Source organism: Hibiscus syriacus, unplaced genomic scaffold (genome assembly GCF_006381635.1).
Source record: "Hibiscus syriacus cultivar Baekdansim isolate YM2019G1 unplaced genomic scaffold, ASM638163v2 tig00112988_pilon, whole genome shotgun sequence".
NCBI classification, from domain to species: domain Eukaryota; kingdom Viridiplantae; phylum Streptophyta; class Magnoliopsida; order Malvales; family Malvaceae; genus Hibiscus; species Hibiscus syriacus.
The window spans coordinates 1569566-1641654 of NW_024063432.1; the positions used below are offsets into that span (position 1 = coordinate 1569566).

General features: G+C 34.4%; 6 protein-coding genes and 4 pseudogenes across 7 annotated transcripts; 3 read left to right on the forward strand and 7 right to left on the reverse strand.

Annotated features, from left to right (window-relative positions):
* Positions 1-1288: 1288 nt before the first annotated feature.
* Positions 1289-3781, reverse strand: LOC120185130 (30S ribosomal protein S21, chloroplastic-like). Its single transcript, XM_039189426.1, has 3 exons — positions 3337-3781; positions 2106-2215; positions 1289-1503 (listed from the first exon to the last, which is right to left on the reverse strand). The coding sequence occupies exons 1-2, from the start codon at positions 3741-3743 to the stop codon at positions 2110-2112; spliced, it is 513 nt and encodes a 170-aa protein (XP_039045357.1). The 5' UTR covers positions 3744-3781; the 3' UTR covers positions 1289-1503; positions 2106-2109.
* Positions 3782-5634: 1853 nt separating this feature from the next.
* On the reverse strand, positions 5635-9724 carry LOC120185113 (annotated as a pseudogene).
* Positions 9725-9786: 62 nt separating this feature from the next.
* On the forward strand, positions 9787-10702 carry LOC120185114 (elongator complex protein 3-like). The gene is made up of 3 exons (XM_039189413.1): positions 9787-9855; positions 10064-10190; positions 10562-10702. The coding sequence occupies exons 1-3, from the start codon at positions 9812-9814 to the stop codon at positions 10700-10702; spliced, it is 312 nt and encodes a 103-aa protein (XP_039045344.1). The 5' UTR covers positions 9787-9811.
* An 11637-nt stretch (positions 10703-22339) lies between these two features.
* LOC120185019 (adenine/guanine permease AZG2-like) lies at positions 22340-23969 on the forward strand. Its single transcript, XM_039189356.1, is given in 2 exon segments — positions 22340-23203; positions 23205-23969. Coding segments are annotated over 2 exon segments (1629 nt in total).
* Positions 23970-24688: 719 nt separating this feature from the next.
* Positions 24689-32938, reverse strand: LOC120185047 (annotated as a pseudogene).
* Positions 32939-34187: 1249 nt separating this feature from the next.
* LOC120185003 lies at positions 34188-38100 on the reverse strand (annotated as a pseudogene).
* Positions 38101-43658: 5558 nt separating this feature from the next.
* On the reverse strand, positions 43659-46778 carry LOC120184990 (BTB/POZ and TAZ domain-containing protein 1-like). 2 transcript variants are annotated; one of them, XM_039189327.1, is made up of 5 exons: positions 46606-46778; positions 46371-46504; positions 45591-45894; positions 45187-45506; positions 43659-43922 (listed from the first exon to the last, which is right to left on the reverse strand). In XM_039189327.1, exons 1-5 carry the CDS (start codon positions 46738-46740, stop codon positions 43715-43717), a joined length of 1101 nt encoding a protein of 366 aa, XP_039045258.1. In that variant the 5' UTR covers positions 46741-46778; the 3' UTR covers positions 43659-43714. The 2 variants fall into 2 exon arrangements, with proteins under 2 accessions (XP_039045258.1, XP_039045259.1); XM_039189328.1 differs by lacking the exon at positions 43659-43922 and adding an exon at positions 44514-44745 and having other exon boundaries at positions 45161-45506.
* A 7376-nt stretch (positions 46779-54154) lies between these two features.
* LOC120185115 lies at positions 54155-55417 on the reverse strand (annotated as a pseudogene).
* Positions 55418-60999: 5582 nt separating this feature from the next.
* LOC120185055 (protein-L-isoaspartate O-methyltransferase 1-like) lies at positions 61000-63262 on the forward strand. Its single transcript, XM_039189383.1, has 4 exons — positions 61000-61205; positions 62012-62282; positions 62583-62747; positions 62857-63262. The coding sequence occupies exons 1-4, from the start codon at positions 61005-61007 to the stop codon at positions 63105-63107; spliced, it is 888 nt and encodes a 295-aa protein (XP_039045314.1). The 5' UTR covers positions 61000-61004; the 3' UTR covers positions 63108-63262.
* Positions 63263-63327: 65 nt separating this feature from the next.
* Positions 63328-65680, reverse strand: LOC120185054 (28 kDa ribonucleoprotein, chloroplastic-like). The gene is made up of 4 exons (XM_039189382.1): positions 65142-65680; positions 64944-65045; positions 63621-63902; positions 63328-63536 (listed from the first exon to the last, which is right to left on the reverse strand). Exons 1-4 carry the CDS (start codon positions 65610-65612, stop codon positions 63471-63473), a joined length of 921 nt encoding a protein of 306 aa, XP_039045313.1. The 5' UTR covers positions 65613-65680; the 3' UTR covers positions 63328-63470.
* Between the last annotated feature and the right edge of the window lie 6409 nt (positions 65681-72089).

The following is a 72089-nucleotide window of genomic DNA, read 5'->3' on the forward strand; positions in this document are numbered from 1 at the left end:
TTGAGATCGAAAAAACTTAGAGGCCTCAATTAGAAAGTTAGAAAGTGATATTAAAAAAACTTAAAGGCCTCAATTATAAAGTTAAAAAAGTAGGATTAAAAAATTAGGAGCTTCAGTTATAAAGGTAGAGATTGAGATTGAAAAAACTTAGGGGCCTCAATTGAAAATGTAGAAAGTGAGATTGAAAAATTTAAAAGCCTCAATTAAAAAGTTAAAAAGAGAGATTATAAAATTAGGGACCTCAATTATAAAAGTAAAAAAGAAATTTAAAAAAATTAGAGACTTCAATTATAAAGATAAAAAGTAAGATTGAATAATATTATGACATCAATTATAAAGGTAAAAAATAAAATTAAAAAATTAAGGACCTAACTATAAAGATGAAAAAATTGAGGCTCCAATTACAAAGATAAAAAATGGGGGTCCTGAGCAATCACTTAGGCGCTCCCCCTAATAGTTGAGTTTGTCTCCCATGCTTTGGACCTTGGATTTGGATATCTGTTATACGTTTGTGGATAGTTTTTCACGTCGTCAAAGTCTGATTTATAGTTTGTCAATGATTTTTCAATAGTTTGATTCTTTTTTTTGGTTCATTTGTCAGTACGATCATATCTGTTTGTATATATTTTTGTTCGAATTTCTTGAATAGATTTTAATCTTTCCTTGTGTGACTTTAATTTGCTAGTTTTATTTCAATGATTATAAAAAATTATCCTAATTATATGCTTAATTAACTATTATGCTTGTAAATCTTTATTTAATTTGAGATATTTTTTGTGTTAAATAAAAGGGGTGATTTCTATAAAAAAAGTTACAATCAAATGACTTTTTTTTATTATTTAGAATCAAATAGTACTATGAATATCATTCTAAATATTTCCTCAAACTTTTGAATATTTTAATTTCATCCCCAAACTATATCCATTATTCTAAATTAATCCCTAAACTTTTTTAACATTTCAATTTCATCCCATATTTTATGTATATACTAATCACATTCCATGTTAATAAATCGATAGGTCAACCTATATTATCATGTGTTTGAAAAAAATTAAAGTTTAAGTTAAACCATGGTTAAAACTAATTACATATTTGGATGAATTTGGGGATGAAATTGAAAGATTTAAAAGTGTAGGGACCAATTTAGAATGCAGGTTATAGTTTAAGGATGAAAATGAAATACTCAAAAGTTTAAGAACTAGTTTAGAATGAATATCATAATTTGAGGATGAAAATATAAATGAGAGCCATAGTTTGGGAACGTACAATGCAATTAACTCTTCATTATAACATTCACCTCAACCTCGCCGTTCTACTTATTGGATCAATTTATAGAACATCTCTCTCAAAAGTCATGAAATCACCAGAAGATCGTTCAAATGTTTTCAACCTCGATCTACATCGTCCACCGTTAGACGACTTGTATCTCATGATATGTTCATCTCACCAACGACAACCCCTCCATTTTGTTCGTCGAATGAAGCCCTCGGTCTTCAAAAAGTCCTGAACAATTAATTGAGTGACTCGATTATAATTTTTTGAAACACAACGATTATAAACGTACTAATAATAAAGTGACATGCAGTCCAATTTACCCAACAAAAAAATAATTAAAAATATTCTATAACATCACCTTTAAACCAATCTATTCAAATTAACTGAACTAATTCGAACTTGATCGGTTCGGCCGATCATAATCGAATGAGATTGATCATATCTTTTAGGTCACATTCAACTTCTGCTCTAATCCTATCTATAAACCAAGGCTTTTCCAACATGAAACTCCATTTGTAAAGTACTCATTCCTTCAATTCCACAAAGACAGCTCTAAACCTTTGCTCAACATGCTGTACTAACAATCTTTAATCTGTGTGTGTTTAACACTGATATACTTAATTCGTTTTTAAACTTTCTTTATATATGATTAAAAGATCGTATCGTAGAATGAGTCAGCGACGATAATGCCATTAGAAAGCCCTGCAATGGAACATTCAAAACATGTACAACATGTTTTGATTTCGGAATTATGTAACTAAATCATCCGGAACCAAGACTTTGTAACCTGATATTGAAGTCGATGCAATAATAGGATTTTCGAATCGAACCTGGCTAATAGGGCAAGTCTCCTTCAGGAAGGTCCCAATTATCATCTTCATCATCATTCTTCTTAGGGCCTTCCTCTTTTGCTTGTGTGAAAGCCTTTGGTTTAAAGCGTCTGAAAATAGGCAAAAAAGGGATCATTCAGTAAGCTATTTTCAGAGATCTATTGCTCCAAATTCCTTGAAACTGCATGGGAATTGGTCATTTTAATAACAAACCACTACTAGTGTTCAACACTCGTGTCCGAGAATATGACCGCACTAGTGTTGGACACATACCCGAGACCAAGAAACATAGCCTCAGACCACTGAAAATCTATGAGATGATTTGTTAGCTGTCAAATGGTTACTCAAAGTTAAATCTTCATTAACAACTGTGTATTTAATATGTAATTAGTTGCTTCTGTTCTTTGACACTCAAAAGCTGGTAAAAAGCCTAATTCTATTTGCTATGATAGGTTCTGCTTGATAACCAAAAGCAGAACACATACATATATTCAAGTGGCATATTGAGCAATAAACAGCGTTGAACATGTACCCATATCCGAAGTGTTAGGCACATATGCGTACCCGAAAATTAAGCAGAGTCCGAGTAACACAGCCTAAGACCTCTGAAAAATCAATCTAGACTGTATAAAAGTTAAAAAAGCCTTAAGAGTCGCATCCTATGGTGCTCATTAGCAGAAAATATACACATATTCGAGTAATATATTCAGCAAAAGGCAAATGAATACACGTTCGTCTTTGCAACCAATCTGAATCATCATTATGCTTATTGTCTGCTTAAGCTTCTAAACCATTGCACAATAGAAGCCGAATTCTATAATCCATGTGGGAACTGGTACATTTTGGGCAGGTTGAGTTGGTTCTGGGAAGGGTCAATATGGATTGGATCAACTCGGACTGAGTTTTATTCAGTCCTGGTAAATTTCAAGTTTGGGTCAATTCGTATTTGAGTCATTCGGGTTCATAGTACTAAATTGCAGCCGCAACGCCGCTACATCATGGCAACTGCAAACACATCCGTAATTTAACAACACAATTATTTTTAGGAAAATAAATCACGTCGTACCATCCGCAACTGCAATTTAATTCGGGTTTGATGGGAGATCCTCAACAAAACTAATCGGATTTTCTATCTCAGGTTCTAATTTTCTACTCACATTGAGCTCAATAAACCAATATCATCTGAGGCACTTTGATCGAGTTCCAATATCAATAAAACAAACAAACCAACCTTTTGCGGTTCCTTCTAGAGGCCTCTCTTGCTTTACGTTTCTTCTTCTCCTGCGAACTCTCGAAGAACATCCTCCTCTTGCACTCCTGGACGACACCGGCCTTAAACACGGCCCTCCGGAATCGGCCCAACAGCTTCTCCTCCGGTTCATTCTCGGCTACCACCACCTGAACGTTATAGCAAACCGATTTGAAGAAAAGGGTGTTCGAATACGCCAGCGATGGACATGTTACGGCATTGATTTCATCGGCCGCCGTCAGAGAGAGAGACAGAGAAGTCGGCGCCCATGTCGATTTGGGGTCCCACTGGGAAACCGGTGGGGCAAAATCTGATGGCTTTGGGGGGATTGATTGGGAAGGGAGGAGAGAGGAAAGTGATTTGGAGAGAGAAGTGAGGGAAAATGCCATTGATGATGACGACGATTTCTGTCTATGGGTTTTTGAAATCCGACGTTGAATTTGGACGACGAGTTAAAAATTTTAATTTTTTTTCTTCTAAATAATTGATAAATATTTTTTTAAATTTTCTTAACCCAATAAATTAAATTTAACTATTTTCATAAAATAATGATAATTTATTTGATTTTTACGTGACTTAGGGGTTGTTTGTTTACTTCAGAATAATTAAGCGCTGAATGATTCAAATACTAAATGATTCAGATGTTCTGTATGAATTAGCTCTGAATGTGACATGTTGTTTGATAATGACTCTGAATCATTCAGAATATACTTCTGTGCTGAATCATTCAGCACTGTTTTGTTGAATCAGTCAGCACTGAATCATTCAGAGGTACGAAATAAACGCGGCGCTGAATGATTCTATTAAGAGACAAACAAACAACCCCATAGTGCATCTGCCTCTATTTGGATTCATATCAAATAATTTGTTTTGTCGTGTTTGTTTTTTTTTCTTGTAAGTAATAAAGACAATTTAACTCGAAATCAATAGAATCCGATTTGATAAAGTCATTTTTTTAATAAAAATATTAAATTCGATTCAATTCTTATATAAGATGATATTAGATTGAGTTGAATTTGGAGTTTTTTTAAACACCTTTATAGGCATTGTACTCGAACTTATAATCTCTAATAATAATCATCCCTTCAACAATTAAGATCACTTGATTCGTGCTAATATAATGTAGAATTAGAGTTTAATTAAAAATAAGAGTTAATTGTATTATATGTCAACTAAACTATGACTCTCATTTCAAATTGGTTCTTAAACTTTTAAACATCCTAATTTCATCCCAAAACTATGACTATCATTCTAAATTAATCCTAAAACTTTTAACATTTCATTTTAATCCCCAGACTATGCTCTTCATTCTAAATTGATTCCCAAACTTTCGCATCTTCAATTTTATCTCCAAATTCATCCAAATATGTAATCCATTTGAACCATATTTTTGGAGACCAATTTAGAATGAAGATCGTAGTTTGGGGATGAAAATGAAAAGTTTAAAAGTTTAAAGACCAATTTAAATTAAGGGTCATAGATTGGGGGCATATGATGTAATTAACTCGAAAAGTAATTATTCAAATTATATCTTTTAATTACTTTAAGTTTCCAATTTTTTTCATTAAAATAGATATCTAATGTTTATTATGTTACTATTTAAAGTATTTAAAATTTTATTTTGTTATCATTTTAATATCATTTAGTCTAACTATAGTTGAAAAAATTCATCAACCATCACTAACAAGATCCGTTAAGCTTATAACTAGTGCAAATGTAAGTTTTTCTCAAAATGTACTCATATTTACACACCCAAGTAGGGATGAGTATGGGTCGGGTTAAGTCGGATTTTTGGTCCATCCCACCCGACCCGAGAACAAGAGCGCCTCCACCCGAGACCCGACCCGACCAAAATAAGGTTTCACCCGACTCGAAATAATAATAAAAATTATTTTTATTCAATAAAAACAATGATTTAATTGAAAAAAATTATATATAGAGGGGTATTATTGTAATTATTTCTAAATATATAAGGTAAAATTATATATATTTTTCGGATTGGATCGGGTATTTTTCAGCCTAAACCCGAACCCGATCTAACCCGAATATCACACTTAAAAAAATCCGACTCAATCCTAAATTTTTATAAAAAAATCCGACCTGATCGGATTCGGGTTCGGGTTAAGTGCCCATCCCTACACCCAAGGTGTTAATACTCTTGGCTTTGATGGGCATTAACCTTAAGTGAATCTGCTAGTATTCACCATTAGGTTTGGGGATTTTGATTGTTCCCTTTGAAAGATCGTACGACAGGCTAATACTCTTGGCTTGCAATGTACTTTATGCCGACTCCAGCGCTCGGGAAGCTAGAAGCGCCATCTCGGAATGTAGTCGGAGACACGATACCGCCATCTAAAACCGGAAAAGTTCTAGGCATTAAACAACATTCTAATGAAATGCAGACATTGGAATGTTCTTAAAAGGCGTAGATCGGAGAGATGGAAGTCCAAGAACTGATGCAGAGATTTGTATCGTCTCTTTGCTTACCGTATAGCATTCTCTATCGGTGTCCGAGTCGGCAACATGAAGGGCCCACGTACGGATCCATTCAAGCCCTTCAGAGATTTCGATATTTCCTTCAACCAAGGAAGATGCTATAGAAGGAGGATGAAGAGAAACAAGCACACATGAAGCTGCAAAAAGAACAGCTCTTCTGACATATGCTTCTTTGTGATGGCTTACCTCCCTGCATTAACAAAATCGGGTAATGGCAGATAATCAAATTATGTACCCATGAAGATTTGAAGTAAAACAGATGATAACCAAAACCATCGTCGAATGAACAAAGTATAACACATGTTTTTATGTAGTCTCATGGCCACACGCTTATGAGTCCTTCACAACCATGTGAAAGGGATCGAATAGCTTGCCAATATATGTATCATCAGACACCAGATGTTGAGTCAAGTTCCTGGATCTTAACATATCAAGAAGAAGGGGAGCCAATGCAGATGCTTCCGGATGCATCGATATACATTTCATACAGACACCGAGCATATAGATGAGTTTTCCAAGGACAAGAAAATCTACCAAGCAAGTCAACACCTTGCCTTTTCTTATCAAATCCCTGCATAGCTGGAAGCATAAATGCCGCCGCATATAGAGGAAACTTATTTTGAGACCATTCGATTTGGTTTTCATGTAGATTTCCAGATCTAAGGCTCCACCTGCGAGTCTTTCCTCTCTTGACATGCCCACCTTTTAGTGGAAGTTCTCTTTCATATCGGTTTGACCAGTTTAGAAGGGTTCCGATATCTGAGACCTGTTTCCAGGATCCAGCTCCTGGAGGCCCCGTATTGCTTGGCAAGAAACATAGTTGAGGTTCTGAAATGGTTGATATGAGGGGACCTGTTTGATGTTTAGGTTTCATAGTTTTAGTATTGGCAAGCTCCTCTGCTGCCAGAGTCATGACATCGAGTATCATTATTCGTTGACTAACATCTACATTTGGTGAATATAATAGTTTGTTTAGAGTATCAAGAGATTCAAATGGACGCATGACAACGATTGCTATTAAAGCTCTTTGCCGCTTCTCCTCAGCCGATTCTTCCTCACCTTCTACAGCCGCATCGGAGCAACGAACCTGTACAAGAGTTCGAGCAAGATCACCTGCTAAATGTGCCAGTTCATCGGGTGATGCTCGTATAAGACTTTCAGCAACATCTAGAGCCCTCTCTACCTTCAGAGTAGAAACATACAAAATTGAGTCCTTTTACTAAAATTCTCCAGATATACGTTAAATGCCTTCCTCAATAATCTCTGTGTCATATATCTTCGGTCAAAATATATCACCAGTCCCTGTACTTGAATGAAATTTGGATTGTCATTGTACTTAAAAAGTTAAAAGTTGAACCCTTAATTTTCCAATTTAAAATCGTAGTCTAATCGTTGACGGCATTAATATTGTCCATCAATATCCATTGAATCATACCAAATTTGGGAGCAAATCATAGTCAGTTGAGCAGCCGAAGGAAAAGAGAAACCCAATGAAGTAGCTGATATAAATTTTTCTAACAGTTATTATTACTCAAAGAGTCTTCATAGTCCGTATCAAAGTTTAGACGTCATAGATGACACAAACCGAATGATTTTAATGAAGACTGAACTGTGAACTCAAACTTACCCCATCAGCATCATCAGATTTCCTTAAGGCTCCAACCACATCAACCAGCTGTGAAAATTTTCTTTTCAGATCTGTGTCATCATCTGTCAAGTCATATGGCTGCAGAGAGGAGTCACTTGAATCAGAATTCTGACTTGCATTATCGTCATCGTTTTCATCTGAGGCTGATTCATAATTTAGAGTAGCTTGATGAATAATCTCATCTGGATCAACCAAACTGAACTCAGAGGTATATCTAATGGAATAATTGAAAATTAAATAAATAAAAAAACTTTAATCATGCGGGTTCCTTTTATGCCTATCTCCTAACCAAAAAAGCACACCAAGACACAGATGGACCTCACCCGAAAGGATTTGAGGCGCTTTTGCAGTCTAGTGCTGAAGTGCAGGCATCTGTAGGCACACACCTAGACAACTCTTATTTAGAAGAAAGTAACCATACGATGATATGATTCCCACAATAACAATGAAGTTTCTACAGCTTGCATGTCTAATAATTGTCAACCAAATTGAGAGCTTTTAATTTGATGTGTCAAAGTAGTAAAGGATACAAGCTTGCTGCTCTAGTGGAGCTGATTGCACAAAGTCTCTTTTTGACCATACGGCAGCCACGCGTTCCGCTTGTGTGCAAGAGGCCATTGGTGGTTTCGTGACCCTTAGTTTGCAAATCATTAATGGTGAGTATTCAAGAACGGAAAATTGCAAGATCCACCGCAGGCAACGAACAGGAAATACTTTCCACAGTAAAAAATTTTCAACAAACATGGACCTGAGAGAGAAAAGTATGAAAAAGAACATCAGCTATAAACAGAAACAAAGAAGTACAACGTGTTATACTATTTATCTGCATAGTAAGAAATACTTCTGAATTGCACAACAATTTGCATGCCGCACAGTTCAACTAAAGAAACCAAGAGACTCCTATTATGGTTGGATACCCAAGTTTCAATTACCTTCTGGGTAAATATACAAACAAGTCCAACGAAGGAAAAGAAAAGGAAGGTTCATTCTACAATTTATTGTATTCGAGACTGTCAAGTTGCATGCAAATTATCCAAGTTAATGTCATTAATTATAATGATTAATGACCACGCAATGGTCATTTCTTCTGGTCCGAATGACCCAGATGCAATAAAAGGATCATTCCAATTGAATAACGCATATTGTCAGCTACACTTGAACAAAGAAATTGACATAACAAACGTTCACTGACCTGACTGATGACTGAACTTGTAGTAAATGATGAAACAATATCCAAAGAATCCAATAAGCTTCAATATCATGACTTGCATGTTCAGTTGCAAGCTGACGCAAAAGCTGTTCTGCAACTCTATCTACAGTGTAGGGGTCTGTTATCGCTTCCATTATCTTTAACCACAATTGAGATTCAGGGTTTGACTCAAATGCATCAGTTTCAACTACATCAGTGTTCGAAGATAAGCAACTTCGAAAGTGTCTAAGGATCTGGGGGTTACTTCACTTAACAGCACATCTGCAAGCAATGAATGTAGTTACTTCAGTGTCAATTTCACCACCATCTTGCTTTCCTAAAGAGGAAAAAGAGAGGGAAAAAAATGAACGTCTTCAGCTGTGTGTGATGGAATGAACAGAATATTCGGATATAATTTGCCTTTAAATGAACCAGGAAATTTAAATTTCACGTGGTTAATGCCATGTGAAATTTGAAAAACATAAACATTCATGATTCAGGACGCTCATGCCTGTTTACCGACTTATAAAAACTAATAGTGATGAATGTTCTTTTAGTGTTAACACAGCCATTGAGGAAAAAAAAAGAAACTTTTGAACTCCAAGCAGCATGCCTAGTGTTAGCCATATATCAGTTTGACTGAAATCAGTTTTCATTGTGATGGAGTATATGGCTTAATTATCAGTCTGTGCATTTTATGCATTTAGGTTCTTTGATTCTTTCAGCTTTATCCTCTCGTTGCTGAACCTTTTTCATTGCTTTTCTGGAGGTTGTTGCTCATATGATGCCTGATCTTCCTAATGTTGGTGTTGAGACTTGAGAGAGACTAGGAAAGTTTCAAGGAGTTTCTTGAGAGCCCTTTATTTCGAGCTGATGGGCTTAAAATCTATCCCACCCTTGTAATCCGTGGAACTGGCCTTTATGAGCTTTGGAAAACTGGCATGGATGACTCGGGCTTGAAGTGTCGCGATGTTCAAACACGTGAAGCTGGAATTCAGGTAACGAGAATTGATGTTTCTTCTCAGGAATCCGGTCATGGCTTCATGTTGTTGAGAGTATAATACTAACATGTCTTTCGATGGAGGACATTAACGTCGAGCTTGTTCGGCGTGAGTATACAGCAAATGAAGGTTGGGAAACATTTCTGTCATACGAAGATACACTTCAGGTACTGCGATGACCCCCATTGATGTGTGTCTACAGTTGACTCGCTTCTTGCAAACAAATATCTATGTCATGTCCTCTTAACCGGCCGGCCTAACTTTCCAGTTTTAGGAGACAAGTACGATACCTTGTGCAACTTGAAACTTTTTTCATCTCTTTCAATAATGGTGTACATCTCTAAGCACATTTCTTTCGGATGCACTGATACACAGGATATTCTTGTTGGGTTGTTGCGACTGCGGGAATGTGGCCGGAATACTACTTGCCCTGAACTCCATGTATATGGATGGAACTGCTGTTCCAGTTCACGGCAGAGATGCTGATAAGCTACAACACCAGGTAATGATGAAATCTTTACCACGAAAATATAACCTAGAAAGAACCAAGTAGATGGAAAAACTTCAATGAAATTAAGTAGAGCTGTAATCAAGCTGAACCAAACTCAAACAGTCAGAAGCTCGAGCTCAAGCCGAAATTTACTGCTTGAAACTTGGCTCAAGCTCCATTCTAACTAGAACCGCTCTATTTGATCGATTAAGCTCAAATACTCGAACTTGACTCAATCGATAATGACTTAATCGAATATGAGTTTGTTTTCCAAGTTGAATTCGAGTAGCTCTCGAGCAAGAGTATCCCATTGAAACTCGTGTTGGGAACATACTCGTAGATTGGAACATCCGAGTTCGAGTAACACAGTGCATATGTTGCAGGGTTATGGTACACAGTTGATGGAAGAAGCGGAGCGAATAGCTGCAAGGGAGCACAGGTCAACAAAAATAGCAGTGATATCGGGAGTAGGAACCCGCCATACAGGAAATTGGGGTATGAGCTGGAAGGGCCTTGCATGGTGAAATCTCTTGTTTGATTATTCAAACCAACTTTGCTTTTGAGTTTGTAATTTGTTTGTATTGGACCATCGTTACAGTAGACTTGACCGGTATGTTACACTAATACGAGTAGAGATATTGTAGATTTAGATAATTCTACTTGAATTGGAGTACTATTTAATAATATTATTATTCAAGGAGTGTAATCTGCATGTGTGACTTTAAATCTAGGTCCTTTTTAAAAATAATATTTTATAAAAATATATTACATTATTATTTTTAGGGTAAATTATGCGTTTGGTACTTAAACTATAAGTTTTGCTCCAATTTAATGCTTAAACTTTCAATTTTTTCAAAACCATACTTAAAGTTTAGTTTTTGTTTCATTTTAGTACCCATTTTTTGTTTCATTTTAGTACTCATGTTTAAAATTTAATGTTAATTTTAAAAAAAAAAGTTTAGGTACTAAAACGGGTCAAAATTGATAGTTTTAGATACTAAATGCATTAAAAATTTAATGACGGGTATTAAAATGAAATGAAAACTAAACATTAGATATGATTTTTAAAAATAGAAGTTTAGACATAAAAATAAAACAAAACTAATAGTTTAAATACTAAATACGTAATTTACCCTTATTTATGATTGGGAAATAATCATTAAATTAGTAACAGAGAGTTGATGTGGTAGTTTTAAATTTTATGTAATAATACATTCAGTCCTTTCTATTTCAATGTTTAATCGATTTAGTCTTCAATCAATATAAATCATTAAATATAATCTCTAAAATAACACGCGTCATTAATTATAAAATATATAAATGAGTTTAGAGTGAATAAACTTGAGATCCAAGGTTTATCATAATCTCCTAAACCCTAAATCCAAAACCTAAACTTATATCGTAAGAAGACCCCAACCCGAAACACATCACAAGGAGGTCGTAAACCCTAAACCCGAAATCTAGGCCTGTGTCACAGGAATACATACATACATCTGCAATCAAAGATGTACCAAATTGAAAACATAAATTCTACTTATAAGTCCCTGACATCAATCAGGAAACAGGATAGAGAAACGGCTCTAAAACATAACAAATCCAGAATTCATTGCAGTTTAGAAACAACATCACATCTGCGTCTGTGCTGTCCATTCTGAAACTTCCATGACATACAAGAATGTAAACACATTCTTTTTAACTTTTCTAACTCCGAGGAAGCAATCTTCGTCGTTTTATCCTCCTCCTCCCTGCAACCAAAAACAAAGGAAAGATTAGGGGATGGTTGAGATTAGGTTTAAAATGGCTTATAGGTCCGAGTAGCTGACCAGCGTAAGCAAAACTAATTGAATTATGGCTACAATTTGTTACACACAAGAAAAGGTAGTGAACAAGTACTAAAATAGAAGCATAATAAACTAAAAACGACTAAAATTAGGGGTGTATTCGGTTCGGTTTTTTACCAAAAATTGAATCGAACCGAAATAAACGGTTTTTCAAAATTTAAACCGAAACCGAAAATACCGAAACCGGTTTTCTCGGTTCGGTTCGGTTTTTTTAACGGTTCGGGTTTTTCGGTTTTGCAATGAAAAAATCACTTGAAACTATAATTTTTTTTAAAAAAATTGCTTATTCGATTCAATATAGAACAAATGGTTCCATATGGAAAACCCGAACCGAACCGAATCAAAATAATTAAGACTTTAAACCGAACCAAAAATCGAATTGTTTTACTCGATTCGTGTCGATTTTTCGATTTTCTCAATTTCGTTGCTCAGCCCTAATTAAAATGACTCTTTTACTCCTTTTATCGGATAACAGGGAATCGAAACATGCCCTATCGTTTTCTAATCACTATTCGAATATATCCAAAACCACATTTCATATTCAAATAACGGAGTTTCTTTTAAAGAAAACTTTTCTTCCCATCAAGGCAAATCTCAAAAACAAGATGTGTAAAATCAAACCCTTAGGTGGCATTTGGTTCGCTGGAATGTTTATGAGGGAATTGGAATCTGAATATAAAACATGTTTGGTTGGCAGAAAATTGAATTGGAATCCAATTCCATATTCTGTTTGGTTCGCAGACATGTCAGATGAATTTGATTTCAGTAACGTAAAATGACAAAATTGCCCTTTTTTTTTTTTGCTTAATTTTAGTTTGTTTTATAACTTACATGTAGCAATATATTATAAAAATTTAAAAAATATTAAATTTTCATTTTATTGATTGATTATTCATTTCAATAAATTATAAAAATCATACTAATAAACATCATAAATTAAAATCATCCCAATTAGGGATGGCCATGGGTCGGGTTGGGTCGAGTTTTTGGTCCACCCGACCCGACCCGAGAACAAGGGAACCTCCACCCGAGACCCGACCCGACCAAAATAAAGTTTCACCCGACCCGACCCGAATATATGAATTAGAAATCCGACCCGAAATAATAAAAAATTATTTTTATTCAATAAAAACAGTGACTTAATTGAAAAAAATTATATATAGAGGGGTATTATTGTAATTATTCCTAAATATATAAGGTAAAATTGTATTTATTCGGGTCGGTTCGGGTATTTTCACCCTAAACCCGAACCTAACCCTACCCGATCCGACCCGTATATCAAACTTAAAAAAACCCGACCCGATCCGAATATCATGCTTAAAAAACCCGACCGACCCGAATATCAAACTTAAAAAAACCCGACCTGAATACCAAAAGATTGATGAGGATAGTATAGTCAAATTTCACATTCCCTCCTCCAAACGATTTCAATTCCATCATGTTATGGATGGAATTTACTTTCCCTCCCTTGATGAATTGGATTCCAATTCCCCCTTTGAAAACTTGAACCAAACATGAAAAGTGGTGGAATTAGATTTCAATTCCCCCTAATTCCAAGGGATTCCAGCGAACCCACCTTAGAAAATATGATGTTGTTATTCGAACCACTTACTGCTATCTGAAAAGTGGAAAGTTCTATCGTAAGGTTTAACATGCAAAGCTGGTGCTGCTGAAACAAGTAATCAATGACAATAACCAATTAATAGAAGCGAGAAAGCAAAAATGCAAAAGAATATTACCAATTACGAAGGTTTAGCTTTCCGTCCAACTTGTGACACTCGCCTTAGCACTTGGGTTTCCCTCTTCATATCTCTGCAATATAAATGGAAGTCCTAAATGTAAGGTATGGCTCATAAATATATCAATTATATCCATTTTGATCAGAGACTCTGAAGAGCATTACGGTTATCGAACGGTCGATGACGATATGGAATTTCGATATTTGGGTCATCGAACATCTGGTTGGATCATATCTCCATGTCTCGGTGTCAGGACGGGCTCATTGATGCGATTCAGGGGTCCACTGCCATCACCATCTCAAACTGTCATTTCATCCGTCAAAATGGAGTAAAATTTTATCTTGAGATACTCGAGCTACATGTTTTGTCACCCGATTTCGACTTAATGTTTTCGAATTTTCTTTCAGGTGATTGTTCGATGCGAGTGATAGTTATTCTAACGATCGATACATGCAAATCACACTTGTGTTTAACCGTTTTGGTGAGAAATTAGCACAAAAATGCCTAGATGCCGATGGGGACTCTTTCATGTCGTCAACAATGACTATGTTCACCGGCAAATGTATGCCATTGGTGGTAGCATGCATCCTACCATTATTAGCAAAGGCAATAGGTTCACTGCTTCGCATAACGGCTTTGCTAAGGAGGTAAACCAAAATACAAATAAAAAATGTTAGCAAACAAAAACTGATAGTTTAAGTACTAAACACGTTAAGTTTTTAACGGGAGGTACTAAAATGAAATGAAAACTAAACATTAGGTGTGATTTTTGAAAAAAAGTGAAACTTAGGTACTAAAACATATTAAAACTGATAGTTTAGGTACTAAATGTATAGTTTACCCTATAAAAATTGACAGAATTCATAAACTTTGTAATTGCATTAAAAACAAGAGTAAACTACATGTTTAGTGCTAGAATTATCATTTTTGTTCCGTTTTGATCACTTGACATTTTTTTCAAAATTTATAACGTTATGTTTTAGAGTTATTTTGATCACTCGCCGTTAAAAAACAATAATGATTTTGACGTGTAATAATAAGATAATGTCACATCATCATTGAAAAAATTTAAAAAAAATATCACATCAACAATTATTTTACTTTTTTTAACGGTAGTGACTAAAATAAAACCAAAATACAACATTAGGTATGATTTTGAAAAAACATAATGCTAATATTAACCCTCAACATTTATCAAAATGATCATTTTGGTCCTTATTCTTTTTTTGGAGCATTTTAACACCCAACATTTTATTTTAGGGAAAAAAGGGCCCTAACGTTTGATTGAATAGTCACTTTAACACATGTTCTTTCTTTCTAGAGCATTTTGACCTCAACATTTCATTTTAAGGTAAAAAAAACTCTTATTTTAAAGCATTAATCGTTTGTTAACTAATGATTTTCATTCATAGAGAGATCTTTTTACTACAAAATAAAACGTTAGGGTCAAGATACTTCAAAAAAAAGAATAGAAACCAAAATAACTCTTTTTTACATTATGCCTTTGAAAAAAAATCGAGTGACCTAAACGAAACAAATGTAATAATTTAGGTACTAAACGTGTAATTTATCCTAAAAACAAAGCGACCAAGAATACATCAGTTGTTATATCATAAATCTATTTTTGCAGATAACCAAGAGAATGTATGCTTCGGAATCAGAATGGAAGAATTGGATATGGAGATCAGAAGGAGACTTATTCATAAACGGCGCCGTTTTTAGAACTTCTGGGCCACCTTCGCCTCCACATTTTACATTCAACCATAAGGAGACGATCAAATTCAGGCCTGCAACTTATGTTGCATGACTCACTCGTTTTGCAGGTGCCTTGGACTACAAGAAAAGAATCCCATGCTACCCTTATAACACAATTACTCCCGACTCTCCAACGTTTGCACAAATAGTCATTTTGTCCCCTATCCCTTTTTAGAGCATTTTAGCTCCAAACGTTTCATTTTTGAACAAAACCTCCCCTGGTTGGATGGTTGGATGAAAATTGTTAGTTGACTAACTGTCAATGTTTCATACGGACGTGACAAGTCCATATGTGATACCACTACAACAAAAAATTATTTTTAGAATAAACTATAATTATAATTAATTACATAAACACTTATAAAAATATATTTAAAATATTTTTTATGACGGGACATCACACGTGGACTTATCACATCAATAGAGAACATTGATCATTAGTCAATTAATGATTTTCATCCATCCAGGGAGCATTTTAATCCAACATAAAACGTTGGGGATAAAATGTTAAAAAATAAAACGGATCATGTTGGATGAAAATCGTTAGTTGATTTACTTTCAACACATGTTGACGTGGAATTTCCACATATGTTCAATTATTGATGTTACATGTGTTATATCATCATTTTGGGTGATATAACACATACAACATCATCATTTTGGGTGACATGACACATGTCATGTTTATCACTTTGCCCTTTTTTTATCATTTTATCTCCTAACATTTCAATTTTCAGTTAAAACAGATCATGTTAGATGAAAACCGTTAGTTAATTAACTTTTAATACATGTTGACATGAAATTTCCACATATGTTCAATTATTGATGTTGCATGTGTCATATCATCATTTGAGGTGACGAAACACATACACGTCATCATTTTAGACATGACACATATCATGTCTATCACTTTGAATGACATGACACACGCCACGTCTTCAACTGATCACATGTGAAATTGCATGTCAGTAATATACGTTAAATGTTAGTCAGCTAACGATTTTCATCTAATTAAATCTGTTTCGTCAAAAAAATTGAAATATTAAAAGTGATATGATTTAAAAATAGAATATAGGGTAAAATGACTGTTTGTTGAAACGTAAATATTATTTATCTGTAAATATTCAATATATTTTGATATCATATATTTATTTTGAGGAATTTTAGTCTCATGAAACACTTGAAATATAAAATATTTAATTTTCCCACCTTTTGAGGTATTATGTTTTAATTTAGTTTAAAGGCTTCTCTTTGTCCCTTAAAAGAAGAACCCACTGCTGTTCTAATGCCCCAACAAAACCATAAATTACTTGTCACGCATGCAGCATGGAAACTATATTGTATAATCTTTAGCATAGTGCACATGAATTTGGCTCCATTAATTAACAAATAATTGTATAAAAAAGGCTAAAGTATACAAATGCTCCCTAACTATAGGATATTGTTTTATTAAGTCTCTCGACTATTAAAAGTTACAAAATGGTCACCCTACTATTCATTGTGATCCAAAGTCATCATTTTCCGTTAAAAAATTGGATGTTGTCTAAGTTGAACATTAGCATGATGGCTGATAAATGATAGTCGTTTGAGATTCCGAGATCAGATTTTATCGTATCACAATCAATATGTTAACGTTCAAATCAAAATATCATATATTTTAACGAAAAAAGACGAGTTTGGAATATAATGATAGTGTGATGGCCAATTTATAACTTTTAATAGTCGAGGGGCTCAAAAAAGTAACACTCTATAGTTAGAGGATAATTTTATAACTTTAATAATGGAAGAACTTAATAAAGAATACACTATAGTCGAAGAACCGTTTGTGTACTTTACTCTAAAAATCCATTTAGCTATATTAATAGAGAATAATTAATTATCATTTTCTTAAAAAGAATACATTTAATAAATTAATTTTTTTCCATCCATCATCACTTCCAACTGGCATCAGCATATATTAATATTTATATTTCGACTGACCTAAGTTTGGACAAAAATTGTATGAATTAAAATATTTGACCGAATCCAAATTCTCTTTATTATTAAAATTAAGATAAATACCCTGACTATAGGATAATGATTTATTGAGTCTATTGACTATTCATTATGTTCCAAAATCGTCTTTTTCCGTTAAAAATTTAACGGTCGTATGAGTTGGACGTTAACATGTTGACTGAGATATGATAATCATTTGAGATTATAAGATCAGATTTTATCATGTCTCAATTGGTGAGTTAATTTACATCTCATATTGCCGTCAAAATTTTAACGGAAAATGACGAGTTTGGAACATAATTAATAATTTAGTAACCATTTTATAACTTTTAATAATCAAATGATTCAATAAAACATTATCCTATAGTCAGGGGATTATTTGTGTACTTTACCCTAAATTATATTGTATGTTCGTTATCTCTTCCAACTGGCATCACAAGTTACTAATATTTATATCTGGACTGACCTAAGTTTAGACAAAATTGTATGAATTAAGATATTCGACCGAATCTAAATTCTGTTTAATATTAAAATTAGGTCTAATTGCAATTTAGTCACTCTGCTACATTAAAATTTGATGTTTGATCTATAAATTGATAACTTCATTAATTGTAATCAATAAATTGAGACTTATTTAGAAAAATAGTATCTAAATAATATTTTTTTCTCATTTAGGTGCTTACTTTTCGTTAAAATTAAAGTTTAATGTTCCGCACGAACCGAGCGACCTCAGTAGTAAAGGTATCGTTATTATTTTTTTGAGGTCTCGAGTTCGAGCACCAGGAATGTCAGGGGAGTGATCGTTCAATGTCAAATGATTGAGAGTTACCTCTGAACAGATACTACCTTGTACTTACCCCATATTAATAAAAAATTAATGTTACGTTCATATTTCCATATTTTTCTTTTAAAAAAATAAGTATAAAAACTACGTATATTTTCTATTTTAGGTGTCTAAATTTTTTTATCAAACTTTTACTAAATATATTTTAAGGGACTTAATAATGTTTTTATCGAGTTAAGGTGATTATAAAGTAATATCGGTTCTAAATACTCTCAATTATTTGACAATGAAACGCTCAATCACTCTACTGTAATAGTTGGTGATCAAACCCGTGACCTTTCAAACAAGTTAGGTTAAAAAATTGTCTCCGTGATAGACGTTTACATTTCTCAAATACATGGACGAAACTAGAAATTTATTAAAGGAGGTTAAAATAATTTTTTACTTTTTAAAAATATAATTTTTTAATAGAGAGGGTAAATTTTTTTTATTTATTTCTCAAGATATTTTTTTCCAGTATCGGTTAATTCTAAGAAAAAATAATTGACAGGGAACCAGGATCATGTTGTTTCCTACGAGGTTTCGCCCATGCTTAGATCCGAATTAATCGATCAATATATTAGATAACATGTAATTATAAAAAAAATAAAGGATTAAATATAAAATTTCACTATAACCAAATGACTATATCTAGCATTAGACCACAAAGTTCATAAACTCGGAGCGACGACTCAGCCGACAGCTGTGGATGAAACGTAGGCGCAGGGTGAGTGCCAAAGGCTGGCAGCACGCGTGACTTTTAGGGCTTTATTTTATGCGTTGGTATTATATAATGGAATCTTTCTCAAATAACGAGAATGAACCAAAGTTTTCGATCCAATTCAAATTCCCCCTTTTTAAGTGAAAAAGGTTTTTTTTTAAGGGAGAGGGGTCAAAATACCCTAAACGTTCAAACACATTTGCTGGCATCGAGTCCGAATACGAGATCTTTAAAGATAACGAACATCTATTAGTTACGGAAGTTGCTTGGTTCGTGTAGGATTGTAGTAAACTAAATCACATTAACACTACCAGTGACGATAAAAGATAAACTTCATTAGCACTAACATAAAAAGTGCAACTAGGGATAAACCGAGGGTTGGAGGACGAGGGCAATCGTCCCCTGAAAATTTAAAATTGTCATAAAATTTAATTTTTTTTATGTATTTTCTATTGAAAACATGTTTTCGCCCTTGAAATTTTAATTTCCCCTAACATAAAATCATTCGTTCGTCCCTACATATAACAAAACGACACATTGACAAATTATTTTTCCAATTCAAGTACGACCTATCTTTTGTGACTGTGAATGTCTATCAATAAAAAGGAACTAGTTCAAAATTTGAAACAAAGATAAATCGACAAATTAATTAAATAAACATCAACAAAAGATTTACGTCAAATCCAACCATAAGGAAACTGAATATGTCATATTGTTGTTTAAATTCTTAATATACTTTAGGTGTCTAAATTATACCTCAAATTGATTTCTGGTGCCTAAAGAATTTTTCATTAAAAATATATGCCTAATGTTTTTTCCGTTACACTTATAGGTGCCTACCGTTAAAAAAATTGTTAAGTGACACGTGTTATGTTTATATATTTAAAAAAATTAGTACAAGGGCTAAAACTATAATTTAATCTTTTTTTTTCTATAGTATTAATCGTGATGACAATTATATTTAATTATTCTTTTAGTACTGAACTTACAAATTCTACTAATTAGGTCCGGGGATCCAGGCAACTTTTGTTTTGGAGTTTAGATTATAAAATTTATTGTAGAGATCATTCAAAGATTTTGGATTTGGAATTTTCGACCTACTATGCAAATATATATAATTTTAGTATTAGATTGAATTTTATAAAATATACATAAAAATATCCAAAATTATCCTGATTATTTATTTGTAAAGTATGTATGTATGTATGTTCGGTTGATGTTACGGATGCAAATTTTTAGAAATTATATCTAAACTATTAAGAATAAATTACGCGTTTAGTATCTAAACTATTAGTTTTGGTCCGTTTTAGTATTTAAACTTTTAATATTTTTAAAACCATACCTAAAGTTTAGTTTTTATTTCATTTTTGTGCCCCGCCGTTGATAACTATAGTTTTTATTTCATTTTAGTATCCTCATTTAAAATTGAACGTTAAGTTTTGAAAAAATTGAAAGTTTAGGTACTAAAACGGATCGAAATTGATAGTTTATGTATTAAAAACGTTAAGTTTTTTACGGTGGGTACTAAATGAAATGAAAACTAAACGTTATGTATAGTTTTACAAAATTTCAGGGATGCAAAATTAGACCATCAATAGAAAATATCTAAACTGAACGAAAATTTAAAATTCTTAGGAGAGGCAAACTCCCCCAGTATTTCTCGACCCATCCAGGAGGTCCAATCTTCCGCGAAGGTCAATAGCCTTAAACCCTAAACCCTAACCCTAATTCTTCACCAATAGAATATGTGATTAGGGTTATGTTATTATCAATTAGCTTTGGGATTTGTCAAATGCCCAATTTGCCAATTCATATGTATATGATTAGGCTTAGATTATTAGTAATTAGCATTGGGGTTTGTCAAATACCCAATTTGCCAATATATATGGGGTTAATTGCACTATAAGTCACTAAACTATAACCTGGTTTTAAATGGGTAAAGTACACTAGAGGTCATTGAACTTTTCTAAAATGATCCTTTTGATAATTGAATTTTCAGAAGTTACAAAAAATTATTTGACTTTTTGAATGATTACAAAATGGCTATCACGATGTTATAATAATAATAAATTTGATAATCTTAATGATCATTTTATAACAATTTGATAAAATTTAACTAATCGTTTTATAACAACTCGATAAATTTAATGATCAAAACAACTATTTTAACAAAGTTACTTACCTTTGGTTTAGTTTACCCATTTCAGATTGGTTCTAATAATCGAACTAATGGTCCCTTGACTATATAATGTTGCTTTGTTGAATCCTTCGATTATCAAAAGTAATGGTTCTCAGACTATATGATGTTACTTTGTTGAGTCCATTGACTATTAAAAGTTACAAATGGTCACCTGACTATTTATTATGTTCCAAATATTTCATTTTTCATTAAAATTTGACGACAATCTAAGTTGGATGTTAATTTGTTGTCTGAGATATGATACAATTTGATCTTAGAATCTCAAACGACTATTATATCTCATACAGTAGATTAACATCCAACTCATACTGCCATTAGTTTTTAACGAAAAAGGACGAGTTTGGAACATAATGAATAGTCAGTTGAATATTTTGTAACTTTTAATAGTCGAGGACTCAACAAATCAACACTCTATAGTCAGGGAATTGTTTTGTAACTTTTCATAGTCAATAGACTCAACAAAACAGTTTCATATAGTCATTGGACTATTTGTGTATTTCATCCTTAAAATAAAACCTCACTATATATATCTATATTATAGGCAAAAAAGTATGAGAGATCCCTGTACTTTTAAAAAAAGCAATGTGACCCTTGTATTATTTTTCTCTCAATGTGACTCTCTAACTTAGAAAACAAACCCAATGTGGCCCTTTGTCCAACTTTTTTATCGTTGACCGTTACAGTATTGGCGTGCTAGTCACGGTGTTGACGTGATAGTCCACGGTACTGGCGTGACAATCCATCTTCCATGTTTGAGTTACCAATTTATCCAATCTGCCTTGTCATCTGTCACGTTAATCTGATACCATGGATTGTCATGTCAACACTATAATTGTCAACAACAACAACAAAAAGTTGGTCAAAGAGTCATATTTGGTTTATTTTCTTAGCTAGAGAGTCACATTGGGTCTATTTTTTAAGTTGGAGAGATAAAAAAAACAAAATTAGGGTCATATTGGTTTTTTTAAAAAGTAAGGACCTCTGATGTCTTTTTACCTATATTAAATGGCCACATAAGGACATTGAAATGCCTTATAAAATCTAGCAAGATTCCCTTTCATTATTCCATATTATTACCAACAGGGAAATGGGAGGTGAAATCTGCGGGAAAATGGGCTGCGGGGCATTGAAAAAGCTCTCAAATTCATGGAGGGAGTTGGAAATGGCTGTCAACGACACCGTTTCAAAGAGCAAAGTCGGCAACTTCTTCAAGCTCGAAGCGAGGAAGACTTGTTTCACCAAGGAGCTACGAGCCGGAACCGCAACCTTCCTAACAATGGCCTATATCATCACCGTCAACGCCACCATCATCGCCGACTCCGGCGGCACATGCACGGTGGCCGACTGTACTGCTCCGGCGAACCAAACCGCTTCATATGATTGCATGTTGAAGCCCAACGTGGGGTACGAAAACTGCGTTTCGAGAACCAAGAATGATCTGATAGTGGCCACTGTTTTATCAGCCATGGTGGGTTCATTTGCGATGGGGGTTTTGGCTAATCTCCCGTTGGGGTTAGCCCCTGGGATGGGACCTAATGCTTACTTGGCTTATAACCTGGTGGGGTTCCATGGATCAGGGTCCATATCATACCGAACCGCCATGGCTATGGTTCTGGTTGAGGGGTGTGCTTTTCTTGCAATATCAGCAACCGGGGTTCGATCCAGGCTAGCCAAGCTCATACCTCAGCCGGTCAGGCTAGCCTGTGGTGCAGGCATCGGGCTGTTCATTGCATTCGTGGGGCTTCAAGTGCACCAGGGTGTTGGCCTCGTTGGACCCGACCCGACCACACTGGTCACAGTCTCGGCTTGTGCTGAACTAGACCCTGGCTCGGGCGCCTGTTTAGGGGGCAAAATGAAGAGCCCCACGTTCTGGTTAGCCATGGTTGGGTTCCTTATGACTTGTTACGGGCTAATGAAGGATGTTAGGGGAAGTATGATATATGGTATTTCATTTTGTCACATTAATTTCATGGATTAGAGGTACTTCCTTCACAGTTTTCCCTGATACACCACTTGGTGACACCAACTACAACTACTTCAAAAAGGTGGTTGATTTTCATACAATACAGTCCACCGCCGGCGCGATCAGTTTCCGCCACTTCAACCGACCGGAAGTTTGGGTCGCGTTAGGGACATTACTGTACATCGACGTGCTCGCCACGACAGGAACATTATACACAATGGCCGAAATCGGTGGCTTCTTGGATGACAAAGGCAGTTTTGAAGGTGAATACCTAGCATACATAGTCGATGCAAGTTCCACAATAATCGGATCCGCATTAGGGGTTTCCCCGGTAGCGACATACGTCGAATCATCGGCCGGCATAAGAGAAGGCGGTCGGACCGGCTTGACGGGCGTCGTCATCGGCTCCTACTTCTTCCTGTCGTTGTTCTTCACGCCGTTGCTGACCAACGTGCCGCCGTGGGCGATCGGACCATCCTTGGTGATGGTCGGGGTGATGATGATGAGGGTGGTGAAAGATATCGATTGGGGGAACATGAAAGCGGCGGTGCCTGCATTTGTCACAATGCTGGTCATGCCATTGACATATTCCATTGCAAATGGCATCATTGGTGGCATGGGGGTCTATTTTGCCCTAAGTTCATATGATTTGGTGTTAGGGTTCATCAGGTGGTTGAATAAGATGAGGAAGATGGTGATGAAAGAACAGAACCAAGTTTCGGCCGCTGCATCAAATGGGATTGAAATCATTTGAATTTGTAGAGAGAGAAAAAAGGAGAGGGTCAGAGTTTTGATTATGATGAAGCAATTTTCTTGCAAAAAATTCATATGTATGCATATCACTTTTTCCAGGAAAATTGTGTTGTAGTATCTTTGTATTAGCGGTACTGGTAAAAGAAAGTTTAATAATATTAAATTGCAGTTGTGAATGTTACGATTCTATTTATTTTTTAAAGGTAATTATGAATGTGGTACCACGATAATCTTAAAAAATATTACGATACGATTTACAGTCGTAATTTGATATTATAATGGCATCGTCCCCGTACTTAAGTCATTTGTTAATAAAGTTTATACACCATCATATTTAAATCTAAAATCTTAAAAAATAATAAAATTTCTCGATTATTAATGTCACTTAGTTTGTGTATATATATATATATACACGTGTGTGTGACGATGAAATAAATGGTACAACTAACTAGAATTTGTTCAAATGGTAAACAACTTGATATCGCTTAAATAAATCTTGAATTCGAATCCTTGTGTATGTAAAAAAATACCTGCTAAGAGATACATCTACCAAAGTCAGATGTATCATTTGAGTTGGTCCGAATTAATCAAAATAAAACCTTAGAAACCGAGAGTACAGCAGCAACAACAAAATGATGCAACATGGATGGCAATAAAGGAGTAAATGAAAGGTTCAAGATCCAACCAATAGTTCTGATTGCAACTAAATGAATGGGGTTAATGAAATCCCATGATCAAACAACATAATTGACAGTTTTCTGAATCACAACAATGGTGAAATCCTAACCCTCGTTTGCCAATTGATTAACAGGTTTCATTAATATTGATAAAATTACAGTCTACCTTTCTTTCCTAAGTGCCCCGTCTTCCGTTTGTGACGACTGAAATCCGACACGAAACGAAACGTCTGGCCGCAGCCTTCCTCCGCGCATACATAAGGACGAGCACCTGTGTGAACCCTAATATGTTCGGTTCGAGCCCATGCCCACTTGAATGTCATTTTGCAGCCCTTCCATGGACATTTAAGAGGCCGGTCGTCTAAATGAACCCGACGATGCTGAACCAGATATTTGTGTGAGAAGAACTTCTTCCCACACCCTTTGACGGGACAAATGTTTCTTTTGTGCACGAGTAGCGCTTGTTTTGAGCCGAAAGTCATCGAGCAGCCTTCGATGTCACACTGATATTCCGCTTCTTCATTACTTACTTTTGCAGCCTTGTGACCAGCTTGAGTTTTCGAATTTGAAATGTTCTCCACTTTCTTCTGAATGGATTGCTTCTTCTCTTTCGGTTTTGTTTCCAGCTCTTTCAGAGGCTTTCGGCTTCTTGTCCTTAGGCGTGTGCTCGGTCCACCTTCAGTCTCATCTTCATCAGATGAATCACACTTTTTGTTGTTCCGATTTCGAGTAGTCTTTTGTTTCACTTGCTTCACTTGTTTGACATTCCGCTGAGTTACTTGTTTTACTTTTCGTGGTGACGGGGCTCTCCATTTTCCACTTCTAAGACTCTTATTTGATGGATGAGAAGTATTGTCCGACGAATCATCTGAAACTCCATCTTCCCTCTCAACAATCTTGGTTTGCTTACTTCTCGGAATTCTCTGAGGTTGCTGAAGAGAACTGTCATCCGGAGAATCAGATGAAACTGCATCTTCCCTCTCGGCAATCTTGGTTTGCTTACTTCTCGGAATTCTCCGAGGCTGCTGAACAGAGCTGTCATCCGGAGAATCAGATGAAACAGCATCTTCCCTCCCAAGAATTTCAGTCTGCTTACTTCTCGGAATCCTCCGAGGCTGCCGTAGAGGACTATAATCTGGAGAATCAGATGAAACAGCCTCTTCCCTCTCAATAAGCTCAGTTAGCTGACTTCTACGGCTCTTCCTACCACCAAATTTGGCTGCTTTGCTACTAGGAACACTCTGATGCCGCTGTTTAGGATTGTCCTCGACGGAATCATCTGAAAACACATCTCTTTCCATGAACTTCATTTGCTTGCCTCTTGGAATCCTCCTAAGCTGATTCTGGGAATCATCATCTGACATTGCATCATCACTCTCAAGAAACTTTCTTTGTTTCTCTTTACGCATTCTTCGATACAGCTTAGGGGAATTATCTGCTCGTGAATCATCCGAGACTGTGGCATTCCTCTTGCGTGACTTCATTTGCTTGCCTTTTGGAATCCTCCTATGCTGCGAATGAGAAATTTCTTCTTGTTCATCATCAAACACATCAGTTTCTCCATCCGAAAATCTGGCCCGCCAGCTTTTAGGAACTCTCTTAGACTGCTTAGGAGAACTTTCAAAGAGTGAGTCTCCGGAAACTTCATCTTCTTCAATAAAGTTGCCATGCTTGCCTCTGAGATTGTTCTGTTGCTGCCGATGGGTAGAATCATCTTCTGCATCCTCTGATTCGGTATCATCTCTTTCAGTAAATTTTGCCCCCTTTTTCCTCGAGCGATTCCAGTGCCGCAGCAGAGAATCATCTTCGAGCGAATCACATGAAATTGCCTCTCGTTTTTTGACCAATCTAGGTTTCTTGCCTCTAAAAACTACCCGTTGTTGCCTATGTGAACCACCATCCAACGAATCATCCGAAACTGCACCCTGCAGCTCAATGCATTTCACTTTCTTGTTAGCTGCAGTCTCCTCCCTCTTTTTCTCTTCCTATTAACCACCTTCGCTGTTTCAGCTTTCCGAACATTTTCCGGTTTCCCCTCAATATTTTCATCTGACGTTGCCCAAGCATATAAGTTTCTTTCTTGCTCTTGTTCCTCGGGATCCCTTTGTGCTAAAAATGGATGAACCTGATTCGACATCCAAACTTTACCACACCATTTTCCAGCCAGTACTTTTCTCGGTCTGCTGGACCTCCTCCCATACACGTTCAACTTTGCCGGGGAGTTATAGGCAGAATTACGGCCAAACGCGGTGTATATAACACAATTGTATGGCATCTGCTTACTGTATAGTGTAGAACGGCTAAGATTGGCACTATAAAATAGGTTTATACCGAGCTTTACTGCCCAGTCCCCATTCCCAGGTATAGCATCCTCACTGTCGAGAGCTGACTGGATATGTTCTTCATCATCCTTAGTAGCATCCCCGTATAAGATGTCATTCCAGGGATGATCAATTCCAAGTTCTTCAGCCACCAACTTTGCCTCTGCTTCTATTTTTGGGTACTCTGCATTGTTTCGAACATAATAATGGTAATCGAACGGAAAGAAAAGAATCTAAAATAAATAAACGGTAGAAATGTTAATTTGGTTTCCGGAAGATGCAAAACATGCACATATAATAATCAGTAATAGGATTTCCTGGTGCATGGTGCCTCACAATGATTATAAATAGAGATCAAAACTTTCATGATTTCCTTCCATGTGTATCGATAATCTCAACATAAAAGCATGGATCCGTATTTACCGTTACCTACTCGACATATTTACTCGCATGCAGAGACGTCAAGAAAAGAGAGTTGCATATGATATAGAAACGCAAGGAAATTCATATTAATTCACGGAATGTAGCATCTCCTGATATATTTCTCTCTTTCAGGAAAGGGTGAGGAAGCGGAGTGTAAACTGATCTAAAATATATTGATTTGCTTATTTTGCATGCCAAAATATACCTGGATGACAAAGGAGAAATACATGTACTCCTCCGATTTGGCGAAGTTGATGTTCCACTTCTACGGCATGCTCGAGACAGAAGACATGCACTCGAGAAGAATCTTTGTCCGATCTTTGAATAAATGGAATATCCGCATTCCTCATTGGTACAGCCTTGCTAAACCTCATTTTCTCTGTGCTGATAGCGGCTGGAGAATAACTTGGATTAGCATGTGATGCTGTGCTTTGATCTCTAAACTTGTCTTCCAAACCATTGGATCTTCTTGAAATAAGTTTATCAGTTTTAAACTCGACAGAAGGGTCAAATATTTCAGGACTATGATTCTTGACGTCAACTCCTTCAGATCCAAGTTCGGAAAAGCAACGACTGACATGGAGAGGAGCTTCCTCCTCAGAATCCACTGCTGATAACAACGGATTGTGACTCCTATTTGCATCATCGGGAGATAAACCAGAATCGTTACACTGAAATTTACTAGCTGGGGAAACATTTGCAGAGTGTGTCTTTGTTGCATCATGAAAGACAGTAGCATCTGGTTCCGCATGATCTTCTTCAGAATCAGATGAATTTCCATATGTTGAAGCCAATAGAACAAGAGCAGAAGTCTCTCCCTGTTTTACAGTATCTTCCGCTAATTGGTTACTCCAGTCTCCTGTCTGAAACTTTGAGTCAACAGACTGAACAGCGACATCATAATTTGGAACACATTTATTCATTCTATCTGTGATGGAAAGGGAAAAAGAAAGGACCATCATGCTTTTATTAAATCTTCAGCAAAGGAAATAGCCGAAAGCTCTTTAATAAAATATTAATTCCGGAAGCCGGGATAAACATGCTGATCTGTAGACAACATATGATCAATCTAGATATCATGCAGCATAAGTAGTTTCACTCAAAACATGAAAGCTATTGCATCCTATTCAGATGCAAGTGTATGAGAAACCAATCGACTCAATGTCCCAAGCCCATTGACACAAGACTAAACATGAAACCGAGACATCCATTCCCATAACCTTATTTGAGTTATCATATCTCTATTACACTTTGGATATAACATGTTGTAGGATGTCGATGACATGCAGCCAGATGCCAAGCTAGTCTACTTACAATCATTAATCGGACTGCTTATATGCATCATAAAGACAAAGCTATCGTCCCACGAGCACAAGGAATACATTATACATTAAGAGAAATGAAAAAATATACATTTACTTTGACTAGCATGTAATCACACGAAGGTCAAATAATAAAAGAAAGTTTTCATACATAACCTACTTGTACAAGGATTTTTCTCGGAAGTGATTGCATCACCATGAGCAGCATCGAACCCATTGCGACTTACTCCAGAACCAATAGTCCAGTCATTAAAAAAAGCTACAGTCAGCTGAGATGAGGTATCTAGCCGCTTGGTCCGTTGGTCGAAGAACAGCAACACAAGCAAAGCACAATATTCCACATGTGACACATGAAAACAGCCTCTGATCTGGCAATGCATCATCTCGAATGGCACCATCTCTTTCCGTAATTGTGCTCAAAGTCTGCGAAGGAAGTCTATACGAATAATCATTTCCACTAAAAGAAGAATCCCGGTTACCTTCATATATAGATTCTAGTTTTCCTTTCACCGAATAGAAACCTTTTATTCCCTTGATTTCTTCATTCCCACAAAGCATGGTCTCATCAGAGCCTACGTCTCTGGATGATTTGACTATACCCTTGTAGTTGCATAAACCAAGTGGCATCCTTGGGTTCATTCTTAATTTGGATGCAACTCGTAAATCTGAACAAAGAGAAATGTCAGAAGAACTTCTGGGAAGTAATACCACTGAAGATCCTTTTCCAAGAATATGAAGTAGTTTATTGTTCTGTATTATATCCTGCACAAATAATTCTTTAACCAAGTTTTCTCCTTCACTTTTTTTCTTATCCTTTAGTCGAGAACTCTTTGGTTTAGCACTGATGCTCATAGGTATCCTGCAAGGAGAAACCTAACGAGAATGAGGAAAAAGTGCATAATATAAGTTATCATTCTTTTGGTATAAATTTTGAACTTGCCAATAGATACAGATTTTTATCCATTTACAATGTAATGACATTAACTTCGTAACAAGGACTAATAAAACTAAAGGGGGTATGTTTCTTAGACTCTTTGATATTCTAATATAAAGTTATTCGGACTGTCTGATATGAGCATGTATTTAACATAGGCATGGTTAGATTTTTCTTAGCTTTTCTATGTATTGGGAGGATGTCACGTCAGCATTTCCATGTGTCATACATGGTCAGACAGGTACTTTAAGAAAGATGAGGAGTCGAAGCAACATAGTTAAATCTAATATACCAATTTTGACCACATGTACAGACAAATGGCAAGACATAGCCTACTCTGCGATTGCTAGGAAAACTAGCATATTCATGACTAAGAGCAACAAAGCAGGAAAAAACATTAAACAACAACAAAAGCTCCAATCACGACCAAGAGCAAGAGATGAGCAACTGGTTGGTTAAATTCCTCATGCATATTAACATGAGTTGCAATAATGTTTACAGTAAAAGCAGCAACCTTTAGGGAGTCCAACTATATTTGATTGAGAAGGCAGAATACATCAAGAGATGAAGAAACCCGAACATCAGATAAATCATACCGCTTTTACAATAGACACAAGTCACATACCTAGAACATAATTCAAGTGCAAGATCATAAAGCAACTGGACATGAGAGACCATTGGAGGGTAATTGATTGAAGCCCTTCGAATAGCAGCATCTCTGGCCGATCTCAACCATTCTGGAGTTGCAATATTAGCTGCCTCTCCGAAGTTAAATCCTAATGGCCAAAACATATGGACGAAGTTAGCTCCCTACTAAAATTGTAACTATCTAAATTCAAATGTTTCTCACCATGACTGAACCCTGAATGATAGGCTCTCGGGAAAGTGACAACAAACTCCCCAGCATTTTGCACTAACCTGATTTCAGAGTACTGTAATGTCAGAAAGTGATAGATAACCATCCCTCACCGAGACGTTATGAGAATAGATTCCAGTTTAAAGTATTTCAAGGGAATTTCTCAATAGAAGAAAAGGATGAGGCATAAATTTAATTAAAAGAACAAAAGTAGCATCCAAATGCTTAAGAAAAATGAAAAGGAAGCCAAAATATGTTCAGGGTAATGATCACAAGTAGTAAGTTAGGATTTGAATTGAACCTAAGATTACTCGATAGTGCAAAAGAATAAGGGATAACTTTACCTGCAGCATGGTATTCCGGCTTGAACAAATACTTCAGGAGACATCACCGTGTTCTTCTCACCAAGAGTAGAAAAGGTAACTAACACATGAAAAATTAAAATAAATATGCTCAATTGCTACACCCCAGTCTTTAACCTAATTGAACTTTAAGTGCTAAAGCTTCAAGGGAACATGATACAAGTAAAAGAGGACAAGACATGACACAAAACACTTACATAAGCCATAAGCATATATATATTATCTGATCCAGCCTCTGTTCTCATAACTAACCCTTACACACAACTCCCAGAAAGGGCATAGAAGACAGTGTGCTCTTTTTAGATTAGATAATGTTAACATACAATTAAAACCACTTAAAAAGCTCCGTTGACACTGTTGAACAAGAATTCAAACTTGAGCACCGTGTTTATTGACTTAATTCTTCCATTGCTCAAACTAGTCAATCTCACCAATGATATCCTATGTGGTCTACTACTTACATATGCAGAGGCCACACAAAGTATTTCTTTTTCACATGTAGCAAGCAAAGAAACAGAGGAGAATTAATTAACAGTTCACTAAACTCGCCAAGAGGATTGAATCTCCTTCATCGAAACACAATGAAACTGGTAACTAAAACCTCATTAAAAACTCAATTGACACAGTCCAACAAGAAGTCAAATTTGAGCATAGCTTATTAAGTTAATGCCTCCTTCACTCAAACTGGTCAATCACACTAATGTTATACTATATGGACTACCACTTATATATGCAGAGTCAACAGAACACAAAGTATTTCACATGTAGCTAGTGAAGAAACAGAGGAGAGACCCTTAATAGTTCACTTAACTCGATAAGAGGATTGAACTCCTCTCCATTGATACACAAAAGCTCTGTTGACCCATTCAACAAGAAGTCAAATTCAAGCACCTGGTCTATTAAGTTAATTCTTCACATTCCTAGACTAGTCAATTGTGCCATCGATATCCTATATGGGCTAATACCAACACATGCAGAGACAACACAATGTATTTCTCATGTAGATAGCCAAGACACAGAGCAAACACGACCAATAGTTGGCTAAAACTCACCGAGAGGATTGAACTCCCCACCATAGCCCTCAACCCTGACCACCTCCTCAAAAGCAACAGCCGCTTCCCTCGGAACACCATACCAAGTCTTCCCAGCTCCCATATGCAAGTAATTCAAGCTATGCAAGTCATGATCCTCGACATGCCAAGCGAACCAACTGAACAACATTGCAATGTACACCATAGGGGAAGTAACCCCCGGAATCTCCTCCTTCATGAACCTTAACAATGACCATTTGGCCCTCGAAACAGCTCTCATATTCCAGGGCGTTTCCCCCACCGTAACCCCTTCCCCTGCCTCTCTCCCTCTCCCGCTGCTCTTCTTCGAGCTCAAAGGCACGAAAGCCGAACCGGGCATGTCGTTAGCATACTCGACCATGGAGGGTTTATCAACCGTTGCTTTCCAGAAAAGGGTTTCGAGTTCTAAAGCCGAAAGGGTGCCCTTTTTGCTGTGTTTCTTCAAGTAACTCCTTTCGAAACTCTTGGCTTTTGCTTCGAATTCCTGGAAAGTGTAGTGCTCCCCACTTTGCCACACGGGTTTCTGAACAGGTCGGTGCTTCCTGGGGCAAAACCCGATCTGCTGCTGCCGGGTAGTGAATGTGGGTGCCGGCTTCGAATCTGGGCTTGCATTAGCCGCGGCACGAGCCAAGAGGGAGCGGTTGAGGTTCCCAATTGCTGTCTTCTTAGGAGCAGGTGGCACCGGGGGTATGATTTTGCAGATTCCATACAGGGAAGCCTCCTTTTCGATCTTGGAAATGTATGCAATCGGATCTTGAAACTCTGCCAGAGTAGGCCTATACTCTGGAGCTAAAGGCATGGATTTCAGCCATGGAAACACTTCTGGACTTTGCTCTGACGAGTGAGCCATGGAAATCATTGAAAGAAGTTCATATCATGAAAGTTCACTAGAAAAACAAGTACAGAACAAAAAGGGGTTTCAGATTCTTTCTAAGCTCCCATTTCCTTTGCTTCTTTTTTTTTTAATATTCTGGGAAATGGGTTTTCTTTCTTTTCTATTTTCCTCTGTTTTCTTTTTATTAATTTTAACAGAGGAAGGGGGAGGGGCAGAGAGAGGCAAAGCAAACTAAACTATGGCAATTGGGATGGGGTGTGAGCTTTTCTGGGTTTGGACTAAAACATTGAAAGTTCTGAAAATGACAGCCATTTTCTTTTTATTTACCTTCCTGCCATTATCTCTTTCTTTAAAAAGGATAAAGTACACAAATGGTCACTAAAGTATACTAAACTGATTTTTTGGTCACTAAAATTGGTCAAATTACTTCACATTATAAAACAATGATAAATTTTATATATTTAAACATCATTTTACAATAATTTGATGACTATTTTGTAATTTTTAAAAATTTAGTAATTAAAAATATGATTCAAGTACAGTTTATATATTTCATCCTTTAGAAAAACAATAATCCTATTGAGTGAAAAATACGAGAAAATAAATAAGTGATCGAAAATATAATTAACATCGAGAAACTAATATTTTAAAATTTGAATTTCGATATAAAAAGACAGTATAAATTGAGTAATAAGATACTTAAAAATGTAATATTCATACACAAGTTATCTCATTAGTTAAAAGAATGATTATTATCAATAGAGATTAAAGTTTTGGCCCAAGCAATTATAAGATATTTAAGTATTTAAGTAGGGATGGACATGGGTTGGATTTCGACCAACTCAACCCGACCCGAAAATTTTATATTCTTTACCTGATTCGATGCTACCCGAAAAATATATACCCTACTCCTAACCCAACCCGAAATAATAAAAATATTATTTTTATTCAATAAAAACAGTGATTTAATTGAAAAAAAATATATAGCAGTAGTATTTGTAATTATTCTTAAATATATAAGGTAAAATTATTATTTTTGGGTCTGATCAAATATTTTTTACCCTAAACCCGAATCCGACCTGAACATCCCTTTTAAAAACCTTGAACCAACCCAACCCCAATTTTTTAAAAAAAACCGATCCGATCGGATCAGATCGAAATCCGTCAAGTTCGGGTCTCATGCTCATCTCTATATTTAAACATCCATTGTCAAAACAGTTTGAGAGATAAATCTAAAAAAATAAGAACCAAAATGAGTATTTTGTAAATATTGGGGGGCTAATTTTAATATTATACCTTCAAAAAAGTTATACATACGACAAGACACTTGCCCATTTTTATCCCAATTTATTTCTTCCACCGAATGGGTAACCGAATCACAAAGCTTTAGACAGTATATATTTAAAACACCATGTAGAATAAGGGCAAATAGATGAAGCAGTACATTAATATAGTTTTCTTTTGGGGAAGTATACAAAAGCAAGCACATTGCATCATACATTGCAAGCATAACATAACATACCATCCCTAATGAACATGCCACTTTGTTTAGAATACGAGCCTAAAAGCTATTTTGATACCAAAGAGCCAACCGGCTGACTGGGACCGTGAGAATCTCCGCCAGACGACCACCACGAAGAAAGAACATAAGGCATTCCACCATCCCCACCGCATCTGCGTTTGAGCGCAGAGGGTACTGCAATGGCAAGTAAATTACAGACATCAAAAGGTATTGGTTTCTCAAGAGGCTCCAGTGGTGAGCTGAGCCCCAAAGGATGGCAGAAGCCAGCCCTTCTCCTGGGCGTACTCCGTGTAGAAACTGAATTTATCTTTAGCGTTCGGAATGTCGAGAGCCAGGTCATCAAGCCCATCCTTGACCCGGGTGAAGCCTTTGCTCATCTGATTAATAGTGATTAACCCCTCGTCGAAACACACCTGTAGCAGATCCAGCATCCTATCGTTTTTCTTCTCCATGGCCATCACCAGTGCTTTCTTAACCACCTCGTGGTTAAAGAATGGCATTCCGAGGTCACGGATACACTGGCAAGCTTCACCTACAACGCCTCCACTTTCGTACTCCTCTAGGAGCTTCATTATCTTGTCCTTTGCATCCTCCACGGCCCACCCGGTTCCGCCTCCCAGCACCTGAGGCCTTTCACCAGCATGGCGTGCAGTTATAAGCGATCGAGCCATGCGGATAGTCTCACTTCCACTGCAGTTTGGTGGCAACTTGCCGGCAATCTCATCGAGATTCAATGGGGCCAACACATCATCAATAACGGCTCTAGCCAAGAATAGAGCAAGCTCAGTCGAAGCATCCAAAATATCCAAGGCAGTGTCTTCCGCAGACTCCAGAAGCATAACAAAGCCATTCACTATATCTTCAGTTGAAAGATCTCAATGTGAAGAGCGGAGAGCAAAACAGACGCCATTTCTTTCTCCCTGTTCTTCCTGTCCAGGGCAAGAGTGATGAGCTTCTTCAAGAAAATAGGATTAAATTCAGGCAACCCTACATCTTCAAGACTCCTGATGAGTTCCGGAATATCATCCGAGAGAAAATACTCATGAATTATAGCTACAACCTCCTCCTTGTACTGGATCAGTTTTTGTCTTCATTTTGAGCCTCTCCGTCTTCAAATGAAGACTTGGTGAATGATGCATCAAGCCATCCTTCAGAAATAGCCTTGGGGACAATGGATTGAAACAAAGTTTTCACAGATGGAATGTCAAGAGAAAGATCATCAAGACTCTCTGCTAACCGAGCAAACCCTTTCAGCATTTGACTCGAACTTATCAGCCCTTCTTCAGCCGCTTCCTTCAACAGTTTCAGCATAAGTGGTTTGGCGGCTTGAATCTCCATAGCAAGAACCAAAGCCCTCTTAACAACCTCATGATGAAAGAATGAAACACTTAATTCCTTATACACCTACAGGCCTCAAATGTGTCACCGCTCTCAACATATTCCCTTAAAAGATCAGCAATCTTTTTCTTCATTTCCTCAACCGTGACATGAATGCTACCACCCCATCTCCTCTCCAAAAGTTCAGCATGGTGGGGTACTGAGAGATAACTCTTCTCAGCAGTTTGCAGAACCTGATATCCCTTGGAAGATTCAGGAAGTGTCTTCTTTGCCCTTGAGAGGAAAGCTGGAGGCAGTATCTCATCAACCACAGCACGAGCTACAAACAGAGCAAGGGTATTGACCGCATCCATTATGTCCACAGCAAGGTCATCGGCAGCCTCGAGAAGCATAACAAAACCATCCTTAATCGGGGTTGGGCTGATGACATCTGCATATAGGGCAGAAAGCAAAACCGAGGCCATTTCCTTCTCTTTATCATGCCTGTCCATGGCCATTGAGACAAGTCTCTTGATAAAATAAGGATGAAATTCACTTGAACCAAGATCTTTGAGGTCGGATGCAGCCAATTCCACATCAGTAGTCCCAAAATATTCTTCTATTATTGAGACAACTGCTTTTTGTACTCATCTAGGGGGTCGGAAATAGTTGACCCAACAAGTTGATATGGTTCCTGGCATAGGCAAGGGTAAAGACATTAAGCATCACCAAAATTATTAACATATGAGCATCGCGGCAGGTACAAGTGGTATTAACTTTATAAACAGCAGCGATTTATTTACTTGATAATGAAATGTAATGTTCAAGTATGCAAAAGACAGGAGACTAAAAGGTACAAATACCTCTCCACTGTCATAGTTAGGATCATTTCGATCGACATGTGATTCACCGTCAGTATCAAGCAGTCCCCCATGTGCCCTTACCACCAGCACCATCTGTTTTAACATTAGGAGGAAAACAACTAATCAGTAAGAAAAAATAGATAACAACTCCTTGGTGAATCTCCCACATCTCAAGCTAAGTTCTTTGGCAAAATAAAGATAGAAAGCAAAATAGAACCGTAAGCCAATATTAAGGCCAGCTTATCATTAGGCTTAAATGAATTACATGCAGAGTAGAAATCCAGATCGTGGGATAATATATTGCAAGAGAAACTCTTTTAAGTGTTAACATATCTACAGGCATAAAATCAACAAATAAAATTTGAAACTTCCTCAACTTATTTACATCTTACTAAGGCCACAAGTGTTAAGAAACACTCTTAATTACTTGGTGAGAAAAATAAGCAGTGCCTTATTGAATACCAACCCCAACAAAAACCACAATATCACAAAATCCAGCAGTAACTTGAAACAAATCTTTCGAATATATTAATTGTTTAAGGTGGAACTGCTGATAAGTCGTCAACCTTTACACAAGTTTTGGTAATACACCGTTTCTTCCCTCCAAACCCTACCCTACTTCCTTAAGAAAATCAGCTTGCACTGATTACTGGTTTGAATTCAATTATCTCACCAATACAATATGAAGAATGTGATCCAAGATATACATGCAAATACTTATAAAATGAAAAGAAAACTAAATAACATCCACAAGGATAGCAAACTACAAAATAAATACACAAAGAGGTTACCAATGAATAAATGAAAGTTGTAAAACAAATAACCAAAGCAAAAGGCTCACCCTTCTTTACACGGACAAACTTCCCCGAGTGAGAGCGACGAACATGCTTCATTCCAACACCACACGTTGCCACCTTACCACCAGCAGGAACCTTTAATTGGTGATCGAAGAGCGAGGAAGTAGGGGATTCGGAGATGATGACAATCTAGGAGATGGTAAACTAGCCTCCGCATTTTGACTCGCTATTTTCAGCACTTCCCTTGTTCATCGGTAAGAAATCCCTCACCTGAAGCCATTTACTCTTCACCAATTCTAAATACCTGCAAGTAAACATACTGTCTTAGATTAAACTATTTCCGGATGAACCATGTTTAATTTAAGTAAACGAATAATTAAAGAAATCTTGATTAGCGGTGGGGAAAACAGTAAAATGCAATAAGATCTCATCGACTACGAAAGATAAGCAGGTCTTCTTATGAAAAAAAAAACCGCGACGGTTACACTCAAACACTCTACTTTCGTTCATTTTCCCAGCAACCAAACATGGCGGTGGCAACGAAATCTAACAAAAGAAAAGGGATAAGAATGAGCAAAATACCAGATTCCTTGTGTGAAACTTGGATAAAAGAGAAGAAAATGAAGTAAGAACCCTAATCCGATCCTTCTGTTCGTGGCCCCGGATCTGAAGCCAAAACAGGAGTAAATCGGATCTCCGATTCCGGTCAAAGTAATAAACGGCGAGGTCAAAAAGAAGGAAAGATCTAAAAATGGAGCACTAGATCGAAGGAAATGGGTCGTCGGATCCAAATTCCGGGTCGGAAATCCGTTACAAAAAGGAAATGGATGAGGGCAAATATAAGAAGACTCGAGAAAAAAGGGAGATACTATACTATATATATAGGGAGACTACGGTTATTATTACACGTCACCAATGGTTAAATTGTTTTAAAATAAAGGGTAAATTACGTATTTAGTATCTAAACTATCAATTTTAATCCATTTTAGTACCTAAACTTTCCATTTTTTCAAAATCATACCTAATGTTTAAATTTTGTTTCATTTAGTATCATGCCGTTAAAAACTTTAGATATTGTTTTATTTTAGTATTCTCGTTCAAAATTTAACGTTAAATTTTAAAAAATTGAAAGTTTAGGTATTAAAATAAACTAAAACTGATAATTTAGGTACTAAACGTGTTAAGTTTTTAACGGAGGTTATTAAAATAAAATGAAAACAAAACATTAGGTATGATTTTGAAAAAATTAAAAGTTTAAATATTAAAACAGACTAAAATTTACCCTAAAATAAAATTAGATCTAAGTTAAACAAATTATTTAATCATTTTAAATTTTGTGCAACATTGATAATTATAAAAATTAATTTTAAAATAAAGTATAATAAATTATCAAAAATTTAAATTAATTAACCTATAGTCTATAAAATCATAACTAAAAAATTTTTAAAATTATAGTTAAAATGTCATTTTGAAAATCATAAAAAACTATGAAAATTTTAAATGAAGAAAACAGGTCGTTTATTTCATTAATAATATGTTTTGAAAAATAAATTTTATAGAATAAAAATTAATTTTTTAGTAAAAAAATCAGACATTGATTTTTTTAATATTTAGATGATATTGTGTAAATTATTTTCCTCAAACTTTTGAACATTTTAATTTCATCCCTAAACTATACTATTTCATTCTAAATTAGTCCTTAAACATTTTTAACATTTCAATTCATCCCAAATTATGTATATACTAATCACATTCTACGCTAATAAAATCATTAGACCAAACTATTATTATATGTTTAAAAATATGTTTAGGTTAAACCACGGTTATAACTAATTACATATTTGGATGGAATTAGGGATAAAATTGAAAGATTTAAAAGTTGGAGGACCAATTTAGAATGGGAGTCATAGTTTGAGGATGAAATTGGAATTTTTAAAATTTAGTATTAATTTAGAATGAGAATTATAGTTTGAGGATGAAATTGAAATATTCAAAAGTTTACAGACTAATAGAATAAGAATCATAATTTAGAAACATATAATGTACTTAATTCTTAAGAATTAACTTGTAAGGTCCATTTGTTTCACGGTAAACAGATTCCGAAAAATGAATTCTGTAAAATGAATTATTTTTTCTGAAAAATATTTTATGTTTTGATTATGTTGTGTAATTCATTTTCAATTGGTTGGTATTTTTTTAAAATTCTTTACTATAAACATCAAATACAATAAATAATATTATTTATTAACAAAATAATATTATTATTTTTCAAATATTAGACTAATTTATCTAATATTATTTATGTCAATATTATTATTAAAATATTACTACATTTTAAATAAAAATACTAATATTATTATATTTTATTAAAATAAAAATATTATAATTATATTAAATATTTATTAAAATAAAAATAATATATTATTAAGTATATTAATTACTTATTAAAATAATAATATTATTAAAATATTAAAATAAAAATATTATATTATATTTTAAAAAGTATATTTTAAATATTTAACAATTCAATAATATTATTTTTATGAAATTAAAAAAAATATTAGTTGTATTAATAATTTATTGTATATTACTAAAATAAATATATATTATATTATAAAAATTGTCAATAAATATAATTTAATAATTAATTTTTATTAAAATGATACTAAAATAATATATTAATATTAAATATATAAATAATAATATTTTGAGTGTTTGTGTTTTAAAGTAAAAAGTTCGTAAAATGACCAACATAAAATCGGACCGTAAGCCATTTTCTAGAAAATAAAAAGGAAATTCAGTTGACCATAAAATAAGTTACATTGACTCTCTGTTTTCCGCCAACTAAACATCGAAGAATGAGAAAAATATTTTCTTGAAAACCAATTACGGAAACAACAGATCGGGAATTGTATAAATAGGTGTTGATATACTAGCACAAACCAACTTATCTCACTGGTTAAAGGAATCGTTGTTATTCTTAGAAGTCACGAGCTCGAGCTGTAGAGGGATGATTGAGCGTTCATTGTCAAATAATTGAAAGTATTTAAAGTATATGCTATTTTGTAATCACCCTAACTTAATAAAATAATAATAAGTCGATATACTAAGAAAACTAAAAAAATTTATGAATGGTAAAAGAAACAAAAAGAATGCCAAGTTAGCTCATAGTAGACGCATAAATAAAATGGTAAATTATGTATTTAGTACTTAAATCATTAGTTTTAGTACATTTTAGTACCTAATTTTTTAATTTTTTAAAACTATACCTTAAGTTTAGTTTTTTTTTATTTTAGTACCTCGTAGTTAAAAACTTTAGTTTTTATTTCATTTTAGTACCCCATTCAAAATTTAACGTTAAGTTTTGGAAAAAAAATGAAAGTTTATGTACTAAAATGGACCAAAACTGATAGTTCAGATACCAAACGAAATAAGTTTTTAACAGTGGGTACTAAAATGAAATGAAAACTAAATGTTAGGTATGATTTTAAAAAATATTTAGACACTAAAATGGATCAAACCTGATAGTTTAGGTACTGCATACGTAATTTACCCTAAATAAAATTATTTTACAACTGCTGTTTTCTATGGTTATGGACTTGAATTTAACATAAAAGTAATTAAAAAAATAAAATCTGTAACAGAGTAAGATTATTGACTAATGTTTGAGACTCTCACAACTATGGCTATGCCACCATTACTCATCGCTTCTCCATTACCACCGCCGTGGCACAAGAGCGGTACTCTGCCTACTCAGCTTGTCGTCCAGGTTAGCCGATCACCGTGGAAGGTTGTTTCGCGTGATAAAACGGTGTAGATCAACTAAATTTACACACCATATCAGTATTCTGTTACCTCCAACAGTGATTCTTAAAGACAAATAAACGATCGATTTATTATAAAGGTTAAAGGGTTATTTTTGTCTCTGTAGTAGTTTAATTTATCATTTTCGCTCATATGATTTTTTTGTATCAGTTTAGCCTTTGAAATTGTTTAGAGGTATCATCTTATCTCTCGAAGTCCATTTTAACTAATAGAATCATTAGTCAACTGCGACTACGATTGTTCTAAGTCAACTGTCAATCCAACATATTTTATCGAGTTAGAAACATTAAACAAACTCAAAGTAGGCAAGTATTATATTCAAAATCGTTTATTTAACTTAATAAATCAATTCTATAAAAATAATTCGCGAAAAGTTCATCAAATAATGTGTTTATTTACACCTCTATGCTTTAAGTAGAAGATATATATAGAGAGAGAGTTTGTTTACAGGTGAAGTCTCACGTGCGACAGCCTATATACGGCTAAGAAAATACGCTACCGGAAATGTTATTATTTTTTTAACATTTTCGGTAAAAAAATTACCTAAAACATTATTATTTCTACCGAAAATGTTATGATTGAACTCTTTAACAACTTTGGTAATATATCTGGTAGAAAAAAAATAATGTTTTAGGTAGCGTTTTACCATATATATTACAAAACCCGGTAAAGCACCCAATAATAACATTTCTGGTATAAATAATAATGTTTTAGGTAATTTTTTACTAAAAATGTTAAAAAATAATAATATTTTCAATAGTGTATTTCTTTAATCGTATTTAAATCTGTCGTACGGTATAACTTCCCTGGTTTGCAAGGAAATTTTAAGGTTGATGCTTTCTTTTTGCCAGAAAAAGTGTTTTGTAATATGGTTTGCACCTGCTGCAGAGTGTTGCCTAAATTCATCCATGCATCATAGGATTAATAATAAAATAAGTGTTCAAATTATAACCTATTTTCACGAATAGAAGATTTAATTTTTTTTAATGATTTTAGTGACTATTATTACAAACGTTATCACTTTAGGTATTTAGACCATCAACGGCGTTAATTTCCTCCATTAAATAACAAGTATCACAATCTGATTATTTTGAAGTTTGTTTTTTTTTTAAATATTCTTATATTTATAAAAAAAATCATAATTTCTCTTAAATTATAAAACAACCCCAAAATCCCAAAAATCCTAACCCTAATCCCCCATCGTCGCCCTTTCCAGCCACGACCACAATCATCGACATAGTCTCTGTCATTCTCTTATTCATACGTTGTAGTTGTTGCCAATTGACGTCGAAAACGTGTGGGACCGTGATTTTCATCTTAGGGATCGCAGGGTATAAAACATTGACTCGCCGTCGATTGGTCACAGTTTCATAAGGATTTTGGTCTTCGAGGGGAAGTGAGGTCGGGTGAAGCTTCGTCGATGGTGAAAGGCGGTGGCTAACGTGGGTTTAAGGGTTGAAATGAAGGTTTTCAAAGTTTTGGTGTTATTTCAAAATTTCTATATTTTTAAATATAAATTTAATTTTTTTAACTTTATATAAAATTTTCAAATTATCAGAACATGACATATGTCGTTTAACGGAGAAAATTAAAGTCGTCGACGGTCCAAACATTTAAAATGGTAACATGATAACTTTGGACACCAAAATCATTCCAAAAAATAGTTTAGATATGTATTCGTGAAAAACGCTTGGGCACTTATTTTATAATTGAGTCTAGACCATAGTTCATAGTACTTAGCCCATTTTTGGTAGAACTATCATTTTACCTTTCATACTTTGAAAGTTTTACAATTTAGTATAAATCTCTAATTTAATTTTTCTTCACTATATACGAATTTATCATATTTCAAAGTCTAATAGTATCATTAAAATAGTATTAGACTCAATATTGTATATTAATAATATTATAATCACCTAGTTTCAACGTAGCGTTTGTTTATAAAAAAAATAAATTACAAATTTAATAATTAAACTTTATTATTCCTCCTATTTCACTCATTGTACTTTAAACCTTTTCAATTTCCTCAATAAATTTATTACATTGGATTTTTTTGATCACTAACGACATTATAAATGAACTTTTATATAGATGCAAAATGACATCATTTTGACGAAAATTTTATTTTTTAAAACGACGTCGTTTTAACGTCGTTAATTATTTTGATGGTTAAGTGACTGAAAAAATTCAATGTATTAATTTCAATGAGAAAATTAAAAACTTTTAACGTTCGGTGAACAAAATAGAAGAGAGAGTAAAGTTCAAATAAATTTACCCTAAAAATTTTAATCTATTAACAATTATATACATATCTCGTAAACACAATTATTCGAATCCATATCCTTTAAAAATAAGAACATTCTATTTTAGTAATGATTCCACTCGATATGTTTTATATTTAAAACTCAAAATATAGATTTCCGATCTTTTTTTACAGCATCGTTCTTACTCTAGAAACTTACACGCACTCTACACAATACATCATGAGAGGATTACTCTACCAAGCTCCCGGAAACAAGGAGGTGACGGTAGAGGCTCAGAGCAACTCAGTTCCATATACAAACTACCAACCATATTATTATTATGAATCAAAGAAACTTTTTTTTTCTATTGTAAAAGCTCTTAACGTAATCTAAAGGTTCTCAAAACCTGATGATGATGATGATGATGATGATGATGGGTGCCCATTGTTTCCCTCTCCTCGTCCTCTCTCTTCCTCTTGGGTATAGCTAAAGAAGACACTGCTTTTGCTGCTAAAACCTTCTTCACGAGCACCTTCCACTTTGCATCATCGTCCATTTTCTGCCGATGTGCTTTCACTTTGAATTGCCTGTCAACAACACAACATTGTTTTCATGTTTTGTCGGGCAAATGAAAATAAAAGATGGGGGCCTCTTAGGACCCACCACTAGGCTGATGTTTTTTATAAAGGCGAAAGGGGTTTGCACTTTGCAGTAGATTTTATTTATTATTTTTGTTTTTATTTTATTTTTACGTAAAATTAATCTTAAAATTATTTAATTGTATCATTTTATATCATAATATTAATTTAAATCTCTAAATTCTAAACCTTAAATTGTATCCCATAACCCTTCAACTTCTAAACTATAAATCTTAAACATTAATAAATATTTTTAACATCGAAGCAATTAAATAATTTTAATAATTAAATTAATACGAAAATACGATATAAACGAAAATGATAAATTAAATTTATTAATAATAAGAGTGATCCTAGATGGGGACTTTTAGGACCCACCAGTAGGCTGATATTTTTTTGTTATTAGAGCATGAGATGGATGAAGGTGGCACTTGGCAGCAACCCTTTTGTTGTTATTTATTATGGGGACAAGTAAAAATCTCCATGACTCTTTATCTTGTGTTAGATTGATTACCAAAAATATCTAAAGAAGAAGATAAAAAAAGAACAATTTCATGGCGGATGGAAGTTGCCAAGACAAGCACGAAACTCGAATGAGAGAACTTCAAACCCTAACCCGAAAAGTAGAATCCTAAAAGTTGCCCAGTTCTTATCCTATCTAAATTAATTGAACCTGCTAACTACCAAATAGCAATAAAAAAATACATGTATTTAGGACATTCATAGGTAGTTCAATTACTCCATCCAAAGACAAATGACATTATCAACAAAATAGTGGGTAAATTATAAATTTTACCACTTTACTTTCTTTTTACTCTTATTTTAGTCATTAAAATTAAAAAAAAGCGTTCACTTAGATTTTTATTTATTCTTATTTTAGTCACTCCATCACTAAATACTTAATGATGGGGCATATCCTTCTAAATTTCAATGGTGGGGAGGTGTGAGAGTAAGTGAATTGTATATCTTGAATTCAAACTGGTTAAATGGTGAAAATTATAGATTAGAGTGGTATTGGATTTCACGAGTTCTATGTTTTGGGTTGAATTTCACAAATTTTAAAGTGAGATAAAATAGAAAAGGAGAAGTGATCTGGATGATAGGTGAATGTCATGTCTTCAATTTTTTAATAACCAAACTAAGAAAAAAGAGAATTGATTGATGAAATTTATAATTTAGTCTAAAATAAAAATAGTTGGTTTTTAATGTTTACCTGCAAAGTGGAACCCTGCAAGAATCTGGGTGATCACAAATGGAGGAATGGAGTCGAAGAAGCTGCCACATTCGCTTGCAGCGAGAGCACCCTCCACCGTTGACCCTTCTCTTGCACAAAGCGAAATGCTTTATCAACAGCTGAACCCCGTGGCACGTCGCGTACTTGTTGCAGGGACCCGGTTTCTTAGCTGGTTTCACGTCGTACGGTCCCACGGTGGTGCACCCTTCCGTGCATATGTGCTGCAAACACTCCATTGCCTCGCTTAGCTGTAAATACAAGCTCTGTGCTTCCCTGTGCCGCCTTATTCTCTTCTTTCTCTGCAACATTATATCGAACACTCAGAACCCAATTTTACAAATAACAAAATCATTAACGTTAGCTGATTTTTTATTTTTATTTACCGTTTCAGCTTCATCGATGAACTGAAGAATCTGGAGCTCGAGCCAGGGATCATGATCCTGCATGAAACTCCAACCTTCGGTTTGCTCGACAGATTTGAAATGGGCGGCGATGTATTTCATGCACTTGAGGTAAAGATCGGGAGCGTCGCAGAGCCTGGCGAGTTGGAGGACGTCCACCGCATTCTCCGCCGTCAGCCGTTGACTGACTCCCCTGCTGCACCGCTGCTTAAGCGGCGGGACTGAGTAAACATGCGACAACGCTAGCAGATGAATCCCATACTTCGCCAGTTGCTCTTCATCGCACCTATTGCAAAACCATTTACCTCAATTCAACTCCGGCACTAAAACCAAAACCCAAAAAAAAATCTGAAACGTAAACGAAACCGCATCCTCAAAATTTGGAGAAACATTACCAACACGATTAGCCACGTGGCACTTTCTTAAAACTCATATGTATAATAATAATATTATGATGATAAACGCCGTATAATTTTACTAATCAGAGTCAGTGGTGGATTATCGATCGTCATATCACGTGGAAAACAAGGAAGAAATGAACGGCGGAGATCATTCAGAAAAACAAAGACCGTGGAAAATCGAAAGGCTTATTATACAAATTTCTGCCCAAATCGGTACCTAAACTTTTATTTGTCTCAATATAGTACCTAAACAAAGATTCTAAACTTTAATTAGGTATCAATTTAGGAAAAATTTTGTCAAATTCATACACCAATTTGTATAATAAGTCAAATCAAAATGCTTCAAGTTAAAGCCTCCAACCTGGAAGAGTAGAGGTATTCAACAAAAGCAGAAACGGCGTCGCATGGAACACCGAGAATCGGGATGACTCGTTCGGATCTCCGGTGCTTACGTGGCCTCTCGATTATATTTTCCAGCACCGGCGACGCCATTGCCTTTTTTTATAAAAGAAGAAGAAGAAGAGAAATCAGATCCGAGCAAAACGAAGAAGAAGAAAAATTTTGAAATCTAAAACGCTGAGCTGAGAGAGGATTACCAATATGCCGGTGTGAGCGGGGATGCGGAGGCCACCGGAGGTAAGGATGTGGACATCGGGCTCCGGTAAGTGAGATGCGGAGGAAACGGCGGAGATGACGGCGGAGGAAGCTGAGCTGTAATTGTTGTGTTCCATTTAAAGAGGAATTGAAGAAAGTTGCGCTGGCTATGTCTTAACAGAGGTTGTTGCCAATGACGGGTGGGACTCGAAATTTATAGAAAATGAGCTAGAAAAGCAAAGAGATGAACAATCCGACGTGTCATCATGCGTGAAGAAAATATTATTATGCGGAATGTTCCCACGCGCTTCATGATTTTACTTTTTTTTAATGTAATTTTAAAGATTAATTTACATATTATTTATAATAATATTATATTAAATAAAAATACTTTAATTAACTTTTTCAGCTTTAATTACTGACTAATAAAAAATATAAGCCCTAAAGCTTAATTTGAATTCAATGTATAGATTTAACAGGTATTAATCATTTGACAATAAATATTTTTTTTGCAAGTGTCATGTTCGAACATATGACCTCTAAGAATAACAGTCATCTTTTTAATAAGATAGGTGGCTTGATTCGTGTATGATTTATTTGGAGATTTATAATTTCTTTCATTGATTGATTAAAATCATGTTTGTTGTGATTTTTCAAACGCACTTTTAGTTAAAATGTTTTAACTGAAAAATCAATGTCAAACGGGTAAAAAATTAGAAAAAAAATGATGTAGAAACAATGTTTTCAAACCAACCGTAAAAGCTAGGATTTGTAGCTTTTTTATTTTCAACTTTGTGCTTGGGAGAAAATTATAATTTTACTCTTATTAATGCATATGCTCCGCTCAATTATGTATTTACATTTTATTTTAACAATTTAATATTAACATCTTTAAAATAATTTAAGTGATATATTTTATATATCATAGTATTAATAAGTGTAAATATAATTTAAATTTTATATTTTTAGTTTACAATATAATGTCTATAATAAACATTTTATATTTTTAAACTCATTTTTTAACAACAATCACAAACAATTAATTTTTAAATTGTACTTTTAAATATCACTTTTAAAAGTTCTTTTGTACAATACTTTTAAAAGTTATTTTCTACGGAACTTTTAAAAGACACTTTCTAAAATTCCTGCTAAACTAACCCCGAAACAAATGTCCATTCATGCAGAGCAAGTAAATTTGGTCGGGTGGCCATTTTTTTTATCTTTGTTCTATTATATTCCTTTAAATTATGAGTTTTAGAAATACTAAGAGCACTCTTATTCTTTCCCTAGAGTCTTATGTCTCCCTCCACCCTATATAGTGTTAGGATTATATTTAAAATTTATCAAATATATATATATATATATATATATTTATGCAGTGTTATTACTTGTTAGTGTCATAATCTATCTAATTCATGTTTACATTAGTGTTAAATATGTAATTTATACATATTTTTAGAGTTTTATTCTTATAAATTTTAGGGTAAATTATGCATTTAATACATAAATTATCAGTTTTAGCCCGTTTTCATATATGAACTTTCAGTTTTTTTAAAATCATACATAATGTTTAGTTTTAATTTCATTTTAGTATTATGTCGTTTAAAACTCAACTTGTTTAGTACCTAAACTATCATTTTTTGTTCGTTTTAATACCTAAACTTAAAAAAATAAACATTTAACGTTAAATTTTGAACGGGAGTGTTAAAATGAAACAAAAACTAAAAAACGTTTTGATAACGTGTACTAAAATGAAACAAAAACTAAACTTCAAGTATGATTTTAAAAAATATGAAAGTTTATATACTAAAACAGACCAAATTAATAATTTAGGTACTAAACACATAATTCACCCTAATTTTTATTAAAATATTTTTAACAATAAAATATACATACACAATCATTTTTGTGTATCTATCATATCTTTCTTCTTCTAATTGGTGTTACTCTTTTGAAAATAATTTTATTATAAAAGAAGTATTGTTTGAGTTTTATCCTTTTTTTAATGTATATATATAAAAATTTTGTGTTCATTTTAAAAACAATGTTCATTTTATGAATAGATATGTTAAAAAATTGATGATAATTTAAGCCAGACGTTAACATTTTAACATGTATGATAAAATATGATCCTACAATCTCAAACGATTATCAAATCTCAGTCGACAAGTTAATGTCAAACTCAAATTGTCATTAATTTTTTTTAAAAATGATGAATTTGGAACACAATGAATTTTCCGATAACCATTTTGTAACTTTTAATAGTCGAGGGACTCAACAAAGCAACATCTTATAATTGAGAGATCATTTTATAACTTTTAATAGTTTAGGGACCCAATAAAGTAGTATTCTATAGTTGAGGGAACATTTGTGTACTTTACCCTAAAAATAAATATCTAACTTTTACCGTACGACTTTTCTAAGCCAACTTGGCAAAGGATAAAACGACACCGAAGGGACAGGTAATTCTAAAAGAGCCGGTTTTGTAATAAGATGGCTTTTGGTGAGCCGAGGAGTCCAAGTCAATTTGACGTGGCACTCGTTGTAATCCAATCACTTGATCTTCCACGTGTCAATAACGCACCGGTTAAGCATATATACTACAAATGACGTGTTAGAATAAGGTCCAATGGTTTTAATAACCAATAAAAAATAAACACGTGTTGATCCAAGGTTGATTGGAAACCGACACCGTTTTTGTAAAAAAATTGAGCAAGCTACGGTGGTCCGCCGCGCTTGCAGATAATAATGCCTCTAATGGGTATTGTTGAACTTATATTATTACCAAATTTGATTAATGAATTAAGATTTGTTTATTTATCGTCGAAGGATATACTGGTAATATTACTTTAAATTAATATTTGAATAATAAAATTTATTGAATATTTATTTATGATTTATTAGATTTTAGTTTACTAGTGATATAACCGGAAGACTTAAAATATTATGTATAAAAATTAAGAGAAAATGATCTTTTGGGAAAATTATGGTAATTGTCAATGACTTTGGGCTAGTTTTTGGGTCAAAATGGAAAATATTAAAGTTACATAGATTAAATTAAGGGGGAAAAAATATGAACACAAGTTATGCCCTAGGGTTAGGATCTACTTACACAGTGTAAAACTCTTTAGTTTTACACAAATTTAGAACCGTTGGATGTGTAAAAACAAATTACTGAGATCGACTCATTGTTTTTTTTTTCTAGTAAATATCTGCACGTTTCCTATTTTTTTATCTCAACTATTTGTTTTCACTCATCAACTGTCCTAAATTTGTGTAAAACTAAAAGAGTTTTACATTGTGTAATATATATATGCTCACCAAATAAGTTACATAGATTAATATTGCACGAACCAAATTACTTTCACGGTTAAAGAAATGGTTGTTATTCTCAGAATTTTCGGCTCGAGCACCAGCAACTATAGCATGAGTGACTGAACGTTCATATCAAGTAGTTAAGAGTATTTAAAATATAATACTTTGTAATCATATTAGCTTAACAAAAGAAACCAATAATTAAATAATATGAGATTTTGTGGTGCAAAGATACAAAACACCCTTATAATTTACTTAATATACAAAGATGAAACTATCATATTTTAATTGTGTTAGCTTTAAATAAATTTTCAATAATTTTTTAAAAGGATTTATACTAATTTTTTTTAAAATGAACATTTTTTATTTAATTAATATGATTTTTTTAATTTAATTCGACTTAATTAAATAATCACCTCTATAGTTATAATACTTTACCATAAACATGCACCTTTTAATTTATAAACATTTCCATTTGGAAATACGGATGGGCATAGGTCGAGTTGAGTCGGATTTTTGATTAACTCGATTTGACTTAAAAATTTCATCATTCATCCGACTTGACCCTGATCTGAAAAATACACTTTCCATCTGACTCGAACCTGATAATAAATTTTTAATTTAGAGATGGAAAACTATTAGAAGTTATGATTATTGAGAAAACATCTAAAGATCGATTTGTTGGAAGTACTCTATATATCGAATTGATTGAAATGACCAAAATACTCTTAAGACCTAAAGAAAAGGATGTCGCTTGATAAATTTTGGAAACATCGAAAAACCTAAGTGTGGCCTAAAGGTTATGGAGTACAACCTAAGTATACTGACCACCCTTATTACTATTACAATATCATAAAGGAATATAATCAAAATACATGTTCGTCCCTTCGACATCCATTTAATGATGATTTTGATGGTGATTAGTTCAACTATTGTAGTAAGTATTAAGAAGTGAATATTCTGAAGGATATCGACCCGAATGATTGGTGAGTATCGTGATGTTGAGATATGTTTAATTTGCTTTGACTCGAAATCTTGATAATTCAATATAAAGCCTAAATTATGTAAATCGTAGTTTTACCTTTACTGCGTTAAACCACTAAGAATTCTTCAAGAAACGTAATGCTAAAAATGTCCTTAATGGACTAAGTAATGAAATCACTCTTGTTACATTCAAATCTTAAATAATTTTGGTGAAGGTGCATGAAATACCTTTCTACTACCCCCAAAATCCTAAATGCTCTCGAAGCATCAATTTCTAAATGCCTGATTATATCCATAATTGAACCCTTTTAGTAGGAACCTCATTTTTAAAATTTGATCAACCCGTAGAAGTTTGTGTTTCTATTCCTGATAATCATCGCGTGCCTCCAAAAAGATATTTGAATCCTCTAGTGTGTTCCTTATGCACATAACTATTTTATATGATTTTTAAAAATATTACTCTGATATTTGAAATAAAACATGGTTTTTGATATATAGTTTCTAATACTAGATACATATGGCTCTCGATTCTGATATTACTATTTACTGTTTAACATGTTTTATATTGGGGCACTACATAGGATTTGTTATGAAGTTCTGCAGGTTCAACTCCGATCAAGCTGATAAATCCTTATGGACCTAAGGCGACCCTTGGGTGGGCTCTAGGGCCTAATGGGCCTAGTGCTAAGACTTTATGAACCCTAAGATAATCCCTTAGGGTGACTCATTTACTTTATGCTTATGGCAAGTCCTTATGGACCAGGGGGCACTCCCTTTAAGTGACTCTTATGCTTCGGCTAGGGTAAATCCTTGTGGACCCAATGTGTTCCTTTAGGTTGGTTCCTACGTCCAATGGGCCTAGGGTAAGTCCCTATGGATGCAATTATTGTGAACTGCATATCACTGTTCGAGTGGAGGGTATTACAGTGATTTTAAAAATATGTTTTTTAAAATAAACTACTATTACTTTTTTTAAACTATGTTTATATTTATTTCTGGTTCTGCGGGAACACACTAGACACCCATTTTTGATCTTCTGAATCTATCTCTCTAAACGCTTCCTTTGGACTGTAGGTTTCTCATATATTACATGAAGAATTAATTAAATAAATCTCAGCTCATCACGAAAACCTGAAGATGTGGGAATCAATAAGAAAATTGTATGTTTTACCATTTTTCTGCTTGTCTTTTAACATCATCTGGTAGTTTTGCATTACTGTGTTTTCCCAAAACCCACTCTGTTACTCACCATTTAAGGTTAAAGAATCGATTCTGTGCGGTATCAAATTAGCATGAGAGTTCATTCGGCGTTGCTGTAGAGTACGGTACCCGTACAATTAAGGGGCATGCATGTCACATTTTGTTATACTAAGTCTGAACTTGTATGATACAATGTATGAATTAATTTTGTTTTGATATATGAATGATTTTCTGAACTTGTATTCATTTATAAATTATTTTACGCTTTTTTAAATGGTTTAAGAAAAATTTTAATTTTTTTTTGATATTTTCTGAATTTTCTGAATTTTAAACCCTAATGTGACACATCAGATCAAATCGGATATCAGTATGGTGGGTGTTACATCACCCTACTATTCTTTATGTTTCAAACTCGTTCTTTTTTGTTAAAAAATGAGGCATTCTAAGGTTAACATTAACATACTGATTGTGATATGATAAAATTTGATCCCATAATTTCAAACGACTATCATATTCCAGTCATCATGTTAACGTCAAACTTAGACAATATCGAATTTTTAAACGAAAAAGGTCGAGTTTGAAACATAATGAATAATTGAATAATTATTTTGTAACTTTTAATAGTCGAATGACTTAACAAAGCAACACTATATAGTCAGATAATCAGTTTATAACTTTTAATAGTCGAGAGACTTAATAAAATAAAATCCAATAGATGATGGACCATTTATATACTTTACCCTAAAAATAAATATATTTAATTTTACTCGATTTAAATTTTCTAAATTCGACTTTAGAACTTTGAAATAAAATTAGAATGTAAAATTAAATCCATCAACCTCACTAATGAAAACGTCAATTTTTCATACATTAAAATCTTTAAATGATTTTACAAATTATTAAAACTCGACAAATTTTAGTTTTTGCATGAAATTACACAATACAATTATGTCTAACCACCAAATTAATGTCCTTCTAATTCAATTTATAGTAAATTACACATATAGTCCCTTGATTATAGGGCATTACTTTTTTTAGTCATCAATTATTAAAAGTTACAAAATGATCCTCTAATTATACTCTGGTATTTTGTTGAGTCCTCTTACTAAATATTACAAATGATCATTCCACTATTTATATGTTCCAAACTTGTCATTTTTTGTTAAAAAATTGACGATCTGAGTTGTACATTAATATGCTGGTTAGAATATGATAAAATATATTTTAATGATATCTACTATCTACTGATATTGACGTTGCTTTAAAGAACTAGCTCGATGACATAATGTAAACGAAGTTCGATCCACAAAATACAACACGAATGATTTTGAGACTAGATTTTATCAAGTCCCATTTAATATGTTAATGTCCACGGTCGTCATTTTTTAACAAAATGAGTTAATTATATAAGAGGTCTCTAGATTAGGACTATTTCATATTGGTCTCCAACTCTGAAAAATATTTTATTTCAATCCTACATTATCAATGTAATTTCAAACAAATTCTTTTGTCAACATCATATTTTCCTTCCATTAATAACACGATTAAAATGATTATTTTGTAGTATTTTAGTCACGACGTTTCATTTTAGGACAGTAAGACCCCTATTTTTGAAGTTGTAACCATTTATTAACTATCAGTTTCCATTCACATAGGGATCTTTTTGTCTCGAAATGAAATATTAGAGGACAAAATATTAAAAAAATTGATACCAAAATAATCGTTTTAGTAAACATTAGAGGGCTAATTTTGACATTAAATTATGTGAACTTTCCTACTCAAATCAGTTCAAAACTACTTGGAATTGTCTATTTACATTGTCTATTGTGTCGACAATGTTTAGTGTCATTTTTTTCATGGTTCCCACAATGGATTTATGGGAGAGAGAAAGATAAAAAGATAGAAGAAAGTCCTTGATGCTGTTCTAAGAGCAACGGGCCGAGGTTGTTAAAAAAAAATTACGAACTCGGTTATCATATTCGATAAATTTTGACCTTAAACTCCGTCAACAACGAGAGTATTTCTTACACTTGAGAGCACCGGCATCGGTTGTTATCGTGGCAATGTGTGACGAAGGCCTGGCACCCAAGCTAGAGGCCTGGGCGTAACTCGATGAAACACCGGCGCCCGATGGCGTGAACCATTCACCATTAGGTTGCCTTTCGATCTCCAATTCCACGGCTTCCATTCGCTCTCCGTTGCATCTTCATGCTTGGTCACCTCTTTGCTGAATATGTTATTTGGTGCAGTGAATCTATTGCCCTAGCTATTGATGGTTGATTAGCACTCCCTCCTATAGCATACATTTCCCAGCGGGTGTAGTCATTGTTCACCACATGGAAATAACCATGTCTACACCTGAAAATGCGAACTATACAATTACGGTCGATTCGGGTTTGTGTTCGTGTTCGGGTTCGGGTTCGAATAAATATACGACTAGTTTTATGTTACCTTGGCATTCTTTGGACAAGCCCTTCACTAAAGTGATTAAAAGCTATAGTGACCTGCATGTTCTTGTCTCGAGTGTAGGAATCACTGTGCCCTAACAACATGACCTTATCATGGCGACTCATGTACTTGTTTGAGATGGTGATTGCAGTGGACCCATAAATGGCATCAATCAGTCCATCCTTGCAATTTGATAGAGTTGCGATCCACCCAAATGTGGCTGCTGCCGAAGATGGAAATCCCGTTGCCGTCCGATGAATAGCACTCCCTCCTTGTTTGCAATCATGAATGTTCAATCCATGGATGATGATGTTGGTGACAACTGGATGGTAATGCACGGACCCCTGGTGATGTGAACATCGGCGCCTCGACCGTCGACCGTCTTGAAAGAGTTCATGATGAGTTCTTCTTTCAATTTTATGGTCATATCGCGACCGAAAACGATCCACAATGGTTCCTCTTGGATCACGGCGTGTCTTAAAGTTCAGGGTTTAGGGTTTACAGGGTCATTGTCGCTGGAATCGATGACAATGTATAGTTTACCATCTCTTCCGCCGATGACATTCTTTCCGAACCCGAATCGCACAATTGGGCAGCCTTCGTCGGTTCTTCCACTAGTGGGGGTCACATTTCCAGCAGTCTTCTATAGGGTTGCCAGTGCCACAAGAGGCATGTCTAAGGTTCCTCCTATACAAATTAATGGCCCTGCCAAAAACAAAACAATAACATAACATACGTGAACAAGGCGAAGCCATTTTTTTACCTGTAAAGATCTTGAACTACGAGTTTGGGGTCTTTAACTGGGGAAGAGGAAATGAAAGGAAGCGAGGTGAAGAAGAAGAACAGAGAAAGTGAAGAAATTGCCATTTTTGTTGTTGTTGGGAGAGGTGAATCTGAGAGAGGAAAGGGTGACCTATAAAAGGACTAAATGCATACTTCAATGTCCTGATTAACCTATACATGTGGGACCGATCAGCTTCCTGATTTCACGTTTTGGCCGTTAAGTAATGCCCTCAACACAACTGCCCCAAAACAGCAAAAAGAGTTACCCCTAGAGTCTTGCTATCCCCTAGTGGTAGGGGAACCAAACCCCAAAAACAAAAAGACACACTAAAAGACTCGATTAAGGTAACCTATGAACTAACATAAGTGATTAAAGGGATGTATATTTTTTCTAGGGTCTAGAGATTTCAAGTTCGAATATATGTGTTGTTAATGATTAAGAAAGATTATGATTATATACAATCTTATAATCTTCAATTCACCACTATACGTGACCATAGACATTAGTATCAGATACAAATATATATTTAACACGGATATATTTGAAACATAAAGAAAGAAGTTACCACTAGAGAATGAGGGTGGTATTACAGTGGAAGCTTTTTACCATATGAAGATTCAATTTCTCAGTCTTGGAGGTTGGTTTCTCAAATCCCAGTGTCCATAACAGTATTGCAAGGCACAATCAATGTTTCAACAAATATTCTACAACCTATACTGGGCCGAGAACATGATCGAATCAAGTTAGTCGAGCTAATGAGTCTTATGTTATTTAGATTTTATATAAAAGCTTTTTGAATCGAATTTTATAAATTTCAAGTTAACAAGATAACCTTTCTAAGTATACATTTAAATTTAATTATAATTATTTATAATAATATAATATAAATTTATTTTAATTTGAACAAAATTTTCTAATAATATAAGATATACATATATGTTTCATTATATTCTTTTTTACATGTGTAATTTTTTTGTAATGTTAATAAATTAAATATCATTTAAAATTATAAAATATATTTATAATGTTATTTTTAGAAAGAGATTTTGAGGATAAAGCATCGATGAGATTATAAAGAAATCATGAAATTGATAGGAATGAACAATTTGCAAAAAAAAAAAAAATTACAGTCGGAGGACCAAATTGAAAAAACTAAGAACTTAGTTGTTAAAGTAGTAATTTAAGTTAAAATACATAGCTATTTTATACTTAAAGGAGAGTACAGTTCAATTCTAATAAAATGGACTTGAAACAAAAATCATACAAAATTGAAGGATAAATTAAAAAAATATTTCATAAAAGGAAATAGAAATACATAATTGATTAAAATTGATTTAAAATAAGAGAGAAATTGAAGAAATAAAGAAATTCGGGACTAAATCATAAAACAATTAAAGTACTCAACTAAAGATCAAAACTACATCATTTTGAAATTCAGTTTTTCGAATTGGTAAAATCTGACCTCGAGTTGAACTCGAAAACAAAACTCAGTTTTCGAATTGATAAAATCTGGCCTCGAGTTGAACTCGAAAACCGACTCACTAGTTCGACTTAACTTAATAACTCAAAATTACAAAAAAAAAATAGTTTTTTTCGAATTGAATAGAGTTTTATTCAACCATAATCCACACCGTTGACCTGCAACTCTGAAAAACGACTTACAAATTCTAAAACAACTATGAGTGATCAACTCAAGGGCTTCATACTACGAAAAATATCAAAAAGCCACATTTGAGAACGATTCTGCCTGATGATTCTCCTTGCACCTTCCCAGTGAATGCCTAAACATCCTTGCCATAGCAACACTTCATTCAAAAGTTGAAAACTTGACTACAGAATATCAGTGGAACAAAGAATACATGTAAACCGACGCGATTGAGATCGGGTACGAAGAGTGGACCTCTACTCGAGAGCCTTGCATTACGAAATATATCAGACAACAACAACATTCGAGAAAAGTTTTGCCTCGTATACTCTAGTTGCTGTTTCCTCGTGAATGTCTGGACATCCCTGTCATAGCAACACAACGGGATATCAGTGATTCAAAGTACATTCGGAACATCCTAGACGACATTTGAGATGATGATTGTGCAGATATACAAACTGAACCAAAGACAATGTTTGAGATTCAACACTACAAATGAACAACAACTCGAGACCATCATGCTAGGAAAAATATCAGAAAGCAACAATAGTTGAGATCGACTTTGCCAGATATCAACTTCTGGCTCTTTTCCTGTGAACATCTAAACATCTGTACCACATCGACATCCGGTTTCATTCGGAAGTTGATAATTTGACAATTATCAGTGTCACAAAGAACACAAGCAGATCAAAGCAACTCAGATTTGTATAAACAATCGACATCAACTCAGCCCCTCAAAATATGAAAAAAAGATATCAGAAACACCAACATTTGAGAATAATTTTGCCTATAATATAAACTTCTTGCTCTTTCCTAGTGAACAACTAAACATCCTTTCCATAGCACAAGACATTTCATTCAAAAGTCAATGATTCAACAACAGAATATCAGTGTCATGCAGAATGTATGAAAACCAAAGAGAGAGATCTGAATCATGAATGGACATCAGCTCAACTGTGGAGAAAACAACAATAAATGAGAATCATTTTGCCTCATACACCCTTCTTACTCTTTTCCGGTGAACATCTAAACATCCTTACCAAAGCAACCCTCGTTTCATTCAAAATTCGATAATTGACAACAGAAATATCATTGTCACAATGAATATATGCGAATCAAAGCAAGAGAGATTCGTATAAACAAATGACATCAACTCAAGCCCCTCAAATTATGAAAAAAGTATCAGAAAACACTAACATCTGAGAATGATTTTGCCTTATATGAACTTCTTGCTCGTTCCTAGGGAACTAATCATCCTTTCCATAACACCAGACATTTCATCCAAAAGTCATGATTCAACAACAGAATATCAGTGTAGATCCATATCATGAATGGACATCAGCTCAAGACACTCGAGAAAACAATAATAAATGAGAATCATTTTGCCTAATATACTCTTCTTTTTCTTTCCTAGTGAAAAACCAAACCATCCTTACCAAAGAATCACTCATTTCATTCAAAAATTGATAATCGACAACAGAATATCATTGTCACAATGAATATATGTAAATCAAAGTGAGTGAGAAACGTGTAAATAATCGAAATCAACTCAAGACCCTCAGATTACTAAAAGCATCAGAAAACAACATTTGAGAATGATTTGCCTTGTATAATCTTCTTGCACTTTCCCAGTGAATATCTAAACATCTTTACCATAACAACACTCATTTCATTCAAAAGTTGACAATTTAGACAATCAAGTAAACTCCCAACACAAGAAAATAAGCAAAGCTTATGTTAATTGTGTGTTTTTAATCCAGCTAATTATTGCCAAAAGACATCAAATTCATCAATTCAAGATTTGTCCATCAACTAATTCCAAAATCTTTCAAAAAAATCAAAGGAAAATAATACAACATCCCCATCATAGAGAAAGCCTATGTCTTTCTTCTCAGACGCTTCCTCAGCTTCTTGTACTTGTGCTTGTTCATCTTCTTCTTCCTCTTCTTCTTCACACTATCAGCCCAAAGTTTTCCGGCATCATCTTCGGTCTCCGTTGTCCCCTCCTCGATCTCCATTGCCATTAATGGATCAAACCCAATTGAGCCAATGGGATTCAACAAATACCCAAATGGGAAATTGGGGTAAAACTTCAAAGGTTGAGTAAAAATAACATCTTTTAGGGGTTTGGGATTGAGGAAAAAACTTGGGTCGTTGAAGGAATCTGGTTTGGTTAATGAAACATGGTGGGGAATAAGTGAAGGACTGACTGTAGGGAGTTGTTGGGATTTCAAAGAGACGATGAGCCTTTGAGTGGATTTGTTCTTGAAGAGTTTATGCATAAGATTCGCCATTTTCGTGAAGAATAATGGTGAAAGAATTGAGCTTTAAACTGGAAAAAATTGGGGATAGGGATGCATAAGTTAGCTTTATTGATGGCTGGTTCGATGCGGTGGTGAAAAAGGGTTTTGAGGAGGAAGGCGCTTCAGACTTTATGGGTTTCCAAGGTTTAGTGAGACTCAAACCTGTTCTTAAAACGATGCCGTTTACTAAAAAAAATCATTACCTAGCATTCGTATCTAATTTATTATGAATTAAATATAAAATAAGTGTACAAATTATTGCGCTTATCACGAATATAAATTTAATTTGTTTTATGAATGATTTTAATGCATAACAATACAAACGTTATTACTTTATCGTTAATTATGTTAATTTATTCCGTTAATGCATCACAATATGATAATTTTAAAATTTATTTTTTAAAAGATATTAAATATATTACTTATTTTATAAAAAACGGTATTTTTTTCTTAAATTACAAAAAAATCGTAAAATCTTTAAAATACCTAAATATTAACCCTAATCCATTTTCATTTACCTTTTCGTCCACAATCAACACCTTTGACGTAGTCCCTTCTATCCTCCTAGTCATACGTCGCCGTAGTTGTAGCCAATTAACTGCCAAAATCGCATGGGATCACGATTTTCATCATAGGGTTCGCAGGGTATAAAATGTTAATTCATCGTTGACCGGTCGTCAAGCGATCACGATTTCATAGGGATTTTGGTTGTCGGGGGAGGTAATGTCATGTGAAGCTTCGTCGACAGAAAAGATGTAGTTGGCTTGGGTTTAGGGTTAAAATGATTTTTTTTAAAAGTTTTGAGGTTATTTCAATATTTTTGTGTCTTTTAAATATAATTTTATTTTTTAAAATTTTAAATAAAACTTTTAAAATTAATAGGTTGTGACACGTGCCTTTTAACGGAGGTAATTAATATCATTAACAATCCAGACACCTAAAATGATAACGTTTGTTATATCAGGCACAAAAATCATTCAAAAAATAATTTAAACACATATTCATGAAAAACGTAATACTTTTGGAAATTAGTTATATAATCAAACCATTTATTAATGTGTCAATTGTAATTCATATTACATAGATACATTATAAGTAAATTGTATTAAGATATCTTAAGTAACACGAATCAATCGATTTTAATAATTAAATAATAATTATTTTTTTTAAAGTAGGTATAAGCATTACATGTGTAAGACTATAAAAATTTATTATTAAATGATTAAAAATATTTAAACATATATTACATTATATTTATCCCAAATTTATAGAAAAAAAATATATCCGAATCGACATTTAAGTTCATATGGTTGTGATTTGATGTCTTATCTTTTATAATATTATAGATGTGCATAAGTCGGTCTGATCAGGATTTTAGCTTGCTAAGTTCGATTTAAATTTAAAGAGATTTTATTTAATTTAAATTTATTTTTTTTAATAAAATTTAATCTTATAAAATCAAATTAAATCAAAATTTATTAAATCCGGGTCTTGTGTCGGTCCATAATTACTTAACAAGATTACCCTAAACTTTGGGCTACAATAGAATTGAGGCCCAAAAGTTATGGTATCCATGCAGAAAAGATGAGCTGATTCGGTGGGCAACAGTCATGACCAAGAGAGCAGAGGTGGAGACGACAAGTGTATTTATTAATGGACGAAAGTGAGAGAAAGGGCGAGAAAGTCATTGAAAATGGAATAAAGAAAAAGAAATCCAAAAAAATGATGAATCTATCCACAGTAATAGCGTATGGATGCCGCTATTGTACGCCACCAATAAAGCAACTCTTAAGCTACACTACCTTCCTCAATCCTCGTCATCACCATCACCATCTTCAACCTCGCCCTCTCTCCTTTAACAATCTCAAGCTCCCTAACTTCAGCCTTCTCCTCACGGGTAACTGTCTCTTCTTCAGGATGGAGGTACCCCTTTTTTTCATGTTTTCTTTCTGGGTTTCTTTTCTTCTCTTTGATCATGTTTGTTTCCTTACTTGATCTTTGGTTTTGGGTTCTCCAGAAATGATGAATTTGTTGTTGTTTTAGTGAAATTTTTATGGTAAAAGCTTGAATTATAAGGAAAACCTGCTTGTATACTGTGGGGTACTCATAATATGGGAGTGAATCAACATATTGTGCAATTTGATCTTGTTGTGCTGGTCTTTTAGTGAAATTTTTATGGTAAAAGCTTGAATTATAAGGAAAACCTGCTTGTATACTGTGGGGTACTCATAATATGGGGAGTGAATCAACATATTGTGCAATTTGATCTTTGTTGTGCTGGCCTTTTAGTGAAATTTTATGGTAAAAGCTTGAATTATAAGGAAAACCTGCTTGTATACTGTGGGGTACTCATAATATGGGGAGTGAATCAACATATTGTGCAATTTGATCTTTGTTGTGCTGGTCTTTCAAGAAGGTTAGGATTTCAAGCAAGGGACGGAATGTTTATGTGCGAATTTAAGAGGTTATATTAGAAATTTAGGGTCTAAATTGTAAAATTTCATGATCATCAATAGAAAATACAAAGAAAATAATTAAAAATATATGGAGATTTTGGACTTTGGATAGATGAACTCAGCCTGTGACTGCCCAGCTTCTATGTCGGAGGCTGCTTAGTTTTTGTTTTGGACTTACCTTGAGAATTTGAGAGACCCTTATGTTGTTCGGTGTTGTTTCGTTGGATTCGATAGTGATTTTGTGCTTGATTTTTTCTGTCGGATTGTTTGTAGCGCTTTTGGAGTGGAAGTGGGATCAACAAGAACAAACAAATGGTCGAGCATTTGCAGCGTTATGGAGTGATTTCATCGATGAAGGTTGCTGAAGTGATGGAGACTATCGATAGGGCGGTATTTGTACCAGATGGAACATTGGCTTATGTTGATAGTCCGATGCCAATAGGTTACAATGCCACCATTTCCGCACCTCATATGCATGCTACCTGTCTTCAATTATTGGAGGAAAATTTGCAGCCCGGCATGCACGCATTAGATGTTGGCTCAGGTCTCTTTGCATTCCACAATTTTTTTCGATACAATCATGTATTTTCCGAACATCTTCAGTTTCTTTCTTATGTATAACTCGGATGGAATGCTGGAATGCTAAATGTGCTGCATTTACTCTCTCTGGGTAAATCTCACTCTGTCAATGGCCATCAAGAAAGGGGTCGAGTTGCTAGACTCGATGGCATCATCTAGTTCCAGCATTCCAGAAGAGTTCAGTAAATCGATCAGCAGTCCATTCTTTTTTCCTCCTAATTTTTTAAAGACAGGTTTTTATTTTGGTCTTGCATCTGTACTATAGGAACTGGATACTTGACTGCTTGCTTTGCAATAATGGTTGGACCACACGGTCGTGCTGTCGGTGTGGAACATATTCCCGAATTGGTTGCTTCTTCCATACAAAATATCGAAAAAAGTGTTGCAGCTCCATTGTTGAAAGAAGGTTCTCTTTCACTCCATACCGGCGGTATGTACTCAATTACTTGCTATATGCTTTCGGTTTTATCACAATAGCTCGCTGCCTGTTTTGTTGAATGCTTATGACTGATGCTTTGGCCACGTACATTTTATTATAGATGGAAGACAAGGCTGGCCAGAATGTGCACCGTATGATGCCATACATGTCGGGGCAGCAGCACCAGAAATACCTCAGCCTCTCCTTGATCAACTGAAGCCGGGTGGTCGAATGGTAATTCCTGTAGGAAACATGTTCCAAGACTTGAAAGTGGTGGATAAAGATCTGGATGGTTCGATTAGTATCCGAACTGAGACATCGGTCCGGTATGTTCCGTTAACCAGTCGCGATGCTCAGTTGAGGGGTTATTGAGATCGGAAACGTTCATCTCTTATGCAGCTTGTTTGAAAGTCATTAGATATTGATTACCTTATTGTACAGAATATAATGATCAAACATTGCATTTCCCGAATTGCAGATCTTGTGTAAATGTTCCCTTATTTTTGGATAAATTTCCTTATTGGTCACTCTAGTTTCAATTTTGTTCGATTTTGATTATAAAAAATCTGTATTATTTGGTTGAAACGTTAACTTCTTCAAATTTCGGTGATCAAAATTAAACAAAATTATAACAAAAATAGTTTTCTCAAGGGCAAAAAGTGCATAAATAGACTCATCCAAGCAAATCTTTTGAAATTAATGGCAAAAGCTAAAACTAAAATCATCATCTGAAGATCAAAAGAAGCCTCGCCTTGGTCTTTCCTCTGCTACATTCACTCTTATGGCTCTTCCATCCAGGCTCTGCAATAATAATACGAGACGTTACTCGAGCTCGGGTGTAAATTTCGGATAGATACGGATATTAGATTTCATTTGAAATAATACCTGTCCGTCGAGAGCAGCGATGGCATCATTCAATTCGGTCTCTGAGGACATAGTGACAAAACCGAAACCACGTGATCGGCCACTCTCCCTGTCATACACTACACGAGCCTCGACTACCTTACCATGTTCACTGAATACCTGCTCCAGTCGAGCATTATCAACATCCCATGGAAGGTTACCAACATAGAGTCTAAATGCAGTTTCGAAAACACGAGGGGGTCGGTCTAAACGTGATCCTCTAGGAGCAGACTTATTAACAGTCAAGAGCCTTCCATTGAGATCCTGTTTAAAAACACGAAAGCAACAATGACTAAGTACGAGCACCAAAAGCTTCATAGTTAACATTAGTCGACAAAGCAAAGAAAATCGAAAAGAACACTCGGAGATCAATATATACCAAGTCTCTCATTACTTTCCGGACATAAAAAGAAAGTGAAAGACAACTTGAAGCCTAACTCGGGTTATGCAATTAAATCTAAGTGACATCTAGGATATCCGGAATTCGACCCGAATTTAACTTGGCTCTTGCAAGCATCTATTAATGGCTCCCAAATCAAACTAATAAATGCAAAATTTTCACAAGAATCTTTGGTACACAACAACAAATGCATCTAAAAAAAAGTAAAATCGACAACTTTTTGTCGATAAAACGGTCTTGCTGCCATTCCCCATCTGCAACTATTCTATTCATCTATCACACTTTTAATGTATAGTAAATTTGAGACCAAGGGATTACAGGAAAGAGAAAACGAAAACTTCAAGAAATATATTGTTTAGCAACCTAATGAAAATTCACCAGAAGGTCAAAGTTTACCAAAATAAGCTGTCAGTCCCGGTAATTCGACAAAGTTTGAGATTTAGTCCTATATGCTTAAAAGATTGAAAATTAAGTCCTCTTGCTTCTTTGATTTTAAATCCTAATCCAACCATTAGCTTTGCTAATATTATCTTTCAAAATTTGCCAATGTGACATATGATTAACAGAAAATAAGCATGCCAAGTTCGAAATTTTCGGTATCAATGATACTAATTAGAAATTTCGAATTGAGAAAGTAAGAGGTTTAATTTTAGCTTTCCAAGTACAACGAGTAGGTCTCGTACTTAACCGAAATTATCAGCATAAAGCAAATGTAGCAATCTCCCACTAGCATAGCTTATAAAAATTCAACATAATAATGTCAAATACATAATAGTAACCGACATTTGAATCCGAATCCAAGTAACATAAGCTATTCGAATCACAGGTTATGTTTACTCCCAAAGAGAATTCCTCTTGCATGGACAAAGCATTCAATGTTCATTGATATGAAGAAGACAACTTACATAACGATTAAATAGATCAACAGCCTTCTCGGCTTCCTTGATTGAACTCATCGATACGAACCCGAATCCACGGCTTTGCTCAGTTTCTCTATTGTAAATAACCTGCAACCAGAAGGAAACAAAATCATCAACGACAGTTTAAAAGAAGAATTTTCAAGTAGTTTAAAATCAGGGAAAATGAAAATTTCTCTTAGAGACCTCAGCAATTTCAACGGTTCCGGCTTTCTCAAAGAGCATAGCTAAACTCTGACTATCAACATCAAAGGGCAAATTCCCAACGAACAATTTAGCTTCCTCAGGAGGTTCAGAAACCTCTTCTTCTGAATCAACACTTTGTTCTTCAGCTCCCCAGCTTGCTTCAGGCCCATCGCTTTCATCGTTTTCCCATTTGGGTTCCTCTTCTTCACCAATGGCAATGGTGGGGTCATTTTCTTCCCCTTTCTGGGCCCAGTCTGAAGCCTGGGCGACGAAGGGAACTAGGGATGGGAAATGGGTTTTGGATTTGAGGGTCGAAGAGGATGAAGAACGGGAAGATGAGAGGAAAAAATTTATGGGTTTTGGGGGAAAGGGGAGGAGAGTTGAGCGTTTGGAGCGTGAGGTGAAGAGCGAAGGGAGAGAAACGAGGAAACAACAGTCTGCCATGGGAATGGATCTTGTTAAAGAAGACATTTTTGAGTGAAGAATCGGAGAGAGAAGGGAGAATTGAAAGGATAAGGGATGGCAGGCGGGACAGACGAGGAGAGGGTTTATCGCCAAAACTAAACCAGAAGGTGTGATTTATCCTTGGGTAAAGTACACAAATGGCCCCCTACTATATGGTGTCTCTTGTTGAGTCCCTCAATTATTAAAAGCTACAAAGTGATTCACCAATTGTAGGGTGCTGCTTTTCTTAGTCCCTGACTATTAAAAGTTGCAAAATGATCATTCGAATATTGACATGTTCTAAACTCGTCCTATTTTATTTAAAAATTGACTACAATTTAAGATCAACATTAACATGTTGGCTGATATATAATAAAATCTAATATCAAAATCTCAAACGATTATACAACTCAAATGTTTTTTGGATCAGATTTTATCACATCTCACTTAATAGATTAACGTTCAGCTCAGATGATGTTTAAAAAAAGGGGACAAGCTTAAAAAATTATTAATAGTCTGGTGACCATTTTATATTTTTTTATTAATAAATGGACTTAATAAAGTAATATCTTATAATTAAAAAATCATTTTGTAACTTTTAATAGTGAGAGGACTATTTTATAATTGGGCAACTATTTGCACCCTTTATCATTTATTGGAGTAGATGGCTCTCATTGTCGGTTTCGGTGATTTTTAGTAAAAAGTGACCTAATATAGTAGGTGTGATAGTTATTTAACACAATACAACATCAAGTATTTTATTTTTGAGAACTATAACATTTGTTATAGTGACTTGGGATTCGTCATGTAAACATGACGAGTTTCAATAAAATATACTTTTTAATAAACTTATCATTTTGATTTGACAAAAATTTAATAAAAAATATATTTTTAAAATTTTTCACTGATATGATGGGTTTGAATAAAAATATCATTTTAAAAAAACTCACCGTAATGTGGACGTGACAAGTTTGCCATACATTGTTGCATTTATCATATATTCCAAATTAGTTTAAGAGATCATCTACGGGTCAAATTTATTACCCGCCTAACCTATTGGATTGATTTTGTCGTGATTTTTATGGATTTCTTGATGTTCAGTTCAACGATATGATTTAACATTGAAATTCTAATATTTTATGCAATTATGAGGAATATTGACTATAATTAATTATCGATATTTGGTTCATTAATCGTTTATTCTAGATTAGATGTTGTAGAACTGAAGATGATTTTTTTAACCTAATTTATTCACAAACATCATGATTTGAATCTCTGACATTGTTTAAGAGATTTAATGTCTCAAACATACTTTTAGGTAAAAAAATTGTTTTGACCGTAAAATCAATGTCAAATGAGTAAAAAACAATTACGGTAGAAACTATAGTTTCAAACAAACTGCAAAAGTTAGGATTTATAGCTTTTTCATTTTCAACTTTGCGTTTGTAAGCAAATTATAATTTTAACCATACTAATACATGGCTTCACTCAATTATGAATTTACATTTTATTTTAATTATTTAATACTAATATACTTAAAACAATAATTTATTATTTTCAATATTTTATTTTATTTTTAAAAAATAAATAAAATTCATGATTTATATATTAAAATGTTAATAATGAGTTATATAAAATATATTTTTTATTACAATTATTTTTTTATATTTTTATAGTTTAAATTGATATATTTCATATATAATAATAATAATGTTTTGAATTTATTATGCTTTAAATTGATATAATTTATATATAAGTGTAAATATAAATATACATTTTAAATTTACAACATAATATTTATAATACTCATTTTTTTAAACTCACTTTTTTAACAATAATCCCAAACAATTAACTTTTATACTACACTTTTGTACTATACTTTTAAAAATTTATTTTTATGTCACTTTTAAAAATCAGAAACTATACCAATTTAAACCTAAACCAACTGATTATCGAAAAAAAAACTATTCAAAGTTGAATAAAATTAGTTCTTTTCCCTTATTTTTTTGGTTTAATTACTTTTCGGGACATGGTAGTTTTGAAACTAGTGAAATTAAGCTCCAATCCTCTATTTTTATGATTTAATTATCTTTTAGGACCTTATTAATTTCAAAGATAAACAACTTGATTAGCTGACTCTATTCCCATATGTAATGAGGTAAGGGAGAGGTAGGATAGTAGGCTACCCTCAACGCCAAGTTGAGAACAACTTCCATGGAAGATCTCCGTTATGAATTGCCCTCAGTGGGACTCGATCCCACGACCACAAGGTTAAGAGCCTTTCGCTCTACCAACTGAGCTAGATGGACAACTTGATCTCTCCCATAATTTAATCCTAGTTCCGCCCTTGAAACTAACACATAGTTCACATATGATTCTTGAACATAAAATGTTAAGATTTATAAACCCTAAATATCAAGGACAAATCTAGATATATGAGAATGATTAAAATTTACAAACCCTTATCGACCTCATTCATATTTTTCCTCACCACTCGATGCTATTAAAGTATCAACACAGCTTAGGAATCAACACACATAAAAGCCATGAATTATTGCTTTCATTCATTTGTAAAACCTTGCCTTCTATAGCAATAGCCTCAGGCTATTTATACATCATATTAAGAAATATAAAATGAGAAGGAAAGAACGTTAGGACGTTAGAGGAGAGAGAGAGAATTTGTTAAGATAACTCTAACCACCTCACGTACATTGCACATGCATGATCATACGTATAACTAATCCATGCATACATCACACATACTAACATCATACACTGCCATTCCTGTTACTACTTTACTCTGCACCTTTCTAATTCATCATAAACAATAACATTTTCCTTGCAACTTCAAACCTGTAAACTTCTCAACCTTCTCATTTGACTTGCACAATTAGCAACTTTTGTATGTGCTTTACAAACAAGGGTGCAAACAATGGTTTTGTTAAGATGTCTGCAATTTGTTCATATGTAGGAACTTCATGAACTTGTAATTTTCCTGCTGCAATCATCTCTCGAACGAAAAAGAGATCAAGTTCCACATGCTTAAATTTTGAGTGTAGAACAGGATTAACACATACTGCTATTGCACTTAAATTGTCACACCATAGAGTAGGTTTGCCATTAGGAACAATTTGCAATTCACTCAATAAGATTCAATCCATACCATTTCAGCAGTCTCACATGTAACACTTCGATATTCTGCTTCAACTGTTGATCGAGCCACAACCTGTTGTTTTTGAGAGCTCCATTAACTAAATTTCCCCCAAAATAAATGCAAAAACCAGAAGTGGAGCGTCTATCATCCACATCTACTCCCCAACTTACATCAGCAAAACCTGTCAAAGAAAGTCTGGACGACCTCAAGAAACGCAAACCAAAGTCAATTGTCCCTTATAAGTATCACAAGATACGCTTCACAGCCTAAAAATGAGTGTCAAGAGGAGCTTGCATAAATTGACACACACGATTGACAACAAAGGCTATATCTGGATGAGTAATCACAACATACTGTAGAGCTCCAACAATGCTGCAAAATTGAGTGACTTTCTCAATTGGATTTCCTTCCTTAGCTGAAAGTTTGCAGTTTGTAACCATGGGGGTAGGAAGACCATTAGCACTTTCAAATCCATTTCGATGTAACAGTTCATGAATGTACTTTTGCTGGCACAAGACAATATCTCCTGATTCATACTTTACTTCAATTCCTAAGAAGAAGTTTAGAGTGCCCAGATCCTTTTGAGAAAACTTTGCATGCAATTTGTCAATAACAACCTGCACCTCACTTGGATTACTGCCAGTGAGAATTATATCATCAACATATACAAGTACATATAGTAAACACTTCTCACTTTTTCGAATAAAGAGAGAATAGTATGACTTGGCTACCACAAAGCCTTCAGATTCCAGGTAGCTTCTTAAACTGTCAAACCATGCTCGTGGTGCCTGTTTTAAGCCATATATGGCTTTATGCAACTTGCAAACCAGATTAGCATCACCAAACTCAAAACCAGGAGGCTGAGTCATGTAGACTTCTTCTGCTAGCACTCCACTGAGAAAAGCATTATTTATATAAACTTTCCTGAGTTGCCATCCTTTTGACAGGGCTAGTGTTAAGATGACACGAATAGTTACTGGTTTGACAACAAGACTAAAGACTTCATGAAAGTCAATATCTGGTTGTTGAAGAAACCCTTGGCTACCAACCTTGCTTTATATCGAGCAATTGAGCCATCTGCATTCCTCTTGATTCTGAACAACCATTTACAGTGTACTGCCCTTCTGTCACTTGGAAATGACACTAGAGACCATGTTTTATTTTTCAACAAAGCCTCATACTCCTCTTGAACAGTATCCTTCCGATGTAGAATGGCCAAAGCCTGCTTAATACTATATGGTTCTTCATCAATACAGGCAGTGGCTTGAAAAATCTTTGGTTTCGATATACCACTCTTACTCCTTGTTTGCATAGGATGAGTATTTAAGGTAGAGCTACAACCAGCTGTCACATATGTTTGTGGTAATGTTATGCCAATTGAAGCAGTGGTGGAACTTGACCCTGCTTGTCTAGCTCCTTCACTATTCGTTTCATGATCAGAACTGGACCCTACTGAAATTTCTCCTTCACTATTTATTTCATCATCATTTTGACTATCATAAGCTTCTTCATTTTGCACACCAACCATAGGTGAAATAGCATTAGCATTTCCTTGCTGAGTTTGAACCTGTGGAGCAAAAATAATTGGAAATTCCCAAGTTGAAACATATGAATTTACATGTTCCTAATATGTCATCTTACATGCATCATAGGGAAATTTGTTTTCATCAAAAATATCATGCCTCGAAATAAACATCCTCCCATCATCATCAAGACACCTATATTCTTTGTGGGATGGACTATATCCAAGAAAAACACATTACTTGGACCTATACTCAAGCTTGTGATGATTAAATGGTCTCACCAAAGAAAAGCATGCACAACTAAACACTTTTAGCATAGAATAATCAGGAGGTTGATGATGTAAAACCTGAAATGGAGACTTTCCATGGAGCACCTTTGTAGGTAATCAATTTATCAGATACACAGCTGATATGAAAGAATAACTACAAAACTTTAAAGGTAATGAAGCTTGAGACAGTAGTGCCAGCCTCATTTCAACCATATGGCGATGCTTCCTTTCAGCCTTGCCATTTTACTCAGACGTGCTTGGGCAAGAGAGTCGATGCTGAACTCTATTAGTTAGAAACCAGCCTTTTAGAGACTGATATTCTCCTCCACCATCACTTTGCAAACATTTAATCTTAGCTCCAAATTGCACCTCAAAAAATTTGTAAAAATTGATAAAGCATTACATAACTTATGACTTTCTTTTAATCAAGTAAAGCCAAGTAAACCTGCTGTATACATCAATGAATGACACATAATAAGCATAACCATCACTAGAAATAATTGGTGCTGGTCCCCATACATCAGAGACAACCAGTTGAAAATGAGCAGTGTATTCAGTGAGAGAGCTAGTAAATGGTAGTTTGTGAGCCTTACTTTGTAAGCAAGCATTGCAAACAGAAGATAAGGAACTTTCATTAGATGAAACATTACAAGTTTTCATTACTGTTTTTACCACATTAACAGATGAGTGCCCTAATCTTCTATGACATAAGTCTAACAAACCACAAGACTTTGACACATTATTCAGTTGCATTTGCTTCATAAGAGATAAGAGTTGATATAATCCTTCATCCGTGAGCTTCCCTTTCAACAGTACATTCTGTGTCCGAGCATCCTTCACAAAACATTCAAGTGGATGGAATTCAATAAAGACATCATTATCTCGAGTGAATTGAGAAACAGAAAATAATTTTTTCTTAACATCAGGCACATGCAAAACATTTTGCAAAATCAACTGCTTTGTTTTAGATGACAAGTAGCTTTGACCAATGTGGGATATTTTCACACCTTCCCCATTTCCCATATTAAGACACTGATTACCTGTGTAGGTCATACCAATATTAAGCAGAAATGAATCAGTTGCAACATGATGCGTTGCTCCCGTGTATGGATACCACACTGGATTTGCACTACTGGTTGATATAGCAGGTCGAGGCAACGAAGTGGTAGAGGCAAATGCAGTTGGAGAAGTCATAAATGATTGTGATTTTTTAAATGCATCAACACCAGCATAAGTAGGCATTGAAGTGTACCAGGGAACCCCTTGATGAAAAGATCTTGGACTAGGTATCACAAAATTAGGATTATAATAATAATATCCAGGAGGAGACAAAAACGATGCACTCATAGAGGGAAAAGGAGCATTCATTGCATGATTAAGCACATGAGCATTTGAAGAGAACTATTGATTTCTAGCTGAGACTTGTGCTGACCTCCATCCTTCATTATTTCGATTGCCAGAATTAACACCTGTAAATTTTCTATCAAAACGATGGTAACATTTGTGCACTATGTGACCATATTTGCCACAAAGCTGACATTTAGGACGATTTGAATTA

Coding starts and splice junctions, on each gene's coding strand:
- LOC120185130 (XM_039189426.1), bottom strand. CDS start 3,743: ATGGCATTTTCCCTCACTTCTCTCTCCAAATCACTTTCCTCTCTCCTC. Junction 2,216..3,336: donor TCTAGAAGGAACCGCAAAAG/GTTGGTTTGTTT, acceptor GCCTATTTTCAG/ACGCTTTAAACCAAAGGCTT.
- LOC120185114 (XM_039189413.1), top strand. CDS start 9,812: ATGAAGGTTGGGAAACATTTCTGTCATACGAAGATACACTTCAG. Junction 9,856..10,063: donor CATACGAAGATACACTTCAG/GTACTGCGATGA, acceptor ACTGATACACAG/GATATTCTTGTTGGGTTGTT. Junction 10,191..10,561: donor CTGATAAGCTACAACACCAG/GTAATGATGAAA, acceptor CATATGTTGCAG/GGTTATGGTACACAGTTGAT.
- LOC120184990 (XM_039189327.1), bottom strand. CDS start 46,740: ATGGAACACAACAATTACAGCTCAGCTTCCTCCGCCGTCATCTCCGCC. Junction 45,895..46,370: donor GAATACCTCTACTCTTCCAG/GTTGGAGGCTTT, acceptor GTTTTGCAATAG/GTGCGATGAAGAGCAACTGG. Junction 43,923..45,186: donor TGCAGGGTTCCACTTTGCAG/GTAAACATTAAA, acceptor TGTTGTTGACAG/GCAATTCAAAGTGAAAGCAC.
- LOC120185055 (XM_039189383.1), top strand. CDS start 61,005: ATGATGAATCTATCCACAGTAATAGCGTATGGATGCCGCTATTGTACG. Junction 61,206..62,011: donor GTCTCTTCTTCAGGATGGAG/GTACCCCTTTTT, acceptor GATTGTTTGTAG/CGCTTTTGGAGTGGAAGTGG. Junction 62,748..62,856: donor TCTTTCACTCCATACCGGCG/GTATGTACTCAA, acceptor ATTTTATTATAG/ATGGAAGACAAGGCTGGCCA.
- LOC120185054 (XM_039189382.1), bottom strand. CDS start 65,612: ATGTCTTCTTTAACAAGATCCATTCCCATGGCAGACTGTTGTTTCCTC. Junction 65,046..65,141: donor GAACCGTTGAAATTGCTGAG/GTCTCTAAGAGA, acceptor TTCTGGTTGCAG/GTTATTTACAATAGAGAAAC. Junction 63,903..64,943: donor TTGATCTATTTAATCGTTAT/GTAAGTTGTCTT, acceptor GTTTTTAAACAG/GATCTCAATGGAAGGCTCTT.